Consider the following 72,089-nt stretch of genomic DNA (forward strand, 5'->3'; position numbering starts at 1 on the left):
TATATGTATGTATATCCATGACTAAGTCTAATTAATATTTCAATCTAAGTTTTTAGATTTGAAATAAAGTATAACCATCCTCTCCTTTACTATAGCGAAACAATTTTTTCAAATTTTGCAACTTTGCAAAAATTCTTAACATTTGTTTCCTATAACCAATACTGGTAACCTACAAGACTTAAGATAATAATCATGCTCCCACTATCATGGTAATTATATTCTTACCAGCATAACACTTATGCTACCACTAGCTTTGACATGTATTCAGAAATCAGTTGGACTTCTAGAAATCAATACTTATTGAATTTCTTTCCAAAGTTCATATTTCCAATACGAGATGCTTCGATGAGCCTTTATCTAAGCTCATACACCTTTTATAAGAAAGTTCATATAAGTGTCTAAACTATTTCGGAACGTACAACAATAAGTTCTGAATGTTCAAACTATTTTCCATTTCTCACAAATCGAACTATAAAGAGGGATGTCGTAATCATAATCGAATTTGAGAACACAATTAACACAACTGCTATCTCCTTAAATTCTACTTAGTGAAAGCGTTTCCTCAATCATTTTTATGAATTAGAGAGAAACCTTATGTCACTTAGATTTTCTGGTGTATGTGTTCCTATCCATGTGAAACTGTTATTTCCAACCATTATCATTATATAAGGTCTATGGCAGATTCAAACTCATATAGACTGAACTTGTTCAATCTTAATTTATTGCCACTTAGCAGCATAAGGGCCTACCATGTCTTCCAAGTTGTTGAGCAGATCACCCTTACTGATTAATGAACTTTCACTGATCAAGGTGATTTACCTTATGCAAAAAATTGAGAACTCATAGAACTCACATGTATAGTCAACTTTAACTGGAATGGGCACATAAACAAGAACATGTCACCACGATAGGTTACAAACCTCAAGTCGTGTGCTAGTGATAAACTATAGGTTTATTCTTGATTGGTTCTTGAAACTTTTCAAGATCTTTAAGACTCCTACTGACTTCTTGACATATAAGATTCTCTTGTCAAGAAACACCCATTGACAAACATATATTCAAGAGTTAGTGCTGATTCTTATCAAGAAAAACACTTCATACAATTGGCCTTAGTTGGTATTTGTCTTAAAGACATCACAACTACCAATTCTAAATGTGTTATAAACCTAATTAAGATATGTCACTAAAGGAACAATCTTGGAGTATGATTCTAAGATTTGATTTTGGAACGAAGTATGATTCACCTTAATTGAGTTAACCATTTCAACAATTCTCGATTCCTCTTCGTAGCCATACAAATATACTAAGGTGTCCTTAGAGAATCAACTGTGATTTGGTTTTCATAATCGTTAAGATGATCAAAAAACACGATACTAAAGTATTCTCATTTACTTTAAGATTGAAGAAACTTTTATCTTTCTACCCAATTAATTATTCTTACTCGTTCTACTATACATTAAAACTTTTTTTCAATGTTTCAGAACTACACTTAAACTTTTAAGCATAACCATATTTACTAACTTTAGTAAATCATGACGAATAGTTTTATCGTTCTTTGTTGTAGACCTGGACCAGTACACAACAATTTGTACTAGATTCCCTAGTCCTTCACTTGACTCACATATGCATGTGAACACAGAACTAGACTTAATTTCCTAAAGATGAAAGTTCATTCATCCTACAATACAAGTTGCATGATTCCAAGTTTTTGTCAAATTGAAACTTAGGTGATGATAATCTTTCCTTATTTGGTAAATGTAACGCCCGTAGATCCGGGCTAATCAATTTAAAAACGTTAAGCATTAAAAATGACTTTTTGATAGAAGATTATTTAGAATGAATAATCTTAACTAATTTGTAGTATACGTTACAAGGATTCTGTACACATAAAGAACGTTGAAACCCGAGTTATAACGAAGAAGTTATGACTTGTCGAAGTTTCGCGACAGAACCGGCACGACACAGCGCGATGTAAATAGTGAATTTACGTTAGAGCAATATTTGACCTTATCGATCTAAATGAAAGTCGTAGAATACTTTAAACTGAGAGCGTGTATAAAAATAACGTCTAAATCTGACTTCGTATGAGGAAGTTTTGATTTTTCGAAGTTTCAGCATTAACAATATGCAGTTCGGAACTCGAGGTTGAGGTCGAGTGATATTTAGCCAAAACTTTCTAAATGTGAATTGAATATCTCATCAATAGTAGTCCAAAGATTAAAAGACAAATGAAAATCATAGTTCAGATGAAGGAGTTATGAATTTCGAAAGGAGTTTCCTGTCCCGACCTACTAAAAATAATATATTAAAATTAAAGTCAAAATTAGCTGACGAAGTCTAAACGAAAGTTGTAGATGTTGTTTTTACCTACGTGTGGATATAAAGAACGTCGAAAACGGAGTTCGTATGCGAAAGTTAAGAATTTCTGAAGCTCGGGGCGCGAAACCCCAAAACTGTCAGAACTCACGAGGTGAACATATGTAGTTCACAAGGTGAGCATTAGTGACTCACGAGGTGAACAGATGATGGATGTCTTCCAGGGCAAGTGTCCATAACGAACGCAATGACGTATCGAGCTCACGAGGTGAATATTAGAAACTCACGAGGTGAGCCAGTTCACGAGGTCAATATTAGAAACTCGCGAGGTGACCTAGAAAATTCACCCTATAAATATAAATCAAGGGTCAACCGATTTTGGTTGCTCATCTCTTACTCTCCCACTCCCGATACTCAATCTAAGCCCTATTTTAATCCACCGAAGCCCCAGTATCATCCCGAGATCCGAAGCAAGTCCCGAAGCCTGAAGATCCCGAGAAGTGAAATTCCCGAGCCGAAGCTCTGCCCGCGAGAAACCCAGTTTTTGTGAAGATCTCTCGGTTTCACTGAAGAATACTTCTTTTACAAGCCGTAGTGCTGTCTGATCATTTTCTGATCAAGTGAGTGTATAGTCCCTTTCATAAACACGATATTAATACAAGTATTGTTTGAATGTATTAAGTATATGTTTTGGTTGAGTGTGTAGTCACTCTCTTCTAACACATAAATATGAAGTATTTGCTATGAAATATGTGCTATATGTTTATATATTGTTGGTTATTTAAGATGAGTGTGGAATGGATGTTTTATATACTTTTAAATGAGTGAATATGTATATATATTTTAGGGAGAATTTCATATATGCCCTTCTTAAACATCAAAATATCATATTTACCCAACTTAATTTCTAAATATCATATTTACCCTTCCTAAAATTTCTAAATATCATATTTACCATTCATAAAATTTCAAAATATCATATATGTTCTTTTTAAACATCATAATATCATATATACCCTTCTTAAATATCAAAATATCGTATGTGTACCTTTTAAACATCAAAATATCAATGTTAATATCTAAAATATCATTCATCTACAACATAATCAACAAAAAAAACTAAACAATCAAAATATACATTTCATAGAGAGGGTTGAAGATGAATATTTTTGTTTGTCAAGAGGACGACATTCCAACAATTTAGAAGTTCATATTTCATTATTATAGAATTAAGGATAATATCGTTAAAATTTTTAATTATTATAGTAATTTTAAGTTATAAAAAATGATTATAAAATATTAAAAACATTATAAAAAGGATTTGGGTAAATATGATATTTTGAAGGTTTATGAAGGGTAAATATGATATTAAGAAATTAAGTTGGACAAATATGATATTTTGAGGTTTAAGAGGGGCATATATGAAATTCTCCCTATATTTTATATCTACAAATATGTTGGGTAGAACATGGGTAAATGGAAAAGTTGATGTGTGATGAAAGATCCATGTTGAGTAAACCTCGGCGACTATGGAGTTAGCGCTTATTGAGTAAACTTTGGCGACTATGGAGTTAGCGCATGTTGAGTAAACCTTGGCGACTATGGAGTTAGCACTTATTGAGTAAACCTTGGCGACTATGGAGTTAGCGCATGTTGAGTAAACCTTGGCGACTACGGAGTTAGCGCTTATTGAATAAACCTTGACGACTATGGAGTTGGCGCATCTTGAGTAAACCTTGGCGACTATGGAGTTAGCGCTTCTTGAGTAAACCTTGGTAACTATGGAGTTAGCGCCTGATAGTTATGGATTTAGTACCGGATAGATAAACTTTGGTAGCAATGGACTTCGTGCAAATTCCTTAGGTCAATCCTTAAGAATGAGTGAATGAAGGATAATTAATTCTTAGGGTAAAACCTTAAGAGTAAAAAAGATAATGGGGATGGGTAGTTAGGTTAATTGTTTGATAATTGAATATAATAATTATATTATTATGGGTTGAAAACCCTATATGCTCACCAGGCTCCCAAGCCTGACCCACTCAGTTTTCTTTGCATTACATGTAATTTCACAATGGTATAAGTTGGTGGACTTGATGAAAGATTTTGGATTATTGATCAGTAGTTATAAATAACTGTTGTAAGGTCTATTTTATATTGTTTATGCTTTTGGTCTGTATCGGAACATGACATCCCGAAGTTTTATTATTTAATGAAAATACATTCTCTTGAGAAACGTTTTGATAAATTTTATCATATTTTGTTTTGGGAACAAATTCCGCAACTCTTTTAATCATATGACTACTATGATTTTATAAAACAAAACATAAACAAATCGGTCTTTTTTGGCTGTGAAATTGGGGATGTCACAGTAAATTTAGACACTACCACAAACGAAAGAATCAAATCCATTTTGCTAAAATTAGAAACATACAAACATCACTTTTCACAAATGTCATTGCAAGGAAATATAAAATAAGATAAAATCAAAATTTTCTTTATTTATAAAACGCGAAAAAACTTTTCCTTGCAATGCAATTACAACGAAAACTATGTTCATAAATATTTCTAAGCAATCTATCATAACTCTTAAGCATCAGCTCAAAAATCCGATCATCAAACCATACGATCGAAATCCATTTGTTCGCGATCAAACTCATTCTGCTCTTCCTTTCTTTTCTTTAATCCAACAAAACATCAAAATGCAATCTTATCGCATCATGTATTGAGAATCAACAATTAGGAACTTAATAGAGTTAGATAGTGGACTTACCTAAAGCAAAGTCAAACATTTTGACTTTACCATCCTTGTGGTCCTTCAGGTAGATACGTCAGCTTCGCATCCAATGCCCATTCTCTTAGCAGTAGAAACAAACAAACTCTTTCGGAATGGTACACGAGACAATCTCAGACTCAACCTTTCTCTTTACCATTCGGTCAAACGGCTTGACCATGGCCAACCCCTTTTCATTGGGAAGATAAGACTTTTCTGGACTTCCAATGTTTCCATTGTCCATGTCCATGGAAGTTTGGGAAGTAGATCTTCCAAAAAAAATTGCTTTACCAGCACGTCAAATCATTTCTGATTCAGTAACAATTAGCAAACAGGTAAGATCAATAAGGGTCACGTCACGGTCTGTCATATAGTAGTCTTTAACAAACTGACTATACGACTCGGGAAGTGACTGAAGAACCAAGTCAACATCCAACTTCGTCGACACAATGACTCCTAACATTCTCAGCCTATCAATGTGTGACTTCATCTCCAAGACATGTGCATACACAGACCTTCCATCTTGGTGTTTGCTTGCAAATTAGGCTTGAGTTACCTTGAACTTTTAAAGTCTTTGAACATGTGGGTTAAGGAGAACTATTAGAGGAGGTGGAGGAAGTGAAGTATGATTTCTAGGAACATTATCTTCATGAGGAAAACTTTTTATAAAAGATTCGGGAAGACCCTAGTTGTCTAAATTAGACATCTACAAGAGAGAAATTCAAGTTTAGTTGATTTAAGTACTTAATATAACACCCAAATTAAATATTAAGGTTAGGAACCAACACAATAATTTACAATTCGGAAGATGCATGTCGTAATTCAATTGCAAAATATTTGAAGGTAGGTAAATGACGATTTACCAATTTCCACCATGAAAAACGAAAATGAATTTTAGGTTTCAAATGAATTGAAATTCCTATATTCTTTGAGATTCATTGAACTTGTCATTGGCATGTTTAATCTCGATTATACCTGTCACAACTAGCATTTTTGGGCTAGGAAATTTTGTTCAGATGTAATCAATTCTTGTTGTATCTTGTAACTCTAAGTTGATGTTATACATGTTACTTATTCAAAAACTACAAGTCGAATCAAAACTCACTTGTGAAGCCCTCAACCTAATTCAATGCACTGTATTCACTCAACTTTGGTTTGTAATCCTAATTTCCCGGTTTAAACTCTTATTGGACCCGAATCCTCTTATTGGGCCTAATAGGCCAATAAACCATCGATTTGATTATTTTGGGTTACGAATACACATTTAGGCCCTAGTTGGACCCACATTCACTTAGTAATGGATTTTGGGCTATAAGGCTCCTCATGGGCTTTATTGGGCCGAAAACCATCCATTTGTTTTCATTGGGCCGAAAACCCATTTTTCATACCTCTTTTGGGCCGTAAGCCCCTAATGGGCCCAATGGGCCAAAAAATTCAATTTTGGACTATATGATTGCAATTAGTAATAAAAAATAAGCCCAACACCATATTTCTTTCTCCCTCTCGAATTCTCAGCCCACATATAAAAAAAAGTGAATTAACTTGAATTAGTGACGCCTCACTTTTACATAATGCTAATCCAAGCTATTTGTATCACATATATTTAAGTCCAAGATCTCTAATCCTCCATGTAATAACTACTTACTTCTTCCCTCTCTTCCTCTTCTTAATCTCGGCTGTAGAAGCTCTCACCACCACCTTTATTTCATCACATAATATAAAATCCAATTTCTCTCTAAAGCTACAAAGAACTCACTCATCCTTACTCTTCAAAATTCGTGTGTGCTTATGTGTGTATTCAAGGATACTTCATCAAAGCTCATTCATTTTTGGTAAGCTAATTTCATTCAAGAAGTGAACTTCATTTTTTTAAACTTATCACTCATAAACATTCCATTTTGTGATTCTTGCTTCCTAAAACATCTAAGTTCGAATCCCTTCCCCAGAGAAGCTTGCTAGACCGAAACACCTCTCCTTTTCTTCATCAAAACCAAAACCATCACTCAAGGTGAGTTCATATCCCATTGTGTTCAGTTTTACTATGGTTGGTCACGAAGGAGTTGGACGTACGCTGGGTGTACGTGTCGAGGGTCCAAACCCTAAATTTTAGACTTATGACCTATTTAAACATCCTTAACCCACTTGAGTCTCACCCTCATCAACTCTCTTCGCCTTCAAACATTCCTCAAAGCCCTAATAGCCTTTGTGGGTGCTTTTTGAGCCTTAAGAGTGCATTGTGATCCTTTTTAGTGCTCATCCCAAGAAGAAGAAGTGGTCATGCAAGCTTGGGACGAGTTGGTGCTTCAAGAATCTGCATCTTGGTCATATTGCAAAGTTTCTGGAGGTAAAAAGCTTTCACCTTTTTACTTAAATCTCTAGATCTAACTAGGTCTTTCTGGTTTTGTCCCTTTGGTTGATTTTGGACCTCCATTTGTGAGTTAAGCAACTCCATAAGGTGAGAATGGAAGATTGGAGGTCCATTGGTCCTTTAGTATCATAAAAATGGAGTCTTGGTGGGCGTTTTGGCCTCATGCATGGGTTAAAGACCTTAGAAAGGTCTTAATGGAGGTGTTTTGGTGTATATTGTTGGATTAGTGTCTAAGTCCATAACTATTTTGGTATGTACTTGACCCGATGGTGCATGGTCCTTTTGGGTTGCCTTCACCAAAGCAACTTGATAGGATGAATTATGGAGAGTAAGGATTAAATATGATCTATTAATATATTATGGGAATAATATATATTAAAGGAGAAATCATATTGTTTAATTAATATTAGTCAATAATTAATTGGTAATTAGTTTTGTGACTAAAAGAGATTAATTAAACTTAAGGGACTGGAATTGTAATTATAAGATAATTGCAATTTGGGCCATGGATTGCCTTGTATTAAGGGATGGACGAATTCTAATGGGAAACCTATAAGGAAATCGTCCATGGGCTTAATTAAAGGAGTCTATGGGTTGCTTAGGGCTTAAGCATCCAAATTAGGGTTTCCTTGTTAGATAACCCTAATAGCCCAACTATATAAAGACCCCTTAAGGCTCAAAAATAGGGCTAATGTTCTTGTAAGGGTTTACACATGTTTTTGGCAGCCTCCATCATTTCTCCTATTCATCCTCTTGCTTATGGTGTTTGTGAACCATTAGAGGAGTGACACTTGTGACTCAAAGCATTCCAAAGTCAATCCAAGGTGGAGTTGTGATTGTTATTGCTATATAACAATCAAGGTATGTTCTTAAACCTAATTATATGTTAATGTCGATTTCCATATGTTAGAATTAGGGTTTATAGTCTTGGATTCAAAGCATGTACAATAGAGAAACCTAGATCCTAGCATTAGGGTTTGTATGAGCACATAGGATGTCTTATGACCAAAACCCATCAGTGGTATCAAAGCCTAGCTTGGTTTCAATTGTATTGATGCATTGTATAACTAGAAAATCGTTTTTTGGGCTTTATGGCTGAGGAACTCGGCGAGTACCACAGTGTACTCGGCGAGTAGACCTCAAATCGGCGAGTACAGTGTGGTACTCGGCGAGTTCGAGCGTCAGATAATGCTTATCTCGGGATTTCTTGCTGTTTTTGCATATGGATAGTTACCTTATCATGTTAGATCAATATAAATCCGGTTTTATGATATATATATGACTATATTATTGATCTAATTAAAGATATTTATCAATTAATAAGATAATTGTTTCCTTATAAGATAATTGATTAATAAATTGTTTTGCAAGAAATCATTAAATAAATCAAATATGGATAATTATGTGATTAAATGTTAATTTAAAATTATTTGTTATTTGATCCTTGTTGTTATGAAAGGTTTCATATTTTCCCCTTTAGGTTTTATAGTTTAAATTTGAACCCAAAAGTTTTGGAGTTTTGAAATTTAAATAGTTAAAACCCTAATGTTTTGAAAAAAGGTTTCAAAACTTGCCCTCAAGTTTTGGAATTTAAAAGTTGATTAAAGGTTTAATTAGAAATGTTAAATTCTAAAACCCTAGTAATGTTTTGAAAAGTTCAAATCACACCCTTATGGTTTTATTAATTAATTAAGGAGTATAATTAAAAGAGGTTTAATAAATCCATAAAAGTTTAGGTTAACCATTTAATTGAATTAAAAGTGTAATTGTTAAAGTTAACCATATAGTATTTTAAAAGTGTGAAATACACCCTATACTATATATAACATTAAAGGTCTAACATTATATATATGTATGAGTAAAAGTCAGTTTTACCGTTAGTAGGCCTCATTCACGAAGCTGGTCTATAAGAGGTGTTTAAGGAAATTGCCTATAAAATGGCGATTGAATGGGTATCCACTCTTACCCACCGCACTCTTGACTAGTGGAGGGTCGTTAGCCGAACGGGTAGGATAGGACGAAACCTTCCATTATAAGTATAATGAAATACAAAGTAACTAAATGTTTTTCAAATTCCCAATCTTAGTTACTTAGGCAAAAGTGAATTGATGCAATTCCATGAAATTACACTTTGTGCCCTTGCGAAGACGTTAGTGGAGCGTGTGTGGTTTACCGGCACACTAAATGGTTCTAAGCAAAGGTAGCAAGGGTGACTCAATGTTTGTCATAGTTCGGTGGAGCGTGTGTGGTTTACCGGCACATCGAATAGGTGATTGTAACATGTGAGGGTACCATGTAGTTTGCATGGTTATTCACACCCGCTTTGTGATCCTCGGCATCCCAGTCACAAACAAGAGGGGCATATCGAGATTTAAACATGCCATTGAAATGTTCAATGAATCTCAAAGGATCTAGGAGTTTTCAAAGATTTAAAACTTAAATTTCTTTTTCGTTTTTCATGGTGGAAATTAGTGAATCGTCATTCACTTACCTTCAAATGTTCTGCAAATTGGGTTACGACATCCCTCTCCCGAGTTGTAGGATATTGTGTTGGGTCCTAGCCTTGGAATTTCATTTGGGTGATTTACCAAGGACTCAATCAATCAACTAACTTGAATTCGTTTTTCTCCCGATGTCAAAGTTCGACAACTATGGTCTTCTCAAATCCCGTGGAACAAGTATTCCACATGAAGATGATATTCCACGATTCGATCGAGGAACAAGAAATCATGCTTCACTTCCTCCTCCTCCTCCAATTATTCTCCCTAACCCACAAGATTGTAAAATTGAAAGGTTCAATATCACTCAAGCCCTTTTGGTAAGTGAACATAAAGAGGGCAAGTCGGTGTGTGCACACGTCTTAGGGATGAAGTCACACATTGATAGATTAAGAATGATGGGATCCGTTGTCGGTGAAGCGATGGCTATTGATTGGGTTCTTCAGTCACTTCCTAACTCGTATAGTGAGTTCGTAAGAGAGTACTATATGATGAACCACGACGTGACACTTATAGATGTCACCTACATGCTTATTGCTGCTGAATCAACAATGGTTTGGCGCAATAGAAAAGCAAAGTTGATTGGTGAATCTGCCTTCAAGACCTCTATGGATATAGACAATGGCAATGAAATACATGCAATGATCGAAAAGTTTGATCATAAGAGAAAGGCGATGTCTGAAGTAGTTCCATGTGTTGTTCCAAAGGAGTCAATTTGCTTTTATTGCCAAGAGAAGGGGCATTGGAGACGAAGTTGCCCTATTTACCTAAGAGATCTAAGAGATGGGAGAGTCAAAAGTATGACTACGCTTTAGGTAAGAATCCACTATCTAACTCCATTAAGTTCCTATTCATTGATTCTTAATACATGATGTGATAAGATTGCATTTGAATGTTTTGAAGGATCGGTGAAAAGAAAGGAAGCTTGATAAGAGAGCAAGATGAATCTAATCACAAGAGATGGATCTTGATCGCATGGACTTGAAGATTGGATTTTGAGCTTAGATAGTTATGATAGAGTTGTTAGAAATTTTCTTTTTACATAGTTTTCAATAGATTTTGCATTGTAAGGACAAATGTTTTTCCGCTGCTTTTATAAATAAAATAAATTTTGTTTGACTTATTTATTTATTTGTTTACTTCCTTGCAATGAAATCGTTATGTGAAAATTGATGTTTGCATATTTCTACAATGAATGGATATGATTCTTAGTTATGTTATTTATGGAAATGTCAAGAATTTACCAAATAGGGAGAGTTTCTCATCGCCCAAGTTTCGATTGGACAGAAACTTGGAATCATGCAACGTGGATGCACGATGAATGAGAAATTTCGTATTTGGAAATTGGACTAATTCATTGACAAAGTGTCAAGTGAAGGACTAGGAGATCGAGTACACAAAGTTGTGTGTTGATCAAGTTCACCATAAGAGTAACAAAGATATTCGTCATGATTTACTAAAGGCTTAGTAAATATGATTACACTTACAAGATTAAGTGTAATTTTGAATTGATTAAAGGATTTAGATCAATAGCAAAACGAATAAGAAGAATCAAGTAGGCAGAAAGATAAGAGTTTCTCCATTATAAGAAGAAGGGAGAGTAGCTTTTATGCTTTATGATAGGTCTTAATGATTAAGAACCATATCTCAATTGATCCTCTAATGAGTCTTGGTACAATTGTATGTCCAAGAAGAGGAATCAAAGATTGAAGAAATGGTCAAATCAAGAAGTCAATCATACTTCGTTCCAAAACAAATCTTAAAGTCAAGATTGTGACATTGAGTGAATAGTATTAAGAAGGTTTATAACATTCATCAATTGTGGAAAGTTGTGATGTCTTAGATAAGACAAAGACCAACTAAGACCAAAATTATGAAGTGTTTTGATATAAGCTACACTAACTCTTGAATATTTGTTTGTCAAAAAATGTTTTGATAAGAGAATCGTATATGTCAAGGAGTCAGTGGGAGTCGTAATAGTCTTGAAAAGGTTCAAGAACAAATCAAATAAGCCTTATCGATCATCACTAGCACACGAGTTGAGGTTTACAACCTATCATGAAGACATTATTTTGTTTCTGTGCCAATCCAATCGAGTTAATTATGCATGTGAGTCCTATGAGTTCTCATTTGAATGCATAAAAGGCAAGGACCTTGATCAATGAAAGGTACATTGATAGGAAAAAGGTGAGATGCTTAACTACTTGGAAGACGTGGTGGGCAGTTGTGCTACCATAAGGCAAGAAATCAAGATTAAAAAAAGTTCGGTCCATATGAGTCTGAATTTGTTGTAAACTTTGTTTTAACAAATTCACATGGATAGGAACAAATACACCATTTAAATCTAAGTGTCATAAGATTTCCTCCTTCATTAAAATGATTGTGAGGAAATGCTTTCACTAAGAAAGATTTTAAAAGATAGTGATTGTAAAATTGCATTCTCGAATTTGATCATGGTCACGGCATCCCTTTCCATAATATAAATTGTGAGTTTTGGCAATTAGTCTTAATTTTAAGACACACATATGAACTATCGAAGGCAAAGGTGTATAAGTTCAAGAAGCCTTGATAAAAGATTATCAAAGCACTAAGTATTAGAAACATGAACTTAAGAAATTCAATAAGTATTGTTTTTCTGAAAGTTAAGATATTTATGAATACATGTCGAAGCTAGTGGGAGCATAAGTGTTATGTTTTATAATAATCATCATGATAGTGGGAGCATAAATGTTATGATTGTATGATTATTAAGGCACGTATTGCATAGTTGGCAATATTAATTATAGAAAACAAGAGTCATACTTTGCAAAGTTGTAAGAATTGAAAGGTTGTTTTGCTATAATTAAGGGAGAGAATATTATGCTTCATTTCAAATCTAAAGGATTAGGTTGTGAAATGTTGATAAACTTAGTCAAGGGTACATAGTATGTTCTTAAAATTTCGATTATGATTACGGCATTCCTCTTCACAGATTTTTGAGAACATAGAAAATAAAACATTGTGCGTCGTGTCCCATACGCTTCGGGTATAGGATCGATTGCAAATGCTTTAATGTTTGACCATTCTAAAATTTTCCAAATGTCTAGTGCATTTAGAGGGAAAAGGGACTAGAATTGGTTTTGACTAAAATAATTAAACAACTATCAAAGGACAATCCAAAGTTCGACGAGGATTGGTCGCTTGTGAGTAGTTGGAAGTATAGTGTTGGAAATTATGGAAATGTTTCCATATTGGATGGACAATATCGACATCATTATGAATAGATAAGATTCTATTAAGAAATTAGTTGTCATATGGAAAATATGGAAGCGTGTCCATATTGGGAAGTAAATATTGAAAATCTATGACTAGATTAGAAACCTTTATGCAAAAGGATGTTCAAAGGAATGTACTTTGAGAGAGAGACATCATATCTAAGGAATTGTCTTGTAAAAATCTCCGATAGAGGACTTTGTAATATCATTGGCAATAGTCTTTGAGACTTTGGTGCAGTGACATTACAAAAGGATTGTTGCATAAAGTGTTAGAATCTAGTATATTCTATAAGTAACAAGAATTTGATATTCTTACACTTAAGAAAATGGATTTGGAGTTGTAAAATGAGAATGATTGGAAACGTGTTCAATTTGTCTATTTTACAAAAGTAAGAACCATAGGTAAACATTGTGTGCATGCTAGGAGCATGAGACAAGTGTTGGAATTCAAGTAAAAAAGTTGATTACCCGAAACGACAAATAATGAGTAATAAATATGGTGATAAATAAAAGGCGTTTTATTTATACTCAAAGGTTTGAGGCCATACGGGATTAGTATTATTCTTGTGTTTCACTTTGCATGTTTTGACTTCCAGAATAATTGAGTTTATTAAGAATAATCGAATTATTCGAATGGGCCACAGTCGTTCATATGTTGGAAGTAGATATGAATGAAGACTGTCGTGAATTGGTGTGTGGATTGTCTAGAAGAGTATTAGACATAAGCAAACGTTTGTTGCAACGTTCATGAGTGCTTATGAATATGATTTGAGCATTGGATTAAACCCACACTCACTTGGATCACTATCTCGAGTGATTAGTGAGATGATAACATCTTATATTCTTGAAACCGAGATGTGTGAGTTGTATCTTACTAATCGGTTGCACATTGATAATATGTAAACGCACCAGTAACTTGGTGTTATAAAACATATTGTTGTGTGTAATTCGGTGAGTGAGTGCAAGCAAGCATTGTATCAAAGTTTATCCGTTCCTTTTATCCAAGGTTGGATAAAAGCGATATCTTTGGGCCGCTCGGTGGTTTAGTGATGACATACGTATGCTCGGCCGGGCTAGGGCTAATTTGATTTGTTCAATTAGTCTGTCGTCATAAATCGGAAATCGAGAAGTAGTACAAAGAGAATGATTTGAAATCATATCTCTTACGATATCTAGAATGGAGGAATATATGATCCCTTATCTAAGGACACGCGTATCTGATATGATCAGAGTTGACAGCGGCTTTGGAAAACTACGATTGTAGATCGGGATCTGAAGTCATACGCAGAATAGTTGTTAGACTTATCCAAGTGGGAGACTGTTGGATTAGTGTCTAAGTCCATAACTATTTTGGTATGTACTTGACCCGATGGTGCATGGTCCTTTTGGGTTGCCTTCACCAAAGCAACTTGATAGGATGAATTATGGAGAGTAAGGATTAAATATGATTTATTAATATATTATGGGAATAATATATATTAAAGGAGAAATCATATTGTTTAATTAATATTAGTCAATAATTAATTGGTAATTAGTTTTGTGACTAAAAGAGATTAATTAACTCGATCCTCGGATGTCAAGCCTTAACTCTTGAATCCTTGCATTGTCATCTGCTTCGTCAAGGATCATTTGAAATGCTCTCGCCTTTGGCTTTGGTGGCACATTTGGCTTTGTAGCCCCTTCTCTCTTTGGGCAGTCTTGTTTGAAGTGTCCTTCTTCTCCACACTTAAAGCAGACTTCTCTCTTGGTTGTGCATTCGCTGGCGTAATGACCAGTCTTCCCGCATTTAAAGCATGTCGTATATTTAGAGCATTTCCCGATGTGCTTCTTTTTACACTTGTCACACCATTGCGTTCCTTCTTCAAACTTCGAGAATTTTCTCTTCTCGCTGGACCTTGAAGATCCTTCAAACTTTCTCTTCTCGCCAACCTCCATCTTGCTGGAGGCTCTTCCCTTGATCATATCTTTGACAGACTTGGCAGCCCAGATAGCTGCCTCTAGAGTAGGTGCTTGACGCACTGGCACCGCGTACTGCCATGGAAGTCCTTTTGCGTAATTGTCGATTTTCGTCAGCTCATCCGGAACAAGACGCAAGGCGAACTCCATCTTCTCTGTGAAGTTGTTGGTGTATTCATCGATTGACATGCTTCCCTTCTTCATGGTTAGAAACTGGTTCTCTAGCTCAAGCAGGCTTTGAGCTGAGCAGTACTTTCGTTTGAATTGCACCAGAAATTCTGCCCATGTCAGTTGTAGAGGCTCATTAGGGCTCAGAGTCTTCCCCAAGGTATTCCACCAACGTACAGCGCCTCCTCGAAACTGACGCACTGCAAATGTGGTCTGTAGCTTCCCTCTACAACCACATGTCATGAAGGCTAACTCCATCTCCAAGATCCAATCCATGACCCCGATCGGATCCTCCTTTCCAGTGAAAGTCGATGGCTTGCAAGTCAGAAAATCCTTGTACTTGCATCCATTCCTCTCGACCTCGTCATCTTGGTTGTTTTGTCGAACTATTGGTGGGTTGACTTGACCAACAGTCCCACTGTAGTTTCCTTCCTCAGTCTGCCCTTCGTTCAACTCGGGCTGTTCGATCTGAATAGTGGCTTCCTCACGATTTTGCTGGAGCAAACGTCTAGTTTCCTCCATTTGACGATCCAACATCGCTTGGATCATCGCTTGCACTCCGGCCATTGTGACTGGCTCAGCGGCGGCTTCCATCACCGGTATTTGCTCAATCACTGGGGGTTGGTTTCTGTTCCCATTTGCATTCACGTTTCCGCTACGGGTTCTTGCCATCTTGATCTATACACCGAATAAGGTGAATCTAGATCTTTACTTAGGATTGACGGTTAAATCATCCTTATCACTCCGAAACGTTTATATGCTAGTTCTAATATCGTAGTCGTACGTTTAGAATCCTAAACACATAAGGTTTCCAGATCCGGTCGGCAACAGACCATAGATCCGAACAACTAACAGCATATCAGGCACAAGTATTTAGCACATAAAAGCATTTTAGGCATAATTCCTAAAATAAGCTAGTGCTCACACCTCACAATCATCGCTTAGCATTCTAAGTTTAAGTCTAGAAATAAATCCATATTCCTAGTTCGCTTAAACTAATGCACTGATACCAACTGTGACATCCCCAAAATCACGGCCAGAAAAGACCGATTTTGTTTATGTTTTATAAAAATCAGAGTACTTCATTTTATAAAAAGGTTGCGGAATTTGTTCCCAGAAAAACATGGTAAATACGTTATTAAAACATTTTCGAAGAAACGTATTTATTTCATTTTAAAACATTTGGGATGTCATCGTTAATACAGGAACATAAGCATAAACAGAACTTACAATTATTCACACTAGTGGTCTACATCTCTTTAAATCTCTCAGTGTAATGTCACTTCATATCAACACCTGTGGTATAAATAAACTGAGTGGGTCAGGTTGGGAAACCTGGTGAGCACATAGGGATTTCAATCCCACAATGTTATACCATATATATAGTTTAAAATTCACAAAATATACAATTTCACCATACATATATATAAACAACTCTTATCCCACCCCATCGATCCTCGCAACGAGGCTATCCATACTCTCGGACCTAAGATTAGTCGTTTTACCTACTCCATACTCTCGGATCAGAAATGAACGAATTTACCAAATCCATACTCTCGGACTAGGGACGAATGACTAATCCATACTCTCGGATTAAAGATGAATGATTATGCCTAATCCATACTCTCGGACTAGGGACAATAGCTAATCCATACTCTCGGATTAACGACAAATGATTATGCCTAATCCATATTCTCGGACTAGGGACAATGACTATGTCTAATCCATACTCCCGGATAAGTGACATATACCAACTTCTATTCTCTGATTTTAACTCACTTGTACTCGTAAGAATATACTACCCAATATTCCTCATATTTAATTTAGGTCTACTCTTTATCCTAAATTATCAAATATAATTAGGTATGTTCTTTAACACGAATTTCAAGCAACATCAATTAACTCGCACATAAACATATAATTAATACTTCAATCAATACTTGTATTAAAATCATGTTCATGAAAGGGACTATGCACTCACCTGAGAAGGTGGTGACTCGGTACTCGGACATCGCTTCGTTTACTTTAAAATAATTTCCTTCGACGAAACCTAGTATTATCACCAATAGATTTTAGTCTATTATTCGCCGAGACTAATTAATAGTCTAGCTATTATTACTATTATATAAGCGTTAAAAAAAATACTTATATAACCCATAATAATAGCCCAAGTATTTATTATATGTTCTTAATAACGTTAATATAATTAAATAAAAACTATATTAAAAATAGCGTAGGCGTAACTCACTTACAGCGGGTTTTATAGAAAACCAGGCTTTGCTTGGAGCAGCGTTTCTGAGCCGAAAAGCTCTTCTTCTCGGAGCCTTCAAGCACTCCGGGGCTTCCGCCTCGTGCTAGGGAGGTTCCCTAGGCTTTTCGGGGGATTTCGGGGCTAGAGAGAGGTTCTAGAGAGAGAGTAAAGAGAAGAAAGAATGGGAAAGGTGTGAAGAAAATGAGGGTGGGAGATGTGGTATTTATAGGGTGAAAATGGCTGAACTTGGTGCCACATGTCACCATCTAGTGGCAAGACTTGGGGAGAAAGCAATGGCCAAGATTGTGCCACATCACCCATTTTCGCACATCACACTTCCGACTTCTAAAATCCGTAACTTTCACATACGACCTCCGTTTTTGACGTTCTTTATATCCACGCGTAGGTAAAAATAATATCTACAACTTTCATTTTGACTCCGTCGGCTAATTCTCGACCGATCTTAAATTTAACAATACGAGGCGTTTAGACTGTTAAATGACCGCGAAGAATTCGTAACTCCTTCATACGGACTCCGTTTTCGTCTGTCTTTTTACCGTTGAGTTCCTATTAATGAGATATTCAACTCTCATTTATTTCACGTAAGCCAAAAACCGCTCGAACTAAAATTCGAGTTTCGGGCTGTACACTGCTAAGCCGAATCTTAGAAAAATCATAACTTCCTCATACGAAGTCAGATTTGGGCGTTCTTTTTATCGACGCTCTTAGTTTAACATATTCTACGACTTTTGTTTAGATTGCTAAGGCTAAAAAGTCTTCTATCGTAAATTCACTATTTACGTCTTCCGGTGCCGTGCCGGTTTTGCAGTAAAACTTCGGCGGACCATAACTTCTTCGTTATAACTCGGATTTTGGCGTTTTTTATATGTACAGAAACCTTGTGACATATTCTAAAACTTGGTTAAGACTATTCATTCTAAATAATCTTTTGTTGAAAAGTCATTTTTGACCCCTATTGCCTCTAAATTGATTAGCCCGGATCTGCGGGCGTTACAATGTAAGACCATGTGGGGTAGCCCATGACATTCGTAGGTAAAGACCATGTAGGGTAGCCCATGACATTTGATGTAAGACCATGTGGGGTAACCCGTGGCAGTCCTAGGTAAAGACCGTGTGGGGTAGCCCATGACATTCTTACAAGTTTTATGTATGCATGGCTTATGTGATATGTGTGTAGCTTTAATAGCTAACATGATATGTGTATGTGGATTGTGTGTGGTATGATCTAAGGATCTTACTAAACATTTCACTTACAGGTTGTTGATTTGTTTTAGGTATATCCGAGTCCATGGGCAAGGGCAAGGCGTGATGGCACTGCGTGCACTCTATCTCTCTTTCACTAATATAGGTTGGGGACACTCTGATGTTTTGAAAAAATAAAATTGTAATGAACGTGGATTTGAAAACAATTGTGTTGGGATTTCATGATTTAGGAAAATGTGTTTGGTTAACTAAAATGAAAATTTTATTTGTAAAATTTGGGTTGTTACATAGTATTTAGAATATATTGGCGAAACTTTGGAGTATTTAAGAGTTTGGCAAATAGAAGTATTCAGGTCGGAGTTCTGTCCGCGATTTTCGGACTTTTGTCAGGAAAATCTCTATACGTTAAGCTATACTTATATCGCTTTAAGTGTAACTTATATTTATATTCATAGTCGTTGTTATGAGTGTATAAATAACATTTATCAGTGATTCCAATCATAATGTTGATTGATCTACTTACAAGAGAGATGTATAGAATGATCATGTTGGGTTGGTTGTTGGATTTCAAAAAGACTATATATTGAAATGATCATGCCTTCCAACTATCCTGCTTAGATGATCCTTATTTGAGAGAACTCTCGGTATTCTTTGGGACTAGTGAAAGATCTATCTTTCAATAACGAGTTCTCATAAGGATTAATAAGTTATAATATTATAGGTTAATATTTTTTAGACGCATTACCAACCAGTTTGATCGCAAGCAGAATCACCAAGATAACTATCAATCGTTTGAATAACTTCCCAGGTGAATTTTCTCATTGTATTATTATGTGCTCCAACATATATCCTATGTATGTTAAGATATAGTTGCATTGTAGTATGCCATTAGGCTAGTTATGTTAGTTTCATGTAGTATTAGATTATTGTCTGTTGTACTGTTTATATGTGTTGATATATTATGTGGGGAGTTGAGGGAAGCCCAAACTTAGGCTGAAGGCTAATAGACTTAGGGGGGGGGGGGGGGGACTAGCATTATGTTAAAGGCCAAAGTAACGGACCCACTTTAGGCAAAAAAGGTGGACCAACTTCGTGCTGAAGACCAAGGGCGGACCATCGTTACTTTGATACATTTTAGTAAATAAAAATGAAAATTTTGGGTTGAAATGGAGACATTACATATTCCTTAATATTTTTTTGTTGCAAAATAAGTCTTTGTTTCTTTAGGTTTTTTTCACGACGGTCTACGTGGGACAATCATTAATAATATGTTTGGGGCTGTTGATGCTTTTGACCACCACAAACACAACTACTTGGTTACTTAGCTCTTGTGTTTCGGTTACATCTTGTGATCCAAGCGACATAAGTTGTTCATACGATCTCGAATTTTAACGATAATTATTTCCATGCGTACATATTTAAGTCTACTATAACTTTCGTTTAGATTACTTCCGTTAAAAAGTAAAATATTTTTACTTACGATCTTTATATAAATGCGTTATTTATGAATATATGTATGTACATTTTATTTTATTTTATAAAATCATAAATAAAAATATATTACTTTTTAATAATAGTAATATAAGTTGCTTAGGCCTTGTGGTTTAGTTTAGGTATTGTGTTATGAATGTTGTAACTTCTTCATACGATCTTAAATTTTAATTATCTTTATATCCACACGTTTGTAATTAAGTCGCATACAACCTTCGTTTAGATTAATCCCGTTAAAAAGTAATATATTTCTACTTATGATCTTTATATACATGCATTCTTTATGAATTTATGTATGAATGTTATATATATATATATATATATATATATATATATATATATATAATATCGTAACTTTTTAACAGGATAATCTAAATGAAAATTGTTGTAGACTCAAATATGAATGCATTGACATAAATATTTTTAAAATCTGAGATCGTATGAATAAGTTACGACATTCATAACACAAACTTGAACACCAAGCAATCGAGACGTAGTGACCATAAACATGAACAACCCCGAACACCTCATTAATAATTGTCCTATGTAAAAATATCGTAAGAAAAACCTACAGAAACCGTTCATAAATATTGAATGTGTACAAAACAACAAAGACTTATTTTGTAACAAAAAAATATTAAGGATTAAACGTGCAAATAATATTAATGACTAAATATGTAGAAAGTGAGAAATATATTATCCTATTAAGTGAATTTTTCCGACTTACCTATAGTAACCTGTCACAAGGACAATTTAACAAGTTGATGGAACAAATATGAACGAAAAAAAAACTCAATAACAACATGTATACAAATTAAAAAGTATATTACCCTTTTAAATCATTATCCATTAAAAAAATATATTTGTTTTCACTACAAGATTAAAGAGTATAACGAGCTACATATGTTGTCGCCAAAGGTATACAGAGTAGCAACAATTATCTTTAGTGGTGACATGTAACAACTAATATGCCATCGATAATGTTTCGTTGGAACTCTTCGTTCTTATATCTTGTGATATAGCTTGAAACATATGTTTTGTTATATAATGCATAAATAGAGTTGCGTTCACAATACTTCGTTATAAATAGCGTAATAGTGTTTTGTAAATGATGTCCAATTATGACATAAAACTTAATTATAAGTGTAAACATAAAACATGAATGCATAAAGAAACTGGAATTTAAAGTTAATCTTATAGACTAGGATTAAAATCATGAAAATATATTGATTGAAATTAAAATTATTAATATAAATAATTTGTACCAATAAACAAAATAAGCTAATAGATTATAAAAAATGATAATGATTTAAAGAGGCAATAAAATTTTAATTTTGTTTATATTTAATCATTTATTATTTTTTTATTTTTTTATTTTTATGTTTGATTTATTTTTAAATTATTTGAAGTTGTTTATATTTTATACTTTATGATCCGTTGGACCAACCAATTATAAGAATAAAATATAAATACTTAAAGGATAAATCAAACACAAAAAAATTCAAAATTTAAATATAAATAACATTGAAAGTTCTTTCGATTCGTTACCCCAAATAAAAGGGAGATGTTTTACATGAACTTCCAAAATTCTCCGACCTACTATAGTACTGTCGTTTTTCTAACAAACTTATTGAATTATGAAAATATATTTGCGTTTCTATAAATGAAGTGAGAATAAAATAAGGATGGAAATGTCATTTGCCAGCCAATTTTTCTTTTTTCTATTCGAAAAAAATATCTCCGTAATTCTGAAATAAATATAGAAGGGATTGAAAGAGGGTAAAACTAAACCTAACCTGCAACATTTCAGGCTTCAGCGCCGCTCCTCCTTTCTTCCGACACCATAATCTCCGACCGGCATATATTTTACCGTCGTCGTCATTCGAGATCAGTCATCTACCTCCGCATACAGGTAAGACATAATCAACCTTTATTATTTCTCTGACATACGGTTTTATATTATACGAAGATAAGGAAAATATTGTAAAAAAATTGTATATGTATCTGGTCAAGTATGATTATTCTATTCGTTATTGATCAATATGACATGCCGGGCTTCGGATTCGTGTACTAAGAGAAAATAGAAACTAGCAACCATTAGGCCTATGATGGAAATTGACATTGCATTTTACATTGTAAGTGGTAATTTTTACAGCTGAGCTTATTGCTGGGCTGTGTAAACTCCTCTTATTCTTTGTTATATTTTTCGAGATTTGAGAGTATTCCGGTCATCGTGTTCAATTTTAGGTTGATTCCGGCTGTTTTAGGGTTTGCTGTAGTCTTCAAGAACATATTTAATTTGCAAATCTGTCTTCTACTTAACCCGTTAACCGTGCCTATGGTAATGGCATGTATGTTTTGACTTTTGACGCATATGGGTTATTAATGTTTTCAATAATAGAAGGGAATTTATAAATCAACTTGGAAGATGAATCTCTACAACTGGCTATGCTTGATTCTTTATTCAAATCAGCTTTACATAATGTTGATTTAAGGGCACTTTGAAGATATGTAGTAGCATATTAATGATGCTAGGTGTATATAGACATCTATCTATCATAAAAGATGTCAGTGCCTAAGACCATGTGTTGCTATAGCTAGTTTGATAACATATAAGTAGGGAGCTGGGACCAGTTTTTTGGTATCAGTTAGCCAACACGGGTGAAGGGTTGTAAATGAAGAACTTTATAATTATCAAGCAAATATAAGTGAGCATTAGGATTCATTAACTGTTAGGTGGTTTGAATCACTGTATGTTTCTTCCATTCCCTTCATGAACCATAATGTTCAAATCTTTTGAAGTGGTTGAGGTTTCTTTGTAGAATTAGATATATAGGAACAATACTGAAAAGCAATAAAGAAATGTAGATGCCACATCTTTGTATGCAAATATAATACACTCCTTTGGCGGCTTTAGTTGAGCATGATGCAGCTCCTCTACATTTCTTGTTTTCTTGGAATGATTTCTTGAAGTCTCCATCCTAGAAGAACAATATGAGAACTTTCACTAACTCACTAAGAATAGGTTCCTATGTTATTTTTGAATCTATTAGTTCTTGATCACACTAGGTTTGGAAGCTTAGATCTGCTTTGCTCATATGAATCGACTTATTACATGTTACACATTTGAGCTTTGATCAGGTAAAATTTTTTGGGGGAGATAAAAGGAATGCATTTATTTCGGCTAATGAGGTTTGGGTGGAGAAAGCATGATTGTATCATTGATCAAGATAAGGGTATATAGAATACAAATTGGCCAATTTGTTGAAAGTGTGAAACCCTGGGAAGACCTTAAAGACAATTAGTTTACCAAAATGACATAACTAGCGAGCAGTGATACATTTTTTAATGATAGCACTCCCCATTAACCTTGGACATACATTTTAAACATGTTTACAAGGCTATCGAATCATTGTGTTCTTTGAAGAGACTTTTGTGAAAATGTTGTCTAGTTGTCTAGCTCCATTGACACATTCAACAATGGAAGTAGGTTAGTGAGAAGTATCAACCACCTTGTTAGGGCAAAGTTGCACCTCATTTCAATGCTCTAGGTACCCTTATGCAGTAATTGAAGGTTTGCATCTCAACTATGTGCATGGTTGCTTCAGAAGTCTCTAAATCTTCATCAACCAAAGACAGCTCTTCCCATGCTGTTCATCTTTAACGTCTTTTTCTTTTCTTCTTTTATCACAGCAAGATAATTTAACTAGGCCCAAAAAAGAAACCTCTGATTTCTTGTTATTCCAATCCATAATCTTATCCCCAAAGAATGTAGGACTAGTTCTTAACAACCTCTTACTATATGTATTCATTTCACTTGTACAACCTTAAACCTATCCACTGAAGCAAAAGAAAAGCTGCGAATATGTCTTAGTGTATTGTATATAAACCACTATTCTTGATGATGCAGCTGTAAAGCACATGTGGGCTAGAGCTTATTGTTTTTGCATGGCAATGAGAATATGGATGAGTTTTTTTGTGAGGCATGTTGGTGTAAATTGTATTAGTAGCATTAGATGACCAATGATTTAGCAGCAGCCTTTTTTTGCTTAATTGCTTTCTCTAATCACATTTCTGTTTTCTCTTGCAATTTTTATATATGTTTTTGTTGTTTGTTGTGTAAAAGATGTATAAAAGTTATATAAAGGTGACAAGCACTCTCATGCACATTGTTATGTGAGTGAGTTGGCTTATATGATAATGATACTCCTATTAAGCACTGCTTTTGTGCATTTTTGAATTGCTCATTGGAGAGTATATTCTCAGCCCCTGTGCATTAACTTGCTGCAGGAAACAGGAAAATTAATCCCATCTTTCTTGATAAATTTTGATGCTATAAATTTGTTGTTGACCAAATCAAATCAACCCATTTAGCTCTCCTTTGACCATGCCTGCCTGGACATAGTTTCCCATCTTTTATTTGACTTTGCTGTGCATGAACATATATTATTTTTTTGATATCTCAAACCTTATTGTCTGCTCTTCCACCTTCTCATTATTGCTGCATTGTTGATGGTAGAAAGCTAGATGCAATTTTCCACATATCATTTTGAGAATTGAGTCATTCACAGTTGTCTCTTTCACGTATGATTTGCCAATTTTGAAGTCTCCTTGAGCAAAACCATATCATATCATATCATATCTAATGGCACAGATTCTATTTCTATCACTGTTGTTCTCACTTTGCCACTCCTTTTCTCCTTTTGAATCTTGTTCCCATTGCTCTCTTCTTTCTTCTGTAAATGCTTCTTCTGGCTTCTGTGTATCTATCCCAGTTGCTGTTCAAGCTTTTATTCCTAGATACATAACAATAAGATGCCAAGGACCACCCGGGCAAGGGCAGCTTCCAAGGCTGAGGAATCTCCAAAGGCTGTGGAAAAAGCAGCATCTGAAACAGAAGAGCAGGTGGACTTTGAAGAGGAGGCTGTTGAAGAGGAGGTTGAATATGAGGAAGTAGAGGAAGAAGTGGAGGAAGAAGAAGAGGAAGAGGTTGAAGAAGAAGAAGAAGTTGAGGAAGATGAAGAAGAAGAAGAAGAGGAGGAGGAGGAAGATGCTGATGATGAAGCAGACAGACAGAAAGCCGGGGAGGATGAAGAAATGGAAAATGCTGATGCTGATGAAGAGAAGAAGTATGCAGAGCTTCTTGCCCTTCCTCCTTATGGTTCAGAAGTATATCTTGGTGGAATTCCTCTAGATGTTTCCGAAGATGATGTCAAAAAGTTTTGTGAATCCATTGGAGAAGTCACAGAGGTAACCTTCTCTTTTTCTCTTTCTCTCACTACATTATAAATAAATAAATAAATATATGTTTAATTAATAAATAAGAAACAAACAGGTTCGGATAATGAGGGGCAAAGATGCATCCGAGAATAAGGGGTATGCTTTTGTGACCTTCAGGACCAAGGAGTTGGCTTCTACTGCCATCAAGGAGCTTAATACTAAGGAGCTGAAGGTATTGCTTGTTACAATTATCATTATCATTCTTTTTAGAAACAATAAATAATATGAAGCTATTGGCTAAGGAGTTATTGTTGTTTGTTTGTTAATTAATATCTCAGGGTAAAAGGGTGAGGTGCTCAACATCTCAAGCAAAACATAAGTTATTTATTGGTAATGTTCCAAAAAGTTGGACATTGGAAGACATGGAAAAAGTTGTGAGAAAGGTTGGACCAGGGATCAATTCTGTGGAGCTGCTAAAGGTATCAATAGATACCATCACTAATTGGTTGTTTGTAGGATATATTAATTATATATAATGTGGTTCTCAAAAACCAACTTTTTTTTTTACAGGATCCACAAAACCCTAGGAGGAACCGTGGATTTGCTTTCATTGAGTATTATAACCATGCATGTGCAGAGTATTCGAGACAAAAAATGCTGAACCCTAAATTTAAACTTGATGATAATGCTCCAACTGTCAGCTGGGCTGACCCCAAAAATGCAGAGTCTTCAGCTTCTTCTCAGGTAGGTGTGAAGGTGCATTGGTTTTTATATATATATATATAATCTATTAAAGTCAAGTTGTTGACTAGTGAAGTCATGTATATATATGTATAGGTGAAGGCAGTGTATGTGAAGAATCTACCAAAGAATGTGACTCAAGATGAGCTAGAAAAGATATTCGAGCACCATGGAAAGATCATAAAAGTGGTTCTCCCTCCTGCAAAAGCAGGCCACGAGAGGAGTAGGTTTGGTTTTGTTCATTTTGCAGATAGATCAAGTGTCATGAAGGCTCTTAAGAACACCGAGAAGTATGAGTTAGATGGTAAATACATACATACTGCAATACTGCATACTTCTCTCTCTCACGATCAAAACAATTTTTATGCTCTTTTGATTGAGATGGTTTATATATAATATAGGTCAAGTATTGGAGTGCTCACTTGCTAAGCCACAAGCAGACCAGAAATCATCTGGAGGATCTTCAAACAACCAGAATAAGGCGGCTTTACTTCCAAACCACCACCCTCCTCGTGTTGGTTATGGCGGCTTGGTAGGTGGTGCATATGGTGGTTTGGGTGCAGGATATGGTGCAGCCGCCTATGGACAGGTAGCTCACAACCAACACTTATCTATCTTTTCTTTATAAAAACAATGAAAGCATTATTCATGGGTTACTGCAGCCGCCACTTATATACGGAAGGGGACCTTCAACAGCTGGTATGGCCATGATGCCAATGCTTTTGCCTGACGGAAGGATTGGATACGTCCTGTAAGTGGAAGAGGAGGATTTAGGCGGTTTTTCTGTTTAAATGTCTTTTTTCACTATTCATTTTTTTATTTGCAAAAACAGGCAACAACCAGGTATGCAGCCACACTCACCACAGGCCATGCCACAACAGCCAAGAGGTGGTGGTGGTCGGAGTGGGGGAGGAGGCGGCTCAGGTGGTGGTCATAGGCGGGGTAATGACAGTGGAGGTCGAGGAGGAGGAGGACGACGCTACAACCCGTATTAGGCTGCCGGGTCTAATAATGTTAATTGTGTTTCGGATGGATTAACTTTAAGAGCACCTGGAGGGATACAGATTGGGATTGAATGGTTAAAACTTTACCCCACTAAATTGTTTTAACATTTCTTTGTGCTTCTCTTTAAAACAAAACAAAACAAAAAATGGAGAGCTTAATTAGCTTGAATGAATAGTGTTATAGTTGGTTTGTTATGTGGAAAATAAAACTAGACCGACTGCTCTAACCAACTAATCCAATCCAATCCAATCCAATCCATCATGTCATCAACTTGTTGAAACTTTGTTTTGGACTCGGCTCATTGCATGTAAAAGCTTTACAGTATTACCATTGTATAGTTTCATCACCAACTAAACTCGTAAACCATATCCTAGAACTGAAATTAAAGTATACTAGGTGGACAATATTACCAAATGCTACCGTCTAACTGCACCAATCTTTACCAGCTACTTATCTTTCCTCGCTAAATTATATACTAACACTTAAATTAATGTAATGTGCTGGAAATACATCCTATTAATTAATCGTAATGTCACATACAAATAAGGAAATTAACATTGATCATTTGCAGCCATTGGTAATGTAAGGCACACAATCACATAAAGATTGATTGGGGAAACATTACATTCCATAAGGTTTAATATGACTAACTTGTACCATCCACCCATTTGTACCAAAAAGCCCAAAAAGTATATAGAAAGGCAGCCCAAATGGTAACATAAAGAAACGTGATTAGTGGTTATATCAGAAAAATGTACCATGGAAAATAAAAGATGTATAAAAAAAGATGAACCATAAGCCCATCTAAACCATCCCCACTACAACGCACAATCCCTTAACCTATTACTAAGATGGGGAAGAGTGGCCTCGCTAAAACAACTTGCCATCCTCTCTGCAAGTTGATGAACACCACCCCTAGCTCTCGCTAGGGAGATTGTTAACGAAAAGTCATTGCCATTGTAGCGAGGGGAGAGAGAGTCCAACTGGTGGAAGACACATTTAATGGATTGCATTGACCAAATTCAAAGTTAGGTGGAAGAAGGCAATTTCAACTACTTTATTTCATATATTTTGTATTTATTTGCCAATTACTTTCTCATTTATTTTCCACGGCTTAATTTATTTCATATACTTTTATAAAGAATTCGCTTTCTCATTTACTTTTCATTTAACTTTCAACCACTCCCTCATTTATGTACATTTTAATTATAAAAATTCAAAAATTTCAATTACAATTCCAATACTATAACTATTCGTGTTTAAAAAAATAAAATTTGTTTAATATTTATGCGTAAAAAATGTTTGTATATTAAAATAAAGTAATTTATTTAAACTAAAAAAAAGAAAAAATGGAGTGCTAAGTGTGTCACTACCCCTATCAAATGCTAAGTTTAGATGTTAAAAAAGAAAAATAAGGTGACAATCAAAAAGCTGACATGACAAAGTGATAAGAATGGAGGCTAACAATCACCATCTTTATCAAAAGCAAACTTCTTTTTTTGTTTTGATTATTCTCTAGAAGGTTTAGTTCTCTTCTTGGAGGCATCCTGTTGACCTTCATCATCAACCTCATTTCCTATATCATTACTGTTGGTGATTTTAGTGTTACTGTATTATTTTAAGTAACTGGAACTAATATGTGAGTTAAGGGGCTTCATGATTTGTACTCTAATACATGTATGGGGTTGTGTGGAGTGCACATATGTATAAGATCGAGTCAGAAGCCGGTACGACAACTAGTTGGGGGTCCGGGGGTAGCGCCCCCGGGTCCGGGGTTTCTAAAGGGGCAGCGCCCCTAGCGGTAAAACTAATGAAAAACTCAATTTCTTGAGGGTGATTATGGTAAAACTAACAAAACTCGTTAGTTTTGGTAACCTTAATCTGGATTAATATTACTGGCTACCAATGCAACTAATGACGGCCCAACCATAATGAAACCCTAATCATGTTTAGTATATAAACAATTATTCTTTTCAGAAGGGGGTTACGTTCTTTAGCTCTCGTTTTTCATCACACATTTACAGAACCCTTTAACATAATAGCTTACGTTTTCTGTGCCTAGAAACGTAAGTGTTTGCTTGGATTATCCTAGGCTAAATTTTTGTAACCCAGGCATATGATAGAAATATCAGTTCGGAAAGTGATATCACGATCCGAACTGGTATCAAGATCTCCACCGCATACCCTAATTTTCCCAACAATCACTTATTCACTTTCATTGGTCATCACCGATACCCTCATTAATAACATCTTCATCATCATCCATAGGATGACCCTCCACTTCATTTAATTTTTATTATCCATAAATACTCATGCAAAATTAAATTAGAGGAAAGAAGCAAACATTGGTAAAAATAGATAAATATACAAGGAGTTAATATTCACCAGCTCAACTGGTGGGATGTTATCTTCAGTTGTTGGATTCGCGGTTTATTAACGTTTTGAGAATCATTCATGCAAAATTTTCGACAAATGTTTCGTGTATCATAGTTAGAGAACATAAATCGTATTAGATACCACATGATGAATTTTGTGATGCTTGTGGTAGTGACAAAAGCATTGCAGATTGCCAGATTTATACGAAAGATATGATAATATGAATTGCATTAGCTTGGCATCCATGATTTTATTATTAGATTTTTTATATGCCACGACTTGTTTTTTTAATAGAACATAATTTTGAAACATTTCTCAATTTTGAAAAGTTATAGTTTAACAATAGGTTATTTATCACTGTGTTTTAATTTTGAAAATTTATATAATTTTAAACATTTCAAAAAATTACAAATGGTTTTGGTAAGTTCTATAAAATACTTCTTCGTTCTTATCACAATCTCCCCCCCCCCCCCTAATTATTAGTAACGACTCCGTCTTTCAATTTTCATTTCACAAATTTTATTTTCCAATTTTCCACTATAATATTCCTGTTACTAATTAAAGAGCCGTAATCTCATGTCTCTAATCCAAGAACTCGACCACCTTAAAATTCCAGTTGAAGACATCAAATCGGCCACCGAACAAAGGCCAACTCCCAGTCTCTGCATCTGCCTCTGCCACTGCCACCAGATCCACTAGACCATCCACCACCGTCGCTGTAAAGCGGCTAGACGTGAAGGGTGGGCAAGGACAAAATGAGTTCTTGATGGAGATCTTCATGCTCTCTAGTTACAAACACGAAAATCTGGTCTCTCTTGTTGGATTCTGCGAAGAAGGTGACGAGAAAATCATTATTTACGAGCACGAGGGTCGCGGAAGCCTCGATAAGTATCTGGCCACCGATCATCTTACATGGGTGCAACGGCTTCTGATATGTCTTGGTGCTGCTCGTGGACTAAATTATCTACATACCGGTGTCGGAGAGGGGCACAGGGTTTTACATCGTGACATTAAAAGCTCTAATGTCTTATTGGATGATAATTGGGAAGCAAAAATTTCCGATTTTGGGTTGTCAAAAATAGGTCCAACGAATCAGGAGTTCACTTTTCTTGTTACGAATGCCGCTGGAACATTTGGCTATGTTGATCCGCTATACGTATCGACAGGAGTTCTTACAAAAGAGTCGGATGTGTATTCTTTTGGTGTGATTTTATTTGAAATCTTGTGTGGAAGGCTTGCGATGATCGGAAAATATGACGACGAACGTCGGTTCTTATCTCACTTGGCTCAACTCCGTTATGAAGAGGGGAAACTAGACGAAATTATTTTTCCCGGTATTCTGAAACAAATAAAGCCCGATTCGTTGCGAGTGTTCTCCAGAATCGCTAATCAATGCCTGAAAATAGATAGGAAAAAACGTCCGACGATGGCAATGGTCATCGAACAGCTACAAATCTCGTTGGAATTTCAAATCGTAAGTTATCTTACTTGTGAAAGATCTGGTGTAATCTTGTAAAGAACTTGAACTGATAATCATAAACTTTATGCTATTTAATGCTAGGGTTGTCGGAAAATCGTACGAATTGGGTTATGGGGATCGAGCACAGGTGGATCCCCATGGTCGTTGCAGCTTGATAGCAACCAGAAGCTTCGGAAGATAACGATAGATCACGAGGATTGGCTTTATTCTATTGGTTTTACAACTCAAGATTTTAGTGGGACGTTGGATTCTTCTCAACGTCATGGTGGCAGCGGCGGCCCTAGCGGTGGCAGAATTTCTGAGGTGACAAGTCTTTAATATTAAAAAAAAAATGAAAAGAAGATGCAACAGTCTATTCATGAACATATCTACCAAATTATATGATAGTGATTAAAAAGTCAAAAGTCAAAAGTGATCCATAAACAGACAACCTTAATATTATTTGTTAATGTTAAATGTCTCAAAATGTTAAGACATAACAAGAGAGAACCTTAATACTATGTGATTATTGTCTTTTTAGCAATATGATTATTGTTGCTTTTTGTAGGTTAACTTCGATGTTGATGAGGAGATAACCGAGATACTAGGAACAGTTGGGAAAACGACCGGACGTTATGCAAATTATATAGTAATCTCATCATTGTGTTTTAAGACAACCAAAAAGACGTGCGGGCCTTTTGGTAATGAGACAGGGACTCGTTTTTCAGTGCCATGGGATGAAGGTACGTTTGCAGGGTTTTATGGTCGCGCTGGTTTTTACTTAGATGGATTGGGTTGTTACTTGAAGGCTACAATATGAAAGCCTTCTTCTTATATGACTCCTTATAGGTACATATAACATATATGAAGGGCTAATATTGTAAAATGCCAATCTACTATTGGAAAGAACATCTCATAGAATCCCTAACCTACTTCTTTTCGCTTAATGTCCATCAACTTTAGTTTAGTTTAGTTTACCAATATCGTGAATATATCAGGATAAATGAGTTACCCGAAGTGGAAAACATCTATACTCATTTTTGTTGTTGTATATATTAGATTAATTTATTTTGTTCTTTGTGAAATTTTGTCCAAGCCTAATGATTATAAGCATCAAGAAATAGACTTTCAGAACAGCATACGTTGATTAAAATTACTTGATACAGCTAGCTATCTATCATTTAGGATATCACATCTATCAAGTTTTTCTATGGAAAAATACAGTACCATTGACATATTGATTTTTATTGAATAAAAGATTTATAACCTGTTAAACATGGCTTCATAGGTTTTTGGCATTGCTTGAAAGCCACTAAAGCCTAACTACTTTTAATCAATAGATAATTTCTTTTGAATATGTCAACTTAGATGCCAATCATTAATTCCTTATGATCGACTTTACTTTTCACAAGTTATATAGTATTAATTTACATACAAAGTTGTCTCATATTGCATTCCTATCATCATCAATCATACATAAGCATAATAATTTAAAAAAAATGCATACATCACAATATTTTCTATATATAAAAAATTAGAGTTTAGAAGTAGCATCGGTGAAGATAAAGGTTCTAAAAAGCTCGATATGGTTTTGTCATGGCTCCAAGACTTGTATTTGGCGACTAAATTTAACAAAATGTCGTCTTAAGACAATACACTACAATAAATGTTACCATTACCGATGACGCCTTTAGCAGCGACTCCTGACATTAGCGACGACATCTAATTGACGCGTTACATGTCGCCGCTAATACCTTTTTGCAGCGACCGGTCGCCACTAATACCTTTAGTGGTGACTGCCCCTATCTTCGCGGCGACAATCGTCGCCGCTAATGCCCGACTTTCTTGTAGTGATATGTATATAAAAATGAATAATAATATATAGAATAATTGAATATATACAAAATTGTCGTCTGAAGTCATGTCGTACAACCAGTGGCGAGACAACGTGTAAGGAACGTTGGTCCTAGGACCCACCTATATTTTTTTCAATTTATCTAAAATTTCTATAGAAATTTTTTGGCGACCTACCTTAAAAAGTATTTAGGTCATACCTTACCAATAAAAATATTTGAATTTACATAGAAAAATGTATATAGAAAAATTAGTGAACCACATGGTTTTCTATTCTAGACTCGTCACTGCGTACAAACAAGCCACAACTCGCAAAAGTTTGAGCTTGACATTGCTGTCACGTCATGCCTAACGGTATTTAAAACATTGGTGAAGATTATACATTTTCTTTTAAACACAATTTCATATATGCATAGTTATAGAGAACATGTGTATGTGATTGTGTTTCATTAAAATTTACAATTAATATAGACATTTTTCTAAAAAGGAGTAAAACTAATAAAGGTTTGAATTTCTAAATAAACAATAAATATTTTTTTAACCATCATCTGATAATTCACTTGGTAAGACAATGATTTTTTTTTATAGAAGTCACAAGTTCAAATTCCGAGGGTTTCAGTCAATGGTGTCCAGGACGAGGTAATGGAACATTGATAATGAATATAAGACAATGCTGTAAGCAGAAATACAATTTTTCTAAAAGAAGAAAAACTTTCTTTAAATAGAACCAAATGGATTGATTCTTGACCGCGATAACCGACTTATTCTTTTGAGAGAGGCAATCATGAATTTTAGCGGAACTTCGTTCTATATTGTCAGTCTTTGTTTTTGCATGATGAGTTCGCAAAGTGTTGGTGATTTGTTTCATTAATAGTATTTAAGTGTAATAGATTAATTTGTTGACATTAAACAATCTTGATAAATACTAAACAAGTGATAGTGGTGCGGAGTGCACATGTGTAATTTTGTTCAAGATTAAAAGTAGATTATTATTTACGGGCAAAGCCCTTGAAAGAACGTGGATCCGGAGGCAGCGCCCCTGGAAGCGGGGTCCAAGGGGTGGCCTCCTTGACGGGGTCCAAGGGGCACAATTTTTAGAAAATTAACTCGTTTTTTAATTTGTCTTGACTCTTGTTGAAAATCCGGTTTTGTGACTGTTGGAAACTATCTTGTGACAGTTTGTGTATTTTTCAGACATAGAAAACTGCTTTGTGATAGTTTTCAGACATAGAGGTTTATAACCACTTTTTGGTCGTTATTTTGGGTACATACGGAATTCATAAAAAACACTCTCTATTCTTGCACCTTATTTTTGATTCTTATCCAATTGCTGATTTCGAGAGTACCACATAAATACTTCAATTTCAAAGTGACATCACGATTTTCAGAATTCCAAGTGTTCTCATACCCCAAAATTCTAACACAAAGTTGGTCGAGGTTCCCTAGAAAATTGATGGCGTTTCGGAGGAGAATATGAGACAAAATTGCAAAAATGGTCCCTGTGGTAGGCAAAATTTTGTGGTTTTGGTCTAAAAAGTTTTGGTGGTGCAACGGTGGTCCAATTTTAGATACCTTGTGTGATTTTGGTCCCTATGGTTATCATTTTCTTGTAGTTTTGGTCCAAACCCTACCTAAAATGACAATTATACCCTTAAATGATTCTTTTTTAATTTCTTTTATTTAATTTCTTATTATTTTAATTAAAAAAAACCAAAAAAACCCACCCCACTCTTAAGTCAACAATTCACCACGTCTCTTTCTCTCTCTCTCTCTCTCTCTCTCTCTCTCTCGTAAAGACCAAACACCTGACTTCAATCCACCGCCTCCATCATCGTCAACCACTACCACCTCAAAATCTTCAATAAATTGTTGCCAACATATCTTCCTCCATCTCCACCACAGAAGCTACCGGAGACTCCTCACCTAAGCCAACTTTCATATTCCGATCACCACTACCACCACTATTGATCAACACCATTACCACCCGTCTACACCATCAATATCTATTTAATTTTGTCTCCTCGATGTGGACATCAAAGCACAATACACTACAAGAAAAATACCCTTTAATGACACGCAAACAATGACACTCACAGATTTACGGTATGCATTTTTGTGTGCCCTTCAAAATAATGTCAGGTTTCCAAAAATTGAAGGATAAAGGACACGCATTTTTGCGTGCCCTTAAATTAGTGTTTCAAGAAAAAAAATTAAAACACGGAGGGCACCTAACGAAAAAAGCGTGTCCTCTAAAGCTGTCGTTTTATATTTTTTTAGGAAGGCGCGCGTTCTCCATTTTTTTAATAGCCTACAGGGGGGAAATGAAATCCCAAAAAATTAAACACCCCGCCATGTACGTATCTCCTCCTCCTTCTATAATCCTCTACCAATGAACCCTAATATAACTGTGAGGCTGTGAATCCTTTTGAACCAGCCGTCTTCCTTTACCTCTACACTCTCTATCCCTTCCCTTTGGAAGCCCTAACCGCCACCAGCAGCATTGAACCCCATCGTCTGTAAGAGTTCGGAGTGCATATAATGAAATCGACATCAACACAGTTGTGTCTGATGAAACAACACAGGAAATACCGAATCGAACTTGGGAATATCTCCTCCTTCCCTCCACGTCCTTACAATCGACCTTCTTCCATCAACACTTTTATACCTCACCCGATAAGATAAACGATTTCACTGTTGATGAGAAGATAGAGAAGGTGAGAAACGAATGTGATTGGTCTGAACACATGATTTTGTTCGGTTTTTGAAACTGTGAGTTAAATCGGTTAATTTGTATGGTTTTTTTTTTGTTAATTTGTCAATTTTCATCTTCACTCCTCACTTTTGTTTCATCTTCAGCTTTATGGTATCTGATGTATGTGTGTTTGGTCCATCTGTGAATTAGTGAATCTAGATTCTCTCCTGTTGGATTCTGGTCCATCTGTGCATCTACACAATACAGGTAACAACTCTAGTTCATTTGAGAGTCTTGTTCGTTTGAGAGTCTTGATTACTTCCATGGCTATAACTAGCTTTGCGAGTCTTGATTGCTTCTATGGCTATAAGCAGCTCCAATACCGATGTTTAAAAAAAACCGTTCAGATTATTAAGCTTCAGATTTGCTTCCATGGCTCTGGTTATAGCTATGGCTACCTGCTGTTATTTTCCTGTGCACACCAGGTGTTCGATCATTTGCCTCTGTGAGAAAACCACCGTGTAATTCAAATCAAAGGTATTCAAAATGCTTGAAATTGGTTGTACCAAAATACTAATATTAGGAATTGGAGATGTTCCATGTGATCATGTCTGGTCACTGGTGGCTTTTGTTCTATGGATTCAAAGAAACATGTAATCTGCTATAGATGTTGATGTATTAACTACCTCCATTTTTATTTGATTAATAGGCACTTATTGATGCTCATGACATGGTAAGAGGACAAATGAACTTCAAGAGGTTGAAACTTACAGACATCAAGATTGACATCAACAGATTTCAAAGAAAAAAACCCTTGTTGCTGCTTTAGAAGCTGCAGGTAAGTTTTAAATGTTTGGATTTCTATTATTGTTACTTGAATGCTTTTATTTGTGTTTATAGAATTTGTCCAATAACTTAACAAGTGCTTTTCATGCCAGTTTGTGAGCTGTGTATTTTGACCAATAACTTAACAAATGCTTTACAGGAAGAAGCTAAATCTGTCGGGCATCAGCGTAATGTTTGGCTGACTAATCTCCTTGTTTGCTGCTGTGAAGATGATGAGAGGCTACCTGTGGCAGATGGTTTGACTTTAACAAAAGGCAAAAAAAGGTTTTGAAATTGTTGGGACCTAGCTGCTATTACTCATGAATGGAGTCAATTGTACATTATCCAATCTCTTCTATTATGGGTGTTTCTTGCAGTCTAATGCTTCACATATTCTTGGGTTCAAGTTCCAATATTATCAGCGTTTGGAAGTAAATAGTACAGTACCCTTTGGGCTCTATCAACTTACTGTACTTGTTTGACATGTGACATTTTTGTGGAAGACAATAGAAAGGTAATATAAATTATTATAACTAAAAATCATCACATATTATCCCCTTATTCACTAATATATTATCCTTTTTTCTTTTCATTTTAGACAAAATAGTGTCCTGCCCCTGGTTGTGACTATGTTGTGGACTTCATTGTTGGTGGTGGAACATTTGATGTTACCTGTGGTTGCTCATATAGCTTTTGCTAGAATGTAAGCTTCATTATTTTGTATTTTTAAAATGAAAAACAAAATAAATATTCATTACTTTTGAGTCATATTAACAATGTACTTGTTTGTTTCCCCTGTTTTATTTACTTGTTTGTTTCAAAATTTATATTTTTAAGATAAGAGTTGTAGTGTATTTATATAATTATTAGCTGAACTTGTTAAGAATATGAAATAAAAACTTTTTTTTAAAGCAATTATGGTTAAAAGTTTTAACTAAATTAATTGTCACAAATGATGATGTAGAGCTGGTGGGGTTTGCAAACTTCTTCAGACTGAAATCAAAACCATTCCAATAATAAATGTGGCTTAATTCTGTATTCAGATACTACATCCAAATGACAGTCACAAAAAACAGAAGAATGGCAGTCACAAAAAACTAAAGGAAGTGGGACCCCAATAAAAGACTTAGTAATGGCAGTTCAGGTGTCCTTTTTGTGAAGAACAAGATAGAAACCCGGGGACGAAGAAAAGAAGTCAGGTGTATGTTTATTAAGATAGAAAGAGGGTAATTTTGTCATTTTATCTCAAATAGTTATAAGCCATTTTACGTCAGTTTTTGAAAACTACTAATATTATTAGTGGTGACAAAAAGATAATTTTATAAGTTAAACTTATTGACTTCTAAAAGAAGATAATAAGTCAATTAATCATTTCAATAGTAAAAACTCTTAATCCCTTGTAACAATGCATTTCATAGGCTGTTTTTTTTTTGACGTTTTTAATCTTTGTTGGGTATTAACAGGTTTATTCAGAGGTGTTATCGCTAATTGAGTTATGCAGAGTGCAGCTGAAAGCAATCCAGTTGACGGGTGAACCAAATTTCTCTAAAATTGTTAGTTTTTGTAAAAATTTTATACAAAATCCAATTTAGTTCTTCAATATTATAAAGTTCAATGGTAAATTGGTAATTTTTGCATTTGTTTTCCAATTTCCAGGCAACATCATTTTCACGGCCTCCTCATATCTTTGTTTCTACTCCAGCTTGTGTCCAAAGATGTCTTTCATCAGGTGTTCTTCAAGCAAAATCTGTTCATGATTCTCTTTAAATTCTTATTATTGATAAGGTATGAATTCTTTTCTTTCTATAAAAAATTATAATACTCTTTATTAAAGTACTGATTCATGTTAGTAAATCAGGCACATCTTCTTTTTACATATGGATATGAAAAGAATCTCAAAGATCTCAAAACTCACATTCCTAAAAGATGGTAATGCCTTCTCATGTCTACTACCTCAAGGTTTTTTTGTGTCATTATCACTTCTTATAAGATGGTATTTCCATTTCTGCCCCTGCAATTTCTTCATTCAATTAATTCTGATGAAAATTTTTCAGTGATGATGTTGAAAGCTTGAAGAAGCTTTATCTACAAAATCTCTATATTCTTACTTTACCAGAAGTTGGTGATGGAAAGGATGAAATTGTCCCAAAAAATGTTCAACAATTTTGGGTAAGAGCTTAAGAGCTAAAATCTTGTATACTTATTTAACAAACTTCTTTTAGGGCATTTCTTTCATACATTGTAAAGTTGATTGAATCTTTATTTATTTATTTTACTTTTATATTTAGATACAATGCAGTTATTGAGATAAGCTTCTTTACATTCTTGCAATTTTGAAGTTGGATCTTGTTCAAAAGAAAGTCTTGATATTTACAAATACAATTGACACAAGTTTTAGATTAAAACTTTATCTTGATCAGGTATTATTTTTCCCATTAAATTAATCTTTTTTTTGGTACCTATTATAGATTTTAATAAAACTTTTTATATATTTTTTGACAGTTTGGTATAAAATCTGCTGTGTTAAATGCTGAATTACCTGTGAATTCACGTCTACATATTCTTGAGGTATTATTCCCTTAGAATTTTATTAAAATTTTTATAATTCTATATAATGTTTTTAGGGTTTTGGTTCTTAAATGAAAGAAGAAAACATACTTGCTGGTAAGATGAGTATGGTACAGTTGCAAGGGCGAGACTAGTTGCTGACAGCATAAAACGAAATGGTCAAGGTACTCTACTCTACTGCTTCATCCTATATGTCTACAAGTTTGGTTGGCTGTTTCTCTTATTACAGATGCATTAGTTGCATCTGGTCAGGTATAAATTCATCAAATGTTGACATTGACTTGACTTGACTTGACATATAGTTTAAGAAAAATGTTTGACTATTTGTCAATTAGTTGACTTCTTAACCATTTTTTTATTTTCTTTTGTTTTAGGCGTTGATTGCTAGTTTGGTTTCAAAAGGGGATTATAGATTCGTGAAGGATATCACATACTTCGTGCTGACTGTAATGTTAATTAATAATTATTTTCTTTATATAATATATAAAAATGTTTTTATTTTATAAAAATTAATGTTTATTATTTTCTTTAGATTGGTTTTGTGATTGGTGTTACTTTGGCTGCAATATGGCGGTTATTGTTGATGGTTTGCATTATGGCGTTTCAGACTTCCCGTATGCTGCTTATTCCATGGTATGCTTTTTTTTAGACATGAATATAAAATTACGTATTTGCCCTTGGATTAATATGTTTTTCACTGTAGAAGCTTGTTGGGATTTTATCGTCTGCTTTTCTTTTCTATGCTCCCTCGGGTTTTGGTCTTCATGGTGTTTGGTCGGGTTTGACTCTCTTCAAATCTGACCGGGTCGAATAGTAAAAAATGAGCTACCGGTGGAATAGTTAAAAATGATTTTCCTCTTTTTCTTTTATCGATGAAGTACATGCTGCTCTTTCTCTCTCAGATATAGCAGTTGCATCAAAGCTTTTTGCTGCCATGGATCCAGATCAGGTACTTCCTCTTGACTAGATGTACACTCTTTAATACAATATGTAATAACCATTAGAAGAAGGCCCTAGGGTCTTGTTCAATGCTTTAGCTGTGTTTGCTCTAAGGGAGATCAACTTATCAAAAGTAAGTTATTTGTTTCACCCTTTTATTTAATATTTTTGTTATTGAATGAAAATCTTAATGAAAGTAATTGATAACCCTTTTTCTGTAAATGATGTTGTGATTGTGGGAGAGGTGTTGTGTTTATCTCTATTGCTAGGTAACCTTCTCAACAACAACATTCTACTTAAGCAGGTGAGTAATCAAGATTAAGGGAGACTTGTAATCATGTTGGACATTCCTTTCCAGTACACATTAAGCAGGTGGTACGCACACAAGGTGTTGGTAGAAACAAATAACATGAAACGTTTCCAGTAAGAAACAAAGTTGTATGATTATTTGTTAGTTTTATAGAAATGTATAACCCATGTTAGCAATGTATTATTTTTGTTTAACATTTGAATGATTCTTTGTATGACATTATAATTTGTGCAATTTATTTTATTTTTTGAGTATGAAATTTTATTTTATATTATGCAAACGATTGTATTTTTTGTATATGGTATTTTATTTCTATTATGAGAAATTAAATGCAAATTTAATTTAAAAATCAATAAATATATAAATTTTTTTTAAATATTTAAATTTACGATACGCAAAAATGTGTGTCATCTTCATTTATGACATGGCCTTTCTTGATAGGGACTTTCTTGATAAGCATTGCGTGTCATTAACACGCGTGTCGTAAGGTTACGACACGCGAATGCGTGTTATCTTCCTTTATGACAGGGCCTTCCTTGATACGCATTGCGTGTCGTAAACGCGCATCGTAATTGCGCGTCGTAAATGAGCGTCGTAAATGTGCGTCGTCTATAGACGATGCGCAAAAGCTCGTCGTCTCTCTTTATGACAGGGCCTTCCTTGACGCGCATTTGCGTGTCGTCTGAGCCTTTTACGACGCGCAATGAGCGTTGTAAAAGGCTGTTTTTCTAGTAGTGATAACTAGAAAACTATAGATCGGAGAAGTGAAAAAAATAGATTGAATATGGAATACATCGAAGCACTTCAAGAACTTATAGGATTTCACCAATTTAAGAACGTTATCTATTGATGCTCGATTTCTTCATTGTTGTTTGAGAACGGGAGGACCTAGTAGGGATAATGTGTGTATGTGTGTGTTTCAACCTCTTTTCATCAACAACCATCTTCGATCAACCTCTACCCACAAACACCATCTCATACCATTTTCACGTTTCATCTCCGACAACCACAAAATTTTATCCTCAAATCAAATTGAAATTCAACACCAAACCATACCAAATCAAAATCAAGAATAAACCTGCAACTTGCAACCAATATCAAAACCTACAATCTTTTCAAATGTTTCAGTTCTAGAAATTTCCCCCCTCAGATCCAATAATTGAAAATGGTTCTAGAAATCAATTCGCCCATCAAGAAGGCGTCGACAGGTTAAAAGAGGGAGGGGGAGGCAGTGGGGGAGATTGCCGATGGTGGAAGACGAGTATAGATGCATCGTTGACTGTGGAGGTTCTTAGATCAAGGTTGTAGACGACAACCAATTTTTTTTGTAATTTGGGAATGGGCTAGGGTTTGAACGGGAATGAAAAATAAGTATGGTTGATTTTATTTTATTTTATTTTTATTTTATTTTTTTATTTTGAATAAAAACTGATAATAAAAAAATGGAAAAACAAATTATAAGGGAATAATAGTCTTTTTAAGTAGATAGGGACTAAAAACAATAGAAAGATCCAATTTTGGACTAGTAGTGCACCAACATTTCGTTTTGGACCAAAAGCACACAAATTTACCAACCATAGAGACCATTTTTGCAATTTTGTCAGAATATGATGATGTCTTTTAGAAAGAAACTACAAATACTAAAACAAAAGCTTAGAATGTGGAGCAATACTGAAAGGGATATTCCAACTTCCTCCACAACTACTACCACCAATTTCAGCCAACGCTACCACCACCACCACCACCACCTTCAATCACTACTTTCAACCAACACCACCACTTTAACTGTTGGGTCAAAAATATGGTTTATACTTTACTTTTCTATAAAAATGTATTTTTTTGTCTTGGATCGTAAACAACTTGGTGTTTACGGCCGTATACGTGTTTACGACTGTATTTACGGCCGTAAACAGGTTTACAGACGTAAACCCATTTACGACCCATGTTCTCCGGCCCATGTTCCCCTTGTATATATATATATATATATATATATATATATATATATATAGGTGTTAGGGGTGAAGAGTAGAGATTGATGAACAGAAGAGAACATAGGAGCTTATGTGTGTGTGTGAATCTCTTATATCCGGATCATCATTCTATTTATCAATACATTGAAGATTCATATTATTCTTCTTCTCCTTCTCTTCTATTTGATCTGACTTCATCCGTTTGATTGCGATTCCGCATCATCAAACGGATCTGATTGATACACAAGTAGATTAGGGACTTACAATTGGTATCAGAGCTTGGTTGTATCAGTCAATTTTATCAGATTTGGAGCATTATTTGATCTTATTTTCAAAATATTCTTGCGTTTTTGGATAGATCTCTGAAAAATAAGGGGGGTTTGTTCTTCGTGTTTTTCATAAAAAAAGGTTTTTGATCGAGTTTTGGAGCTTCAAAGTCGAAAAATCGGTGTTCTTGGTCGAAATCTGCGAGGGTGTAGCGGAGTTTGCGGCCGGCGGCTAGGGTTTCAGAGTTCACGGTCCTTGGTGGTTTACGGCTCAACATCGTTTCTGGTTCAGCAGCCTCGCACTCAGCAGCTCGCTTCCTCGCCTCGCATCAAAAATAAGACGCGAATTTTGGAGGTGCTCTGGATCGAACCCGCGACCTCCAGCTCGCATCCCTTCAGTGCCTTACCAAATCATCTAGCTTGCTAGATGATAAACTCCTTCCGAAAATAATTGATAAAGCGTCTTTTTCGGTTCCAATTTCGCATTTTTTACACTTTTAATCCCAAAACTAAATTTTAATTTTAAATTTCTTTTTCATCCAAAATAAAAAAAAATTAAAATTAATAATAATAATAATAGTATAATAAAAATAATAAAAAAAATTTATTTTTTTTGACTTTTTATTTAAATTTTTGATTTTGACTTTCAGGTTTGACCTTTGATTTTAAACTTTGACTTTATCGTTTGACTTTTAAATTTTCAAACTTAGCTTTTCGGTTTGACTTTTAAGTTTGACATTTTCAAGTTTGACTTTTTAAATTTGACTTTTAAGTTTGACTTTTGAGAAAAAGAGCATTTTTAAATTTGACGTTTAAGTTTTATCTTAGCTTCTAGTTGTGCTTTTTAATTGATTTTAAGGTCTACGAGGGAGTTGAAAACATGAAAGAGAGTCGTCAGGATATGTTAAGACAAAATTTCAACATTTTCGATTATATCCCTGAAGAAACCCTCGAAACTCAGTTGCAGCGATTTACTACACTTACTACTGAGATGAATATAGCTGGGATCTTCTTGTCTAAGTTTGAGATAAACAAAAAGCTATTGAATTCACTTCCGAAATTGTGGGATATGAACGTGGCTATCATCAAGAAGACAAAAGATCTTAATCATCTTAGTCTTGCTGATGTAATTGAAGAACTTGATGCTTTGAAGTGTAGAAAAACAATGAGTTCTGAAAACATTCCGGTCACTGAAGTTACATGTACTCCAGCTTGTGAAACTATGATTAAATTTCTTCGGGAACAAATTGATTTATTAAAAAGAGAAGTTGAGGACCTGAGATATGAAGGATATCAACTCAGGAAAGGACAGAAACCCCTGAAGGCTAAATTAGAAGCAAAAACCACTTAAGGCCCAGTTAGAATCTAAAATAAAGGACTTTAGAAGACTTTAAGAAGACTATAGTAATAAATGTGAGAATTATGATTATATAAAGAGACAGAATGCTGAGTTAATTACTGAGCTTGATACATTAAAAAGCAAATTTGAAACTGCAAATTTTGATTTTAAAAAATATGATGTATCAAGCGAGGTAGTTGCCAATATGATTGACCATTGCCTGTAGTTCAAACAAAACCAACAAAAGGGTTTAGGATACGATAATGTACCTCCTCCTTTTAATCATACATATCAGTATCAACCTTTGTCTAAAGAGGAGATTGCCAACGAACCATTCATGGTTTATGGCAAGCCATCTGGTTTTGTTTCAGGAGGATTTATTAATGTTGAAAATACTAACGTTTCTACTTCCCCTGCAGATCAATCCTTAAGTCAATCCAAGCAAGCAGCTGAAGAGAGTGTGTCTGATAGTAAAGTAGCAAAAAATGAGAACAAGGAGAAAACCATTGAACAAACCAACATCTCCTTGAGCTCTGAATCTGTTGCTTCGAACTCGGCTGCTTCTAATCAACCTGCCGTTGAGAAATATAGGCCTCCAATTCAAGTGCAACAGAGTGCTTGTTGCAAGTGTGCATGTGGGAACAATAAGAGTCAAGGCAAGGATACGCCACCAGGGGCAGGAAGAAACAACTTCCCAGTGACGAAAAAGACTTGTTTTTACTGTGGAACACCTGGACACATTGCTAGAAATTGTCCTAATCGCGCATACGTTCCCTACTATGCACAAGGCTGGCAGAACATGCCAAGAGGGAGATTTTTCCAAAGAAACCCCTCAAGGTCACGTTCAGACAATGTCGATTGGAATGCCATGAAGGCCAAGAATTCAACTCCCAAGGCCAAGCATCCAACTCCCAAGGCCAAGCATCCAACTCCCAAGAACAAGAAGGGAATGCTGGCCCAAAAGTCTAGTTCAAGAGATGCTCCTGTGAAGCCAAGACCGGTTAGGTCAAAGTCATCTAGGCAGACGACTTCAAGTTCCAAATCAAGTGCCGAGGCACCCATCGGATTGAACAAGAAATGGGTTAAACCCAACTACAAATGGGTTCCGAAGGCTCAATCTCCCAAATCTTCTAACGATTCTAATATTTCTATATCTTCTGTTTGTGATAAATAGGACATTTCATGGGAGAAAGTACCTTGCGTTGATGACAAAGGTCAACCCAGTTTCAAAATGGACTGGGTTCCAAAGACCAACTAATCCCGCTCTGCGCTGGAGCAGCTATGGAGGCATATCATCGGACTTCGGTTTGTTGGTAGTGGCTGCTCCTGGCATATGATTGGGGACATCTCTCAATTGTACATTATTCAAACCTTTGTTTGAGAGGATGTGTCCTTTTGCGGGAAGGGAAGAAAGGAAGGGATCAATCATGGGGTTAGTGCTTAACGATGTGAAGAATTTTTGGATCTGTTCTGAGATTACGCGTGCTGTTCTCAGACCTTCTGAATGCAGATTCAATCGGTGAATTACGGTTTGCATTTTTCTTCTCTATACTCTTGAGTTTTTCTTAAGCTGATTCGCTTTAAAGACTAATTTTTGTTTTAGGATAGTTTAAATTTGCGCATCTACTTTCGTTTCTCTCATATGCACAAATTTAGGGGGAGAAATAAAAACAAATCAAAAATTAGAAAATTAAAAAAAAATCCAAAAACATTAGAAAATCAGAAAATAAAAAATATGGTGTTAATGGAATGTGCTTGCAGGAGATGTTTGGGGAAGTGATATAATCATGTGATAACAGGCAATCTGAATCTGTGTAAGGGACTACATCTGAATTGTCTAGGGTCTGTGTTCGATGCGCTGGTAGGCACGAAAGATTTTAAATGGACTTGACTAGGAGGAGTTAAAACTTAAGAAATTCAAGGACTTGACAAACATTGACCTAGTTAGATCCGTTTAGCCTGACAATATGACGCTCGAATAGGTTGAGCATGGAGATATACATGAGAATCTACCGGTCACACTAATGAACCCGTATCTAGAACTGTGGATTAACTTTTCCTCGATGTGCGGATTCTATCCTTAATTCCGGTTGGATGGGATGACTAGGGAATTCCGATAAGCTAGGTCTGTAGAAGGTTATTTTCTTTCTTTTGGTCTGTTAGTCATATGTTGCCTCCTCTGCGTGATCGATAGATCCGACCTGGACTGTAACATATACAATTCTATCTCTCTGCATCTTCTCTCTATGCAATTCTTTCTATCTATTAGCCATATACTGTCTCCTTTGCGTGACTCAAAATCCGACCTGGTACACAGTATATGCACCATTCTCTTCTCAATCCCTCTAAAACTTCAGTTAGTCATATGTTTCATCCTTTGCGTGATTGGAAGAGATCCGACCTGGATTGAGAAGAGAATGGTACACAGTATTGTCTGCTCACCCGGTGTAAGGAGTATTCTGGAAGTCCTTGATGGCTGGAGCATATCAGGAAACAGGAAACACGTTCTAGTATAATTAAAATTTGAACACATACAATTTGTCTGTAGATCTTGCTGCTCAATTTAGGTGGACAACAATATCTTTGGTCGTCGTCAGCTGAATGGTCCTTAAGGAATATTATTTAGGAACTTAAGATCACATTATCTTGTCACTTATAGTATGTCCTAATTTTGTCACAATCTCTCGTGTTTAAGTGGACCACAATACCGGCGATTGACCAGATCTATTCATGAAGGGAGAGGTACTGATAAACGGATAAAGGTTGTCTAAAAACTTTGATCCCAAATCACTCTTAAAGTTAGCTATTATTTTTGTTTTTTTGTTAAGTTTGTTCATAGTGTTCTTCTAATTTAAATAAAAGGGGGAGAATTAAAAATAAAAAAAACAAACAAAAATAAAAAAAATTTCAAAAAAAAAAAATAATGTTATTTCTGTTTTACTTTTTGTTCTAAGTTTTCTTTTAGTTTTGTTTTGTCTTGAAAAGTGAATTCAGGTGAAGATGAAACTCATGGAGTTTGTGTCGAAGATTTCTGAGCCAAAGGCTTCGTCCGTGAGCATCGAAGAATTCTCATTCGAAGGAGCAAGAAATGAAGATTATTCTTTCAAATTCAATCATTCAACCCCAGAAGCAAGGTGAAGCTAAAATCGAAGATTATGTGACGGATTGCATTGAAGCCTCCTCAATTAGTCTGCTGCTATCTTAAACCTGCTAAAGTGATCCATAAGATTTGTTCTCTCTGAAGATTCTCAAGCTGAAAGCGCCAATTTTCAAGAATCTCTACAAGAAGCCTTCTCACCCAATGTAAGTTAAATGTCAAATTCTGAAAAAAATCCCAACTGCTTAAGATGAAGTCATTCATTGAAGATTCATCAAGTTCATCTTGAAGCTGTGAAGTCATCGAAGATTAAAGCTGAAGCCAAAGCTCCATTGAAGATTAACAAGAAAAGCCAACTACTTTTTAGGGGGAGCTTGTTGGGTCATTTAAGAAAAGAAAGATATAAACCAAGGGGGAGATTGTTGGGTCAAAAATATGGTTTATACTTTACTTTTCTAGAAAAATGTATTTTTGTGTCTTGGATCGTCAACAACTTGGTGTTTACGGCCGTATAGGTGTTTACGACCGTAAACAGGTTTACGGCCGTAAACCCATTTACGGCCCATGTTCTCCGGTCCATGTTCCCCTTGTATATATATAGGTGTTAGGGGTGAGGAGTAGAGATTGATGAATGGAAGAGAACATAGGAGCTTATGTGTGTGTGTGAATCTCTTGTATCTGGATCATCATTCTATTTATCAATACATTGAAGATTCATATTATTCTTCTTCTCCTTCTCTTCTATTTGATCTGACATCATCCGTTTGATTGGGATTCCGCACCATCAAACGGATCTGATTGATACACAAGCAGATTAGGGACTTACATTAACTCTCCGATACTATAACACGCTGTTCTGAAAATATTCGTTTATGGATTTCAGAGGCCAAGGATAGGGGCGTTTTGGTCTTTTATGGTTCTTAAAGTTTTATTCGAAAGGTTTTGGGTCGGGGTGTGTTGCTAGAAGCATAGGGCTTCTCGCTACCTTTTCGTAGATATAAAGTTAGTTGGAAACGGACTTCAGATAAGGAAGATATGACACTTGGAAGTTATTGGAATTAATGGTCCCTAATGGAAAAAGTTGACAAGGAAAGGACCATGCATGCAAAGTGGAAGGCGCGTGGGTACGCCCAACGTAAGCTGGGTTACGTCCCGCGTATAAAGGGAAATGTTCGCGGGTGCCTTAGGCGTACGCACAACGTACAGGAAGTACGCCCAACGTACGTCTAGTGTCCATAAACCCTAATTTTAGGGCCAACCACTATATAAAGAACATAATGGCTCAAAACCTAGCCTCCTTAGCTATCCGCCCACTTCAGAGAAACCCTAGAACACCTCATTTCTTCATCTTTGGGTGATTTTGACTTTAAGAAGCTCATTTTGAGTGGTGTAAGATTGGAAGAGGAAAAGAAGAAGTTGGCAAGGAAGAACTTGGGAAGTTGGAGCTCATAGATCTGGAATAACATCATCATTTGGAACTCTTTGGAGGTATAAAGTTCATAACTTTACCTAAGAATACTTAGATTTAGTGTAGTTTGGTTTTGGAGTCATTTTGGTCCCAAGAATGGACCTTTATGATGAAATCTTGTCTTTGAGCTTAGTGTTGCACCCTCAGCGCTAAAAGGGTCCCATAAGCAGTAAAGTCTCCATCTTGAATGTCTTAATGGGTTCATGCATGAGATCTATCCCTCTTCATGGAAGTAATGCATCATTTTTGGAGTTTGGGCTTGTTTGGGCCAAGTAAAGTCACCAAGTCAATGAATTTATGGATTAAGACGTGGAAAAAGATCAGGATTTGTGATTATAGCTTCTGAAGTGGAGTATTAAGCCCTTAATAGGAAAATGACTTAGCAGGGGATTTACACTGAGCGTACGTGCAGGTACTCCCAACATACGCACCTTTTAGCCTGTACGCTTAGCGTACGTAGATGTACGCCCAACGTAATCTGTCAGTATGGACTTTGTGTTATTGGGCCACGATTTGGGCCATGCTTGGATATTTGGGTTTTGATAGGCCATAAGGAGTCAATTATTATGGGCCAAGAATATGTTTGAGCTTAGGGTAAGGCCCATTAAGGGGATTGGTCCCAATGTAGCAAATTAGGCCATTAGTAGGTCACTAGTGGGCTTGGGAAGCTTACCTAGTGTTGGGCTTTTTTATATTGCAGTTTTGGACCTTGGAAATGGACCAAGTTGGACTAGGGGTAGAGTGGTCATTTTACCCTAAGTAGGATTATTGAATTGGACTAAGTGGTATTTTGGTATTGGTAGCTCGGGGAGTTGAGGGATCAGCAGTTCGGGGATCTGCCAGCTAGCAGCGAGGGGTTATTCGCAGGATTCTACAGTCAGCTTTGCGATGTGAGTTTTCTCTAGTAGGAACGGGTCTAAGGCACCAATGCCTGCCCATTTATGTATGTTAGTGTATACCAGATTTAGATCCGATGCCGGGGTTAGCTGATGTAGTTTATATGTTCTGGATTTCAGTTCGATAGCGGGCGAGGCCCGAGGAAGGGTTATATATATTTTTCAGGGCTACGGTTTGATGCCGGGTGGTACCCGAGGCATTAGTGTAGGTGTAGTTATACTTGTTGTATTTGTGATACTTGTATGTGCCTGGTAGGGGGATGAGTGTGGGCGGGGGCCCGTATCTCATCATTAGCTAAGTGTGGATGGGGTTCCATATCTCATTAGTAGCAGAATAGGGGCGGGGCCCAAGATAGGCGGGGCCTTGAGACTAGCATTTATAGTATAATGATTGTGTTATCATGTTTATCTGTTATTGTTGTATGTGTAGTGGGCGGGATCCGAAGACAGGCGGGTCCTGGTAGAAACAGATTTGTATACCGAGCGAAGCTTGATGCCAGGCGGGGCCTGATGCCGGATTCGTCCGATGCCGGGAGGGGCCCGATGTAGCGGGCTAGGCCCAATGTTTGAAGTATGTGTTTAAGTGTTTGGTATGTGGTAGTATGGGGAACTCACTAAGCTTCGTGCTTACAGTTTTCAGTTTTGGTTTCAGGTACTTCCGGTAGCGGAGGGAAGAGCTCGGGATGACTGCATGACACACACTAAGAAGTTTAGCGTGGGATGTTTTACTCTGATAAAATAAGCATGTTTTAAATTAATACTATGTTTTGATAAAGCAACTTATGTTTATGAAAGAAATGATCTGACAATTATAGTTTGTTTAATGATTTATAAATGAAAATTTTGGACTATATTTTTGGGATGTTACAGACACCATCACCACCTTCAGTCCTAAACCACCATCAATTCACCCAAACCCTAAACCGCCCTCAATTCACCCAAACCCAATCCCTAAACTACCGTCAATTCAAAACCAAGAATTAGGGTTTTGTTTCTTGTGTTCCTCCAAAACATACAAGTGAAGAAGCAACAACGATGATGGGTTCCAACGACAATGTAGAGAAACAGAGAAGGAATGGAATGTGTGTGTGTGTGTGTGAGAGAGAGAGAGAAGCAACGCTGGAGAAGGGAGCGATGGTGGTTTTGAAGAAAGATATAAAATAATATCTAAAATAATTTTAAAAAAATGTAAAAAAAGTCTTTTACCTAGGTGAATAACTAATCACACAAGAAGTTAAAACTACATATCGAAGCAAGTAAATTTTTTGGTAATTATCTTCCCATAAACCTCAGGGACTAATCATGTAGTTTTGTTTTATAATTATTTAAGAGCAAAGTCTTTGATAATGATTGGACACCAAATCGACATATTTAAGCAAAAATAAACATCGGGTGGAAGCTGTCAATCTTTAGAAGTAGTGGATTTATCTAAAACTTATTTAATATGGGAAGGGGGTTTATTGTCACACAAGTGGAGAACTTAATTAATATGGGAAGGGGGGTTTATTGTAATACAAGTGTAACTTGTTTAATAAAATCTGAATAATCGAATTTTGAAAAACTAAAGTATATATATTATAAGGCCTCATTTCTAGAGTATGATGTGTCCATTTTTTAGAAACTAAAGTTTTTAAGTCAAATACGTATAACCGATTTCAATAGCGAATTAAGTTATTTCTAGTTGTCACCTCATAAACTATATATATGTGATTAAATCATACAGATCATATATTGAATCGGTCGTTATTGGGTCCGATGAGTGGTCTCAAAAACCATAAATACCAAGTGAAATTAAAATACCAAGAAGTTGAAATTAAAATACCAAGAAGTTAATGTTTAAGAACTAAAATGCCACACAACAAAGTTGCTCAACATTGAATAAGAAAGAAAAGTCGCTTGAGTACGTGCCCTAGCTATGAAAATAATAATTTGTGTACAAAAAACTTGTATTTTTAGTGGTTCAACCGATTATCGACTAAAGAGCTATGTTTTGATGGATTCAACAGTAGGCGGTTTTTTGTATGTTATTGAACCGAAGATTGAACAGTTGGTCCGATTTTCAAAACATTATTGTGGAGAGATTCTTTGTGGTATTGTTTTAAGATATAATTTATTGTTTAGTTAGATATTCAAACCTCTATAATTAGTCTAAAAAAGAATTAATTTTACTTCTTCAAATGAAGTTATTATATTGTTTAGTTAGATACACAACCACACGGTATTATTATGAGAAAATGACCTTTGAGGGTAATAAAGTATTCGTCTTGTATTCATTAGGTCCCTTATCTTTTTTTTTTTTGTCTTTATTATACCATTGAACTTATAATCCCTGCTCACCAAAGCCAATGCGACCGGTTGTTGTAGGTTACTGCTTATGTGGATATTACGTGGCATTATGTGGCATACATTTGGCTTATTAAATGCATGTCATCCCTATTAAGCTGCGTCATTCTCATCAATTGTGCCCTAGATCGACCGACATGGATGCTTCTTCTTCTTCTTCTATCTCTTCCAAACGAAATGTTGAATTTCAACCTGAAAATCCTTGTTATTGTGGGTTACCATCTTGCGTACGAACTTCACAAACTAAAGATAATCTAGGAAAAAAATTCAGATTGTGCCCTAACTCCATGGTAAATCAAATGTTTTTATGTTTTTGGTTTACTGTTCTTTCTTTGACCAATTTGTTACTTTTTTCAAGAATGAAGGACCAAAATGCAAGTTCTGGGAATGGTTGGAGCCTGAAACCCCTGATAATGAAGTCAGTTCTGGGAAGGACAAAAAAGAACAGTGCAATTTAACCCTCAAAATTTGTACATTGGAAAACCAGATCAGCATATGTAAGATGAAGATGGAACAAGAAAATTTGGTTGTTAGACAAGAGCTTGAAAAAATCTAATGGAAGCTATTTACTCATAAAGTTCTGATGATTGCGTTATTTCTGTTGTTTGTGTTTAAGAAGTAGTTATTGATGTATTAAGACTAAATGTTTTTTACTAATTAAGTTGTATTCAAAGACAATGTTGTATTTTGTTTGATGTATTAAGACAAAATATTTCTGAGTAATAACAGTTTGATGTTTTGAGTGGTTTCAAAGAAATATTAATGTGTTAATGTGATCCAAGTTAGTGAATTGTACATGATGCAGGGGTAAAATGGTACGGATTAAGTATAATAACAATCAATTGTTAATGTCTTAATGTGATCAAGGGGTAAAATGGTCCAGATTAAGTATAACAACAATCAATAGTTTGATATTTTGAGTGGTTACAAAGACATATTAGTGTGTTTAATAGGTTAGTGAATTGGACATTATGCAGGGGTAAAATGGTCCATTTTAACCACAACAACAACATCAAACATTTCTTAATGTATTAAGACTAAATGTTTTTTATTAATGATAGTTAGTTTGATGTTTTGAGTGGTTTCAAAATGTGTTTAACTGGTTAGTGTATTGGACATGATACAGGGGTAAAATGGTCCAGATTAAGTATAACACCCAAGCATATAATATAGATAGAACACAAACTTGTAAGATTCCATTAGCATGTGTATCATTACAAAAGTTGTGCCCACATTTGTCTTTACATAATCAAAATATGTGCCATGACTAAAAGTATTCCCAGTTACATAATAAAAAGACTAAAAGTTTGTCTTTACAAAAATATTAAAACATAAATTCATTCCAACACCAGTGGGTGGTGATCAATGCTTCCTTCTTTCTTCAAAACATTCCTCCTCAACCCAATCTTGGTAATTCTTTCTGAGCATTTTCGTGTCCTCTTCCCAGTTGCAACAGGTTGAGCAGGGACATCATAAACAGGATCATCTACATGAACATCAACATGTTGAGCATGGACATCATTAACAGGATCATCTACATGAACATCAACATGTTGAGCAGGGACATCATTAACAGGATCATCTACATGAACATCAACATGTTGAGCAGGGACATCATTAACATGATCATCTACATGAACATCAACATGTGGAGCAGGATCATCTACTTGAACATCATTATCTGGTTGTGCAGGAGCTTCCACTTGAATTGGATCTACTTGAACTGGTTCCACAGTACCTGCTATACAAAGGTGTAGTTAATGAGTTGGATGTTGTAGTATAATTACATTGTTTTAATAGCATACCTTTCTTTGTTTTACATTTATTAGCTTTCTTCTTTTTTGGCAGTGAAGTGGATGCTGCATCTTTTGGTCTTGTAGGAAATGTTGATCTATTATGGCATGTTTCTCTACAAATGGTGCATCTGATAACTGCACCTGCTTTTGAGATAGTATGCCTTGTTTTCCCCTGGCTTTCCCTCTCAGATTGATCCCTTTTCCTTTTAATGGTTGGCCTTCCTGGTAACCTTGTTTTTTGGGGAGGCAATGGCTTCATGTAGGTAACTTCAGGCCACATGGAACTACCATTAAGTGGATTAATGGTATGGTTGTAACAAGTCAAGAACATGGTTGTATGGAACCATGGTGCAACATAATCCTCTGCATTCCTGTTGAGGTATGAAATGGCTGCCACTGCATGCACACATGGGATACCTGATACTTGCCAAGATCTACATCCACATGTGTTGTTGTTAAGGTCCACAACATATCCATCAATTCCAATCCTAACTTCATATTGTTGTATCCCAGATGGTACCCCCCAAAATTTGCCCAAAAAAATAAGAAGTTCTATTAATCTTATAGATGAGACATATAATATTTATAAAATAGAAGTTATATCATACCTTTGCTGTTTCTTTAGCTTTGATATCTTCAAACTTATAGATGGACATATTTTTAAATTCCCCCAACTTTGTCCCTCTAGCAACATTGCCCTGCACCAACTTTTAACGTCCCTTTCCATGAGGTGTTCATAAGCCAAATGGTCAATTTTTTTATGGAATTCATTTCTGCCTCAAATTTAGGTTGAGTAGTACTAGCAGCTGCTGCCCAAAACAACTTCCTATATTGTTCACCTTTGAATCTTTTCTTGAAGTTAGCATAGATGTGCCTAGCACATTGTCTATGCTCTGCTACTGGAACCCTTTCTTTGACAGCCTCTATTAATCCCTGAAAGAAAGCATGAAATAGATGACATAACAAAACATTCAACTTAAACAAAACAAAACAGAAATATACCTTGTGTTGGTCTGATATGAGGGTCAATCCATGTCCAATTCCCATTTCAATGTCATCCAGAAGGAGGTCAAGAAACCACTTCCATGTTTCCTTATTTTCAACTTCCACCACAGCCCATGCAATAGGGAAGATGTGGTTGTTTGCATCCCTACCCATAGCTGCTAACAGTTGGCCTCTACATATACCCTTTAAAAAACAACCATCTACCCCTATTACCCTCCTACATGCTGCAATCCAACCATCCTTCACACCCTTAAAACAAACATACATTTTAGAAAAGTAGGTTGTGGAATCAGGCATGACATTCACATCTATCTTTACTGTTGAACCAGGATTTTTCCTCATTATTTCTTCTCCATAACTCCATACTTTACTATAATGTTCTATCAAACTACCCTCTATCTCATCCAAAGCATATCTCCTAGCATTTCTACATTGAGTGACACTAACAATCAAGTTAAACTTTGTACTCACTTTCGCTTTCATTTTCCTTATGCTCATTTTAGGGTTCTTCACAAGTTGATTCTTAAAATGCTTTCCAATCCATTTATATGTTACAATGGAACCAAGTTTGAAGACTCTTGAACAGTTATGGTCATCAACTAATGACTTAATCTGGAAAGAACTTTCACTGCTCATCCAGGAAGCCCACAGTCTAAAAGGATAGGAGGGGTTCTTGTTATCTTTACAACATCTCACTAATAACCTCTGACTATCATTTTTCTCAAAATAAAGGTTGTACCCATTCTTCACTGCATAGTTAGTCAAACAATTTTTCAATTCCATGGGGTTAGAGAATCTCATACCTTGAATTGGCACCATTTTGTCCCATTTCTAGTTCTCATTATGGACAGGGTACACTGGTTTGTCATCTCCATTCTTGGTTTCAACCTCATCAGTATCGGCCTCATCATTTATATCCTTATACATACCTGACACCGGATGTAAGAATTCATCACCAATAGTCTTGTCAAGAGAAGGAATGTAATCATCTGCTTCATGCTCATATGGAATATCATCAGAAAGTTGTGAATCTTTATCATCATCCAGGTCTTCCTCAGAATAATTCCCTTCATCATCTTCCACTACTTCCATATCAGCCCAATCAAGTACAGGTTCATTTTCGTGGTCTATATACACATTCATTCTTAGACCAGCTTCATCACTATAACCCGTTTCAATAAATTCAAAGTAGTCAGCATCATTCCCAATTCTCCTAATACCCTCTGCCAACGGTTCATTTCTGGTGCAATAATATACATTATCACAACTGCTTCAATCAACTTTGCAATGAACAAGTTAAAGTCTTTGAAATCCATTGCACCAAAATCGACATCACAGATTGAAACAACAACAACGTTCAAGTACAGTAATGGTTTTGGTGCGAATAAACCATTATAATGTATATAAACTGTTAAATGATTACTTTGTTTGGAATCGGAGGCCATCTTCTTCACTATAACACTCGCATTCACCAGTTCTCTTCAATTTCCTAACCGTATGCTTCGATTGAACCTTTTCTTCAATTTAAACGAACCCTAACTGTAAGGACAAAGGGGGTGAAAGAGAAACGGTAATTAAATGTGTTCTAATTCCACGTAATAAGACATGTCATCTTTAATTAAATGTGGTAACCGGTAAAACAGGTGATAACCGGTCACGGTGGCTTTGGTGAGCAGGGATTATAAGTTCAATGGTATAATAAAGACAAAAAAAAGATAAGGGACGTAATGAATACAAGACGAATACTTTATTACCCTCAAAGGTCATTTTCCCGTATTATTATATATCCCTTATACATTATTATCAAACCTCCTTACTCGTATCCCACTCAGCTTCAGAATTCTGTAATCTTATGGCTCGTATTCAAGAACTCGACCACCTTCAAATTCCACTTGAAGACATCAAGTTGGCCACCAACAACTTTTTGGAAGATAATTTCATCGGTCTAGGTGGATTCGGAAAGGTGTATGAGGGCCAACTCCATGTTTCCGACTCTACAACAACCAGCTCCATCTCCGGCAGGCTAGGCACCATCGTGGCTGTAAAACGGTTAGATGTGCAGGGCGGGCAAGGAAAAAATGAGTTCTTGAATGAGATAGTGATGCTCGCTAGTTACAAGCACAATAACCTGGCATCCATTGTTGGATTCTGTGATGAAGGTGGAGAGAAGATCATTATTTACAAGTATGAGGCTCGTGGAAGCCTCGATGATTATCTGGCTAATGATCATCTTACATGGGTGCAACGGCTTCAAATTTGTCTTGGTGCTACTCGTGGACTTAATTATCTACAGGAAGACGTGGGAGAGAGCCACAGGGTGCTCCACCATGACATTAAGAGCTCCAATATTTTGTTAAATGAAAATTGGGAAGCTAAAATTTCTTATTTCGGCTTGTCTAAAATAGGCCCCACAAATCAGAATATCACTTTTCTTGTAACAAATGCTGCTGGCACATTAGGTTACGTTGATCCACTTTACGTATCTCGACTGGGGTTCTTACAAAAGAGTCTGACGTGTATTCTTTTGGTGTGTTTCTCTTTGAAGTCTTATGTGGAAGATTAACAATGAAGAATATGTACGAGGATGAGCGTCGGTTCTTATTTCACTTGGCTAAACTCCATTATGAAAAGGGAAAACTTGACGAAATCATTCTTCCCAGCATATGGGAACAAATGAAGCCAAATTCGTTGCAAACATTCTGCAAAATTGCTTATCAATGTCTGAAAAAGAAACGCCGCAATCGTCCAAAGATGTTGTTGTTCATCGAACAACTACAAATCTCGTTGGATTTTCAAATTGTAAGTTGTCTTTAGGTTCAAGATCTGTTGTAATCTTAATTATTAGAATTTGAACTCATAATCACAAAGTATCTTTATATACTAGGGTTATTTGAGAATGACAAAGTTGAGCGGATCGAACACAGGTGGATATTCATGGTCGTTGCTCCTTGATAACAATCAAAAGCTAAGGAAGATAACCATAGATCACTATGATTGTATTTTTTCTGTTAGATTTACAACCGAAGATCTTAGTGGCTCGTTACATTCTACTCAACGGTATGGAGGTGACAATGGCCTCAGCCCTAGCAAAATTATCGAGGTGACAATTCTTGAATATTAATAACATGGAAAAGAAAAAACTTTATCGAACATATTTACCAAACAAGTGATATGTATTATTTTCAAGAATTGTGCTTGTTAGTGATATTATATTGTAAATTCTTGTAGGTTTACTTTGATGCTGATGAAGAAATAACTGGGATAGGAATTGGAGTAACTAGTGAAATTGGAGGACTTGTATTGATTGCATCGATCTATATTATGACAAACAAAAATGGGCATGGGCCTTTTGGAAAAGAGCCAGTGAGCTTTTTTTCAGAATTTTGGGATGCAGGGTCGTTTGCGGGGTTTTATGGTCGTGCTGGTCATTTTTTGGATGGATTCGGTTGTTATCTAAGGCTACCGTGTGAAGGCCTTCTTTTATTTGAAATAACAGTCTATAGTATAGAAATCTCATTAAATCTGAACCTACTAGTTTACATCGATGGTCTTCAAATTTGATGTTGTTGGCATTCTAATATAGTGAACATATTAGAGCATCCACAATGCATAGTTTAATGGAAGAGTTGGATGAGGTGGCATGCCTAATTGACATTCAATAAATTAAACTCTACCATTATGGGATGCCATGTTGGCACTCAATAGATATGGAGTTCAATGGCCAGTGAACTCTTCAATGGAAAAAAGGAAACCTTTTAACTATTAAATATATATTCCATTGAACTCATTGAGTTCAATGCATTGTAGGAAAATTAATATAAAGTTGTATATTAAATAAAATGATAATATGTCAATCCATTAAACTCTAATAACTTTATTCCATTGTGGATGCCCTTAGGTTCAGACAACTCACATGTTTTATTTATGATGATTGGATGCTATGTATACATATTGTTTTTCTCATATACACTGTTGTGTAATGTTTAGTGTGGTTATCTGTTTGTAAAACAAAAATCAACACTAATATGCTTCAAATCTGTTGCCAAGATTTTAATTTCTTTATTTTGATTGAACACGCACTGGAATCTGGTAACACTAATATGGGAGCTACTTCCTGTGTTTTTATGCTTAAAATAAAGACACTTTTGAGGTCTGACCACAAGTGAATTGCTAAAAGTACCTTGTCACCTAACCCTTTGACTTTATTTGTAAGTCAACTAAACCTACAATTCTCTATCTTTGATTTACAACCAAGTCAACCACGACATCCTATCACGACCCATTATAGCCTCCACCTCGAACTATATTACCACAAAGCCGTCAACCTTCATCCCTTTGGAGACACCCTCCACCTTTTCAAGCCTTCTCCGAACTTGCCTTTTTGGAGACCAAAACCGTAACCAACCCCAATACGGTTCCCCTTCAAGAACATGGAGTGAAGATTCCAAATTTGTTTTGTTCTTGTTACCACTAAATCACCTTTATAGACCGTAGGTACAAGTTATAAATACTGATATCAAATTTCTTTTAACCTCTAGAACACGTCAAAAACTTGTTAGAACATCTGGTATACCGAGGGTCAAGTTATAGGTTTGGCGTATGGCTCACGACGTAAGAGGATGTAATCATTTATAATGATAGGAATGTCAGTAATGTCAATAAGGCTTAAACGAATGTATGAAAATAATAAGGTTTAAAGGAGGATTCAAAATTTGTAGGAAGGATTCGTATAATGAAGTAGTGCGATGTTTGACCGGGCATGAAAATTTAAGGTTGGATGTTGGGTGTGAAACATGTTACTAAATTGGGAAGTGTAAGATGATGATATACTTGTGATAATCACCAGTGCATCTGGGGGTCTTTAACTCAGGCTTGTAAATTTTGCCATAAGAGGAATGGTTTGTGCTTGAATTAGGATATTCGAAGTAAAGATGGTAGGGTAAGAACTACTTAAAGAATAACTTTTGGGTCAAAGGGATATCCTATGTTAGGCTTAAAGCTTAAGGTGGAAACAACCTAAAGCTATATTCATAGCGTAGAAGAGAAGTTTCACGTATCAATAGCAATGGGTTGAGCGTTCGTGCCTCCCCGTGAGTCATATTAGGGATTCTAGCTAATGGCATCCAGGTGACTAATTGTGGAGAATCATTTACCTTCTGACGCGATGCTCCAATTGTCACTCGTGTCGGTATCGGAACGCTTTTCCTATTTGTAACTCTAGTATGAAGATGATGAAGAGGTATTGAGGTATAATTGGTATAGGCTTAGACTTAAGATTATTACTAATGTCTATCTAGTTACTAACCTTACGAATAAAGTCAATAGCTACTGAGGAATACTCATTCTCAGTACTAAGCGAATTGCTCTTAGAGGGGCTAGTGATATAACCTAACTTGTTAACCAAGCACTTGATAAGGGATAAGTACATTTCTAAATAAGGCATTGTGATAAAAGTGCACTTATTTTAGATGAATGCCTATAATATGCAATGCCCATACGCACACCGAAAATTTTTGTTTTCAAAAGTTCGAGTTGAAAATTGTTTTCAACATAATTTTACAATAACCATTTCCAGCCTCACATTAATTTTCCTTAACTAAGCATAGTTGGCCAGGCTATACTTAATCAAATTCCAATAATGCGTACACGAATTAGTTATACCAGTAGTATGTTCAGTATTTTAAAAATATTTAGAATTTTTTTGGCTATACTCGTGGTTCTCCAAAGGAAAACCGGTATTCTCTATAACCTTCAGCTCTGATACCCTTTCTGTCACACCCCGCTAAAGCGGAAATACAGGGTGTGGCAGTACAAAGGGTTTCATAGCAAACGATAAAGACAACACCAACCATAATATTAAAAAACATTACAAATTTATAATGGGTTTGAACAACTTTTAAAAGAAATTACATTGTAATTGAAATACAACAAATACGAATGCTCCTAAAAGTGATGCGTCCCTAAGTGCCATCTTATAGACGAGTTCCTAAAAAAGCATGTAAAATGAGCAGTCAACTACCGAAATAGTTGGTGAGTTCACAGATTAAAAATAATATTGGTTTCATGAATCGAAATCAAAGTTTTGATAAAAGTTTCCATAAATAAAAATATATAGCAAAAGTGAGTAAATAAGTTTGCATAAACAAAGTTCGTTGTCATCATGAGAGATAAAGTATGTTTCCCAAATGAGATGCAACATTCATATTCTCATGGGAAATAAAATTCGTTACTAAAACGAGTAAACAAGTTTCATTGCTATAATGAGCAAAGAAGTTTGTTGCTACAAGGAGCAAACAAGTTCGTTTCTACAAGGAGCAAACAAGTTCGTTGCTAAGACAAGTAAACAAGTTTCCACTAATAAAAGTTCGTTGCTATAATGAGAAATAAAGTTTGTTGCTATAATCAAGAAGCTACATTGTATGTATATGAACAAACAATGAGTTCACAACCAAGCCTATGAATGATGCCCTGTCAAGATCTTTGCTTATCGTTCCATAGATGAATATGGTATCATGCACTCAAGCAATCAGGCGAGTGAGGATGTGTCAATTCCTAATAGCGCTATCCATAATGACTATTGGCTCAAAGAGTTAATGGTTGGAGAAAAGTGGAAGGGACTTAAGACGATAATGCCTCATGTTTCAATTTGCATAAACATACATAGCAAAATATAGCAAAAAAGTTTGATACAAATCAATTTAAATACAACGACAATAAATAGTTTTTTGGACATGCTTTTCCACCCCAAAACAAAAAAATGAAAATAGGGGACGGTGTGAATACTCACAATGCCTTGAGATAATGCAAATGGTGCCTTGAACTACGCTCCACTTGTACCACTATTAGTTCCTACAATGATGTTACATACTAATGAGTCTCTAAACGAAATCTAATACTAGCATACTTAACTTCTACAATAGAATTACGTCAAGATTGTGTCAAAATTTTGATATTTATAAGTTACAAACATTTTTATGGAAAAATTTAGATTTCTATGAATCAATTTGTTGTATAACAAATTCAAGTGGAAATCTCCATTATTGAAATGTTAAAATTTAACGTTTTAGATGGTGTTTCACTGATTAATTATTCAAAAAACTAAATCAATTTAGTTCCAAAATTTTCCAAACTTTGTATTTTAATTCTAACTGAAGTCAAAGATCCCAATATAATTTTTTCTTGAATTGTCGATTTGTCTAACTATTTTTCACCGTTTTAATTTTTTGAATAATCATAAAATCATGAAAAATACTAAACAATTAATAAAAATTACCAAACTTCGGATTTTGGTTCTAATAGTATTAAAGAGTTTCCAGATAGGCTTTCATGGATTTTAGATATGTGTAGCCATTTTTCCAATATTTAATTCTCTAGATAGGTATAAATTCATGAAAAATATTAATAAGTTAAGAAAATTCCCCAAACTTTGTGAACCACGGATATGGAATATGTATAATCTGGGAAATATAATAAAATGTATTTTCAAACACCTTAACATGATTTTTTGATTTTTGTGTATTTATTCCATCAAAATAGAGATAAATAGAAAACAGTTTTAAAAATTCCCCAAAATTTTTTATTCTATTGTTATTACGCATATGAGAGCTGGGAAAAATATAAAAGTTGGTTTCTAAACAGTTTAGATATTTTCTTTTGTTTTATTCACTTAAATAAGCATTAATTCGTGAAAAATTATTAAACAGTATGTAAAATTCACTAAACTTTTTATTTACGATTTATACATAATGTATCATATTCTGATGAAGCTTCATAATTTTTGGATAAGTGTAACCATTTTTTATCAGTTTAATCCCCTAAAAATTCATTAAATCGGAAAAAATAAGAAATTGTCTTGGAAAAATCTGGGAAATTTTTCATGGAGTGCTTATGATGTCTAGAAGATGCGAAAATTATGAAGTATGATTTTGGTACTTGATAACTGTATTTTAGAATTTATTTCTCTTCAAAATAAAAATAAATTTGAAATCAATAGACAACAATCATAGAAATGCATGAAACTTCATGAAACATCTTTAATCGGTGTATAGATCATATCAGAAATTTACCAAAATTTATTGACCATAAAAAGTATTTTATATGAATTATTGCTATATTTTCTTGCAAAAACTACATTAAATTGAGAAAAACGATTTATTTTATGAAAAATTCAATATCATCTTAATTTCTTGTTTGGATTCTGGAAAAAATCGGATTTGAGCAGAAAAGAAGTTTTAGATATTTATTTATGAATAAATCCTTTATGAGCATTATTAACAATGTACTTTGATAATCAAGCCTTTAAGCTTGATGTTCATCACATGCATTATGATTTGAAGACCACGAATGAACGTATTTTTTTCAAAATGGTGTTTCTAAATGAACAACTTGAATGCATGTGGTTTTGGATCTTTAAAACTTGTAAAACTCAAGTTGATGGATTTGATTTAGGTTTTCATCGTTGGATTTCACCTTCTAACAACATGCATGTTGTTTTTGGGTGAAATCCTACCACCATCATCATCAAATTCGACATGCATGTGAATAATCTAAAAAAAAAGTGTTTATGGAGAAGAAAAATGCAAGAAAACTTGATATTTTTGAAAGAAAAGTGAACAAAATGTAAGGTAATTGATTTTACCTTGAAGATCAACTTCAAATGATGAATATTCTTGAGTAAAATGAGGGATATTTGCTGGAAATTTCGTGGGTTTTGGAGCTAATTCATAGAGGGAAAGAATGGGGGTTTTAGAGAGAAGAAAGAGAGAAAAGAGAAGTTTTATCTCTCTGGATAACTCATCTCTCTCGTCATCTCTTTGGACTAAAATTACAGTGATTTTAAATTTAACGAAAGTCAATAATAAAAACCATTTTAGTTCAAGTTTGTAAAACAAAAATGCAAAAAACAGTTTAATTAAACACCTCTTTGATTAATTGGAAAAATAACTCAAAACTAATTATGTTTTTCTGCATAATATCATGCCTCGATATCTATACATATATATACTCCTAAAACTACCGACTTGTAGAATTAGATCACAATTAGGAAACTAGAAACCGACTTGTTTATGATTTCCTAAAAACTAGGTTTGTCTCCAAGTCCTACTCGACTTAGGATTCCAACAATCACCCCGAATCTCTAAGTCCTTCTAGAGAATTCTTCAACTTCGATCCGGTTTTAGAACACAGACTCGTCGCTGTCGTCATGTTCCGATAAATCACCTTCTTGTAATTTTTGGAGTCGTTCCGGACATTCAGAAGCAAAGTGACCCGGTTTTTCACACCGAAAACAAATCACCTTAGATCGGTCCCTTTCCCTATTTTTCCGATTTTTATCACAACAACAATTACATTTTTTGCAATTGTTGGAATTGGGTTGAATTAAATCGGAATTGGACTGTTTATTGGACCGATTACTTTGAGAAACAATATTATTTCTTTTGGGCCCGCCTGACCCACATGAACCTCCAGATCCGGATCCATTTGACCCGTTAGTCCCATTAAACTCATTCGATCCTTTCCACTTTCCCTTCGTTATCGACGAGTTACCCCCACCAGTCGACGAGCCTCCTACTTCAGACATCGATTTCACAAATAGCACCTTCGACTGATCTGCCTCGCTGATATCTTCTTCCCTTATTCTTTCTTCGTATGCCTTTAATCGACCGACTACATCTTCGAATCCGACTGATTTTAGATCGAGCACCTGTTGCAAAGAGGCAACGATGTGTATAAACTTCGAACGAGGAAAGGTTTTGAGGAACTTCTTCACTAATTTCGATTCATCAATAACCTCTCCTAAAGCTGCTGATTTCTAGGCTATACCAGACAGCTTTCTAGCATACGCGTCGATGGTTTCCGACTCCATCATCTTTAGCCGATCGAATTCAGCGTTTAGGGTTTGAAATCGGGCCTCTTTCACCCTATCAGCTCCTACATAACGAGCCTTGGTGGATTCCCACATAACCTTTGAAGAATCGACATTGCCAATTTGCATTAGCAAGCTTTCTGGAATTTCCTGATAAAGCAACCCCATAGCAAGGTAATCTTTCTCCTTGTTTTTCTCTATTCCTGGATCGATCACTGTCCAAGCCTTGTGAATCTGTAATACCACTTTCATTCTCATTGACCATACCGTGTAATTCGTTGAGTTCTGTAACGTCCGCGTTTCCTGGCTAGGCATTATTATTGATGTAATAGTCTAGATTAACCCTTGTAACTCTTTTTGGAGTATTAATGATGAAATATTTGAGTATTATGTGAATTATGTGAGTTATGTGTTTATTTTCTTAATTATTATAATTTAATAAATTAAGAATAAAATAAGCGTCAAAATTAAAGTATGAGATAAGCCTAATATCTTTTCATAAAGATGAAGTGGTTGAAACAAGGATTCCGAAGATATAAAGAATGCCGAAATCCGAGTTATAACGAAGAAGTTATGACCTGTCGAAGTTTCGCGACAGAATCGGCAACGCTGAATGACGCAAAAAGTGAAATTTACGTTAGAGCGATATTTAGCCTTAGTGATCTAAACGAAATTCATAGAGTTCGTTAAACCGAGAGCGTGCATAAAAAGAACGCCAAAATCTGACTTCGTATGAGGAAGTTATGATTTTTCGAAGTTTCGACTTTGCAGTATGCAACCCAAATACTCGATTTGAGATCGAGCGGTTTTTAGCCGAAACAATCTAAATGAGAATTGAAGATCTCGTTAATTGTAGTAAAACGATAAAAAGATAGGCGAAAATGGTCGTGCAAGAATTGTCCCGAAGCCCCGGTATCATTCCCGAGCCCCGAAGCAAGTCCCGAGGTCCCGAAGATCCCGAGAAGTAAGATTCTCGAGCCGAAGCTCTGCCCGCGAGGAATCCGGTATTGTGAAGATCTTCCAGATCTACCGAAGAATACTACTTCTATAAGCCGTAGTGCTATCCGATCATCTTCTGATCAAGTGAGTGTGTAGTTACTTTCTTCTAACGCATAATTATGAAGTATTTTATATAAAATACATGTTATGTGTATATTTTGTTGTTATATGTGTGAATGTATATTCACTTTCTACTATCTCATAGATCTGATTTATTCTCTATGAAATACGTGTTATGTGTGTGTGTGCCTCATCTGTTATGTGGAATATGTATTGAATGAGAATGCTATACAGGTTTCAAACTATGTATAAAAATATATATTTTTATCTACTAATATGTTGGGTAGAACATGGGTAGATAGATGACGTGTGATAAACAGATGAGAGGCCTCGGTGTTGTTTTGATTTAGTCATCTAGCGGAGTTTAGATGACGACCATAGACTTTTCTAGACAGTCCTGTGGAACGTTAGCAGGTTCACCACCTGTAGGTGTTAATGAACTTGGGTGTTCATTCGCTGTACTCCATCCCCCTCATGATTGCCTTACTTGACTTATATTGCTGAGGAACCCCCGAAGCATGTGTTGTCGCCCCGATGAAATATTCTTAGACTAGGTCCCTTGTGTTAGTTGTTTTAGGGACATAAAGTGAGAATAACGAAAATGGGTAATTGGGTTATTGTTGGTTAATGAAAATAAAGTTAATTACTTATTGTGGGTTGAAAACCCTATATGCTCACCAGGCTCCCAAGCCTGACCCACTCAGTTTTATTTGTATTACAGGAAGTGGCGCAAGGGCATAAGATGGATGAATCATCAAGTTGTTTTGTTTACAAGTCTGTATATGTATATATTTGTGGAACGACTTGTAATGTTATCGTTTATGCTTTATGGTCTGTATCGGAACATGACACCCCGAGTTTTCATTATATAATGAAAATACATTTCTTAGTGAAATGCTTTGGTAAATATTATTTTATCATACTTTGTTTTTGGGACCAAATTCCGCAACTCTTTTAAATCAAAAGGATTTACTCTGAAATTATTTTAAAAGCATAAATGAAAATCGGTCTTTTCTGGCCGAGATTTTGGGGATGTCACAAGTTCATCATAGGACACACTACAGTGGTTGACCCAATTTCCTTCACTCTCACCGGAAAGGGCCCTGCACCATCTTCACCATCCGACATGTTGACCTAGCTTGTCAACAAGTAACAAAAACGATCTCACAGCCTTCGATTCCTTGGCTCGATTTCTATATATATATATATATATATATATATATATATATATATACTCCTAAAACTACCGACTTGTAGAAGTAGATCACAATTAGGAAACTAGAAACCGACTTGTTTATGATTTCCTAAAAACTAGGTTGGTCTCCAAGTCCTACTCAACTTAGGATTCCAACAGTTCTACTGCAACTTTCCTAATCATGCAATCAGTTCATATTTGGTTATTCAGAATGCGTTCTATCTAAGTTGGTTCTGAAAAAAACTAACAAGCTCTAGTATAATTTCCTTTACCTAAACTAGTTAGTGAAAACAAGCTCTTTAAATTAACCCTAACTTTTTAATGTTCAATTAAACAAACTCTTAATTAAATCAGAAAAGAAGCTTTACGATCTGTGTAAAATTCCTAACAATACTCAATACTTCTCACAAGCTCGGAAGCGTAAATATATGATTTTTACAGTTTATACTAGAGTTAAATCCCAAAACGGAACCAATCTGATACTTGTTACTTCTTACCAGTAGACAAGAACAATAACGGATTCTATTAACTGATTAACTGGAATGATTAAACCCTAGCTAGGTGATTAGACTAACAAAAATTTAAAACCAAACATTCACTAAGCTCAAAACTGAAAAATCTAGATAGAAACACTAAACAAAATTCAGATCTAAAAACTGATCACATGAAAAGTACTAATTTATGTAGAACTAAAAACTAAATTTTAGCCAGACATGGCTAAAAACGAAATTAACTTACATAAAAGAAACATTTACTGATTAATCTTCTAAACTAAATGTGTGAGATAATTCGCAGTCTTCATATCTTCAAAAGTCACTGAAAGATATTAGAAATTGTCATCAGAAGTGGTTTTTGTCGTCAAGAATTGTCTCTCAGTCGTCAGGAGCAGAAACGATGTGCATGCGGTTGCATGTGTCAAAGTTGCGATCGCATGTATTGAAAAAAATACGTCTCGGGCCAACTAAATGAAGTATGTTGCTGTTTTGCGACATTTTGGAAAAGTTGCGATTGCATAAAGGGTAGTTTTGATCACATATAGACCATATTTTCATCCATCTGAATTTTTGGAACGAAAAATCTTTGAAGTCAAGCTGCGAGCCAAACACGTGATTGCATGGACAAAGCTGCGATCGCATGGACAAGACATGCGATCACATGTCTTCAATTTTGTGTCTTTTTGATAGTCATTCTTCCTTCCAAGCTTTTCTTGATCATTCTTCAGCACCCTTCATTAGTTTAGAGTCCAGTTGAGCTCCAAAGCATCCAATAACGCATCCCGAACTCGCGTAATCATCCATGTGCTCCAAATTTTCCTGAAAATCATAACAGACGTGAGCAGTACACACATTCTACAAAATAATCATGAAACACACAATACATAAAAACAATCGGGAGTTAGTTAGCTTTTTATAATGAAATACCAAGAAAATTGTGCTAAAATATGCATGTAAAATGCATCTAATAGTTTGTGAGGTCATTAAATCAGGAGGTGTAAGCAGTCACCTCCGATCCTTCATGGTAAGGTTCTGAAGGTATGTATCGATCGGATACACTTCAAGTATAATTAACAAAGAACAAACTAACTAAACAAAATAAAGAACATAAAAAATAAAGAACACAAATTAATCACAAAGATGTCTTTCACCAAGAAAGGGGTTGTTCTCACCAAGAGAACGGAGGTCAAAAAGATGGTCACCAAGATATGTTTGAAATTATCTAAAAATATCACATGATCAAACATTCATGCTATCTCTAGTTTAACTTCAAATCGGTGTCTGAAATCAAAGAACTTTGAACACAATATGTGACATCCTAATTTCACGGTCAGAAAAAACCATTTTTTTTCTATTTTATTTAAAATCAGAGTATCATTTTGAAGAATAATATTGCGGAATTTGTTCCCAAAAAATATGATAAAGATATTATCAAAGAATTTATGAAGAAATGTATTTTAATTATATTAAAAAAAGTTAGGATATCATTGTCAATACATTACATTAGCATAAACGGAAATAACATAGGCCTTACAAACATCTATTATTCTACTGGCCTATAATCCATAAATCTTTAATCTGATCATCCCACATGTGCTCTTGTGCCACTATCTCTAATACAAGAAACTGAGTGGGTCAAACTTGGGAGCCTAGTGAGTACATAGGGTTTTCAACCCATAATAATTAAATTCTTTATTTTCATCAAACCATTAAACCGATTACCCGTTCCCGTTATCCTCACTTTCTGTCCCTAATTAAACCATCTAATTTAAGGGACCTATCCTAAGGATTATCTTCGAGATAGACAATAATGCTTAATCATTTGGTGCCTTTATTCACTTTCACTGTATTGTCAAATCATTCAAAATTTATTTTTGATATCTAAATCTAAAAATATCTGGAAAAATTTACTTCTTCATTTAAAATCATCATTTTGTTTTTGATGAATATGCGTTTCACCTTGTTTTGATTTTGGGTTTCATCTGATTGGAGTTGTAAATCTTTGTCAGAAACTTCAAAACTTCGATAAAAATAACACTTTCCTACACCACACGAAAGCCAATTTCCGACATATATGATCATTAATCAAAGAGCTCTATTGATTTATGTGTAAGATCAAACATTATACTTTCCAACAAAATCTGATGTACTGAAAGATGTAAAAAAAACTATACCACGTTAATTTAACCAAGAAACTGTCATGTAGCTTTACATAACTCAAAATCAGGAATCTACATATAAAAAGTTAATAAAAAACCAAGAAAACTATTATACTGCTGCACATATCTAAAGTTGCTAGCACCAAAAATGGTTACCATCTTCCACAATTGTGGGTACCGCCTTCTGTTTCCAACTGTCAGTGTCGCATCCCATTGGTATTCAGTCTCATTTGCCTCGTTTGGCTTCACAATCTTTTCAGCGTTCACTCTGTTGTCACCAACTGTCCTCTTTCCTTTTATCTTAACTGTTTTTCCCTCACCTACACAAACTCAGATTGGTTACATTTTGCCAATAAAATAATTTTACATGTTTTTGCAGTCCGGGGACATTGTGATTTATCACCCCATGTTAACTGTGGGGTGTTTTAACTTTTTATATGTTTGTGTGGTCAATGTGTGTCACACCCCGAAACCTAAGGCGGAAACGTTCCGGGGCGGAGGACGTCATGAATATTGCAACCAATGTACATAGTAAGCATAGTAAACACAAAACAATACATTACATAGAGTTATTACATTCGTTTGAAATCAAAATGTTACAAGTGTCATACATATATATCATATGAACAAAAGCAAAGATGAGTCTTCCAAACACTTCGTCTTCTCCAAAAGATGGCGGTGTACCTGTCTAATGCTGACCTGGTGTGACATCCCCAAAATCTCGGCCAGAAAAGACCGATTTCATTTATGCTTTTTAAAATAATTTTCAGAGTAAATCCTTTTAATTTTAAAAGAGATGCGGAATTTGTTCCTAAAAACAAAACATGATAAAATAGATATTTATCAAAACATTTCATAAAGAAATATGATTTCATTTCATAATCAAAAGTCGGGATGTCATGTTCCGATACAGATCATAAAGCATAAACGATAGCATTACAAGTCTTTCAACAAATATATACATATACAGACTTGTAAACAAAACAACTTGATGTTCACCCATCTTAAGCTCTTGCGCCACTTCCTGTAAAATAAATCAACTGAGTGGGTCAGGCTTGGGAGCCTGGTGAGCATATAGGGTTTTCAACCCACAATAAATAATTAAATTAATTATTATCAACCAACAATAACCCAGTTACCCATTCCCGTTATTCTCACTTTATGTCCCTAAAATAACTAACACAAGGGACCTAGTCTAAGAATATTTCATCGGGGCGACTACACATGCTTCGGGGGTTCCTCAGCAATATAAGTCAAATAAGGCAACCATGGGGGGGATGGAATACAGCGAATGAACACCCAAGTTCATTAACACCTACAGGTTATGAGCCTGCTAGCGTTCCACTGGACTGTTTAGAAAAGTCCGTGGTCGTCATCTAAATTCCGCTAGATGACTGGATCAAAACAACATCGAGGCCTCTCATCTGTTTATTACACACCAACTATCTACCCATATTCTACCTAACATATTAGTAGATAAAATATACATTTTTATACGTAGTTCCAAAACCTGTATAGCATGCTCAATCAAAACATTTTTCACATAACAGATGAGGCGCACACACATAACACGTATTTCATAGAGAAATAATCAGATCTATAAGATAGAAGAGAGTGAGTATACATTCACATATATAACAACAAAATATATACACATAGCACGTATTTTATATAAAATACTTCATAATATTGTGTTGGAATGAAAGTAACTACACACTCACTTGATCAGAAGATGATCGGGCAGCACTACGGCTTGCAGAAGAGGTGTTTCTCCGTAGATCTGGAAGATCTTCACAAAACCGGGCTCCTCGCGGGCAGCGTTTCGGCTCGGGAATAACGCTCTTCGGGATTCTCGGGGCTTCGGATCTTGCTTCGGGGCTCGGGAATATTACCGGGGCTTCGGGGTATAAACGGCATGCAAAATGAGGCAAAACTTAGAGAGAAAGAAGAGTTTGAACAAGAGAAAATGGCTGAATTCGAGTTCTATTTATAGGCTGCTGGGTCTGGGATTACGCGGGGCGTACTCAGTACGCGGGGCGTACTCGGGTTACGCGGGGCGTACTTTGACGTCACTGCGTGTGTCGACCGGTGGCACTCGAGTATTGGTCAGACAAGTTGCAACCGACTGAGTACGCGGGGCGTACTCAAATTACGCGGGGCGTAATTGACTTGTCAAACTTCTAAATTGCGTAACTTTCGCATACGAGCTCCGTTTTCGACGTTCTTTATATCCACGCGAAGGTCAGACCGTACTCTACAACTTTCATTTAGACTCCGTCGGCTAATTTTCACTTTTATTTTTATTATTTATTTTTAGAAGGCCGGGACAGAAAAACCTCGTTATAAATTCATAACTTCTTCGTCCGACGTCCGTTCTTGCCTAACTTTTCATTGCTTCGCTACTAACAACAAGATCTTCGATTCTCATTTAGATTGTTTCAGCTAAAAACCGCTCGATCTCAAATCGAGTATTCGGGCTGCATACTGCCACGTCAAAACTTCAGAAAATCATAACTTCCTCATACGAAGTCAGATTTGGGCGTTCCTTTTATGCACACTCTCGGTTTAACGAAATCTACGACTTTCGTTTAGATCAATAAGGCTAAATATCATTCTATCTTAAATTCATATTTTACGTCACTCGGCGTCGTGCCGGTTCTGTCTCGAAACTTCGACAGGTCATAACTTCTTCGTTATAACTCGGATTTTGGCATTCCTTATATCTCCGAAATCCTTGTTTCGACCACTACAACTTTATGCAAAGATATCGGGCGTATCTCACACTTTAATTTTGACGCTTATTTCATTCTTAATTCATTAAATTATAAAAATCAAGAAAATAAACATATAAT

At 35.4% G+C, this 72,089-nt stretch overlaps 3 protein-coding genes, 1 long non-coding RNA gene and 1 pseudogene across 5 annotated transcripts; 4 read left to right on the plus strand and 1 right to left on the minus strand.

Moving 5' to 3' along the window:
* The first annotated feature begins 22,055 nt into the window (after positions 1 to 22,055).
* Positions 22,056 to 27,430, plus strand: LOC145032941 (RNA-binding (RRM/RBD/RNP motifs) family protein). Its single transcript, XM_078981908.1, has 9 exons — positions 22,056 to 22,208; positions 25,072 to 25,546; positions 25,632 to 25,748; positions 25,855 to 25,995; positions 26,087 to 26,260; positions 26,354 to 26,561; positions 26,659 to 26,846; positions 26,920 to 27,008; positions 27,090 to 27,430. Exons 2-9 carry the CDS (start codon positions 25,112 to 25,114, stop codon positions 27,250 to 27,252), a joined length of 1,515 nt encoding a protein of 504 aa, XP_078838034.1. The 5' UTR covers positions 22,056 to 22,208; positions 25,072 to 25,111; the 3' UTR covers positions 27,253 to 27,430.
* Positions 27,431 to 30,123: 2,693 nt separating this feature from the next.
* LOC145032943 (receptor-like protein kinase HERK 1) lies at positions 30,124 to 32,113 on the plus strand. The gene is made up of 3 exons (XM_078981909.1): positions 30,124 to 31,112; positions 31,200 to 31,421; positions 31,666 to 32,113. The coding sequence occupies exons 1-3, from the start codon at positions 30,405 to 30,407 to the stop codon at positions 31,915 to 31,917; spliced, it is 1,182 nt and encodes a 393-aa protein (XP_078838035.1). The 5' UTR covers positions 30,124 to 30,404; the 3' UTR covers positions 31,918 to 32,113.
* Positions 32,114 to 35,309: 3,196 nt separating this feature from the next.
* Positions 35,310 to 40,544, plus strand: LOC145032944 (uncharacterized). Of its 2 annotated transcripts, none has more exons than XR_013677236.1 (17): positions 35,310 to 35,720; positions 35,854 to 36,180; positions 36,353 to 36,481; positions 36,629 to 36,753; positions 36,846 to 36,982; positions 37,067 to 37,171; positions 37,512 to 37,694; positions 37,932 to 38,021; positions 38,125 to 38,253; positions 38,327 to 38,397; positions 38,523 to 38,637; positions 38,757 to 38,888; positions 38,971 to 39,036; positions 39,093 to 39,200; positions 39,411 to 39,482; positions 39,569 to 39,669; positions 39,743 to 40,544. It is a non-coding gene; the product is annotated as an uncharacterized LOC145032944 (long non-coding RNA). The 2 variants fall into 2 exon arrangements; XR_013677237.1 differs by having other exon boundaries at positions 39,118 to 39,200.
* A 12,457-nt stretch (positions 40,545 to 53,001) lies between these two features.
* LOC145030420 (uncharacterized) lies at positions 53,002 to 55,284 on the minus strand. The gene is made up of 4 exons (XM_078978794.1): positions 54,463 to 55,284; positions 54,158 to 54,393; positions 53,470 to 54,020; positions 53,002 to 53,402 (listed from the first exon to the last, which is right to left on the minus strand). Exons 1-4 carry the CDS (start codon positions 55,282 to 55,284, stop codon positions 53,002 to 53,004), a joined length of 2,010 nt encoding a protein of 669 aa, XP_078834920.1.
* A 1,033-nt stretch (positions 55,285 to 56,317) lies between these two features.
* On the plus strand, positions 56,318 to 57,028 carry LOC145030421 (putative receptor-like protein kinase At5g59700 pseudogene; annotated as a pseudogene).
* The last annotated feature ends 15,061 nt before the right edge of the window (positions 57,029 to 72,089 follow it).

This window comes from Lactuca saligna, chromosome 2, assembly GCF_052625555.1.
Source record: "Lactuca saligna cultivar CGN05327 chromosome 2, ASM5262555v1, whole genome shotgun sequence".
NCBI lineage: Eukaryota > Viridiplantae > Streptophyta > Magnoliopsida > Asterales > Asteraceae > Lactuca > Lactuca saligna.

What these genes read in the sequence shown, in the direction of transcription:
- LOC145032941 (XM_078981908.1), top strand. Translation starts at nt 25,112, where the DNA reads ATGCCAAGGACCACCCGGGCAAGGGCAGCTTCCAAGGCTGAGGAATCT. An exon ending in ATTCTGTGGAGCTGCTAAAG is followed by an intron (nt 25,996 to 26,086) that starts GTATCAATAGAT and finishes TTTTTTTTACAG; the next exon opens with GATCCACAAAACCCTAGGAG. An exon ending in CGAGAAGTATGAGTTAGATG is followed by an intron (nt 26,562 to 26,658) that starts GTAAATACATAC and finishes TATATAATATAG; the next exon opens with GTCAAGTATTGGAGTGCTCA.
- LOC145032943 (XM_078981909.1), top strand. Translation starts at nt 30,405, where the DNA reads ATGGAGATCTTCATGCTCTCTAGTTACAAACACGAAAATCTGGTCTCT. An exon ending in TCTCGTTGGAATTTCAAATC is followed by an intron (nt 31,113 to 31,199) that starts GTAAGTTATCTT and finishes ATTTAATGCTAG; the next exon opens with GGTTGTCGGAAAATCGTACG. An exon ending in GCGGTGGCAGAATTTCTGAG is followed by an intron (nt 31,422 to 31,665) that starts GTGACAAGTCTT and finishes TGCTTTTTGTAG; the next exon opens with GTTAACTTCGATGTTGATGA.
- LOC145030420 (XM_078978794.1), bottom strand. Translation starts at nt 55,284, where the DNA reads ATGGTGCCAATTCAAGGTATGAGATTCTCTAACCCCATGGAATTGAAA. An exon ending in TCATATCAGACCAACACAAG is followed by an intron (nt 54,394 to 54,462) that starts GTATATTTCTGT and finishes GCTTTCTTTCAG; the next exon opens with GGATTAATAGAGGCTGTCAA. An exon ending in ACGTTAAAAGTTGGTGCAGG is followed by an intron (nt 54,021 to 54,157) that starts GCAATGTTGCTA and finishes CTCATCTATAAG; the next exon opens with ATTAATAGAACTTCTTATTT.